We start from the raw sequence: 72,089 nt of genomic DNA on the forward strand, positions 1-72,089 counted from the left end.
ATTAGACTTCTACCTATGGGGCTACATGAAAGCCAGGGTGAATTCTACTCCTGTTGACAACCAGTAGATAAGCTGTGGAGGAACTGTACAGTGACACGCTAAATGCCTGGACATCACTTCACTGGACTTCTTTCTCTGTGGCTACATGTACGCCGAGTTGTACTCTATCCCTACTGACTCGGAGGTAGGATTAATTGCAAGAATTCTTGAAGCAGGCACATAAATACAGAACACACCATGCATTTTCCAGCTAACACAGGACTAGATTAGATTAGCTTAGTACTTGTTCCATAGATCATGAATACGACACTTCGTAATGATGTGAAACGTGTCAGGTTAATAAAAGGTGACTATACAAGATATTACATTAGACAAATTTTTTTGTGGTTGGGAAATTACCCACTTAGTATATCAAAAAATTCATCTAATCAGTAGAAGGAGTTGCCATTAAGAAATTCCTTTAATTTCGTTTTAAATGATATATGGCTATCTGTCAGACCTTTGATGCTATTAGGTAAGTGACCACAGACTTTTCTGGCAGCATAATTTACCCCTTTCTGAGCAAAAGTTAGATTTAACCTTGAGTAGTGAAGATCATCCTTTCTCCTAGTGTTGTAGCCATGTACACTGCTATTACATCTGAATTCGTTCGGATTGTCAATAACAAATTTCATAAGTGAATATATATATTGTGAGGCTACAGTGAAGATTTCTAGTTCTTTAAATAAGTGTCTGCAGGATGATCTTGGGTAGCTCCAGCAATTATTCTGATTGCACGTTTTTGTGCAATGAACACTCTTTTACTCAATGATGAGTTACCCCGGAATATGATGCCATGCGAAACCAGAGAATGAAAATAGGCGTGGTAAGCTAATTTACTCAGTGAACTCAAACGTTTCAGCATATCCTAAGTGTATTTTTTCAGTTCAAGCCCTCATTATTGCATACACCTAGAAATTTTGAATATTCTACCTTAGCTACCGATTCCGGATCGAGGTCTATATTTATGAATGGGGTCATTCCATTTACTGTGTAAAACTGTATATACTGTGTTTTGTCAAAGTTTAATGAGAGCCCATTTGCAGAGAACCACTTAATGATTTCCTGAAAAACATCGTTTGGAATTTTACCAGTTAAGTCACCGTGTTAAGTCGTCACCGGCTCTGCGCTGAGGTTAATGAAGCTTCTCTTGAACATTTCTTGTAATGCAATACTGACCAGAACAAAAATGCAGTTAAAAACATTTAACACCATTTTCTCCTGTCACACACAATAAACTCCTGCATACTCAGTACTCCAAAAATATGGATGTACAACACATGGCTGCTTATCAAAATATATTTCTTTTTGTTTACGCCATTATCCTGTTTAGATAAAGACCACACACATGGGAAGATGTGTAACAGGCCTTACGTTCGTATAAGAACCGAGAGGAAACTTTAAGAATGTAAGACATAGAGAAGTGATTGGAGTAAAAAGGATACTCTGACTCTCCGTTCAACTTCTGTATCGCAATGACGGAAATGAAATTATTGTTCAAGGTACGTAGTACTGTAAGACATAGAGAAGAGCTTAGAGTAAAAAGGATCGAAGGCAGATACTCTCTGTTCAACTTCTGTATCGCAACGGTGTAAATGAGATTACTGTTCAACAGCGCGATTAAATCTCTGGGTGGAATATTATGATTGAAGACATTCCTATCCACAGTTAAAGTCTCAAAGCATTACAGGACCTTTTCAGTGAAATATTACAACGAGTAAAGAATACTGACCGACAGTAACAGAAAAAGAACGTAAGTAATAGAGAATAGTTGAGATTAATGACAGATTTAAGAGAAAATGTGAGATCTGAAAGTTAGAACAGGTGAAGGAATTGTGCTGTCAGGCAAGCAAAATAACGGAGGAAGGGAGGAGCAAGAAGGATTAAGGCAGCAGGCTAGTACCGGCATACAGATCAATTCTCGGTGAAAGAAATATATTTATATCAATGTCCTCTGACTTAGAAATAAATTCTGGGAATGTGCCGGGCATATGGAACACAACGATCTGCGGAAGTCAGTGATGGCGCGCAGGAAAACTGGAATATAGTCGAATCGATACAATTCGTGTGTTGTGTTACGTAAGACCCAGAAAATGAAGGGGTTTAGCAAGAAAAGAAGCGAAGAAGTTCTCCGCAGAATCAGCGACTGAAGGATATCCAAAAACTGAATAGAAGAAACGACAGTTTGAGTGGACACGTGAAAAGTCATTGGGAAATAAATTTTACGGTACTAGAGATAACCATATAGAGCAAAAACTGTTGAGGAAGGGAGAGAATGGATGACGTTCAACTAATGCATCTACATCTACATCTACATTTATACTCCGCAAGCCACCCAACGGTGTGTGGCGGAGGTCACTTTACGTGCCACTGTCATTACCTCCCTTTTCTGTTCAAGTCGCGTATGTTTCGCGGGAAGAACGACTATCTGAAAGCCTCCATGCGCGCTCGAATCTCTCTAATTTTACATTCGTGATCTCCTCGGAAGGTACAAGTAGGGGGAAGCAATATATTTGATACACTAATGAGTCTGTCCTGTGTAAACACTATTCTGAATCTTTGAATGTTGTGATTGGTGTCTGAAACGAAGTCGTGTCAGGACAGCACAAACATCTCAACATATCAGAAGAATTAAGACCCTAGATAAATAGGATAAATTCGTAACAAAATGTTTGACGTAATACATCTGTATTATATACACTCCTGGAAATGGAAAAAAGAACACATTGACACCGGTGTGTCAGACCCACCATACTTGCTCCGGACACTGTGAGAGGGCTGTACAAGCAATGATCACACGCTCGGCACAACGGACACACCAGGAATCGCGGTGTTGTGCGTCGAATGGCGCTAGCTGCGCAGCTTTTGTGCACCGCCGCCGTCAGTGTCAGCCAGTTTGCCGTGGCATACGAAGCTCCATCGCAGTCTTTAACACTGGTAGCATGCCGCGACAGCGTGGACGTGAACCGTATGTGCAGTTGACGGACTTTGAGCGAGGGCGTATAGCGGGCATGCGGGAGGCCGGGTGGACGTACCGCCGACTTGCTCAGCACCTGGAGCGTGAGGTCTCCACAGTACATCGATGTTGTTGACAGTGGTCGCGGAAGGTGCACGTGCCCGTCGACCCGGAACCGGACCGCAGCGACGCACGGATGCACGCCAAGACCGTAGGATCCTATGCAGTGCCGTAGGGGACCGCACCGCCACTTCCCAGCAAATTAGGGACACTGTTGATCCTGGGGTACCGGCTAGGACCATTCGCAACCGTCTCCATGAAGCGGGGCTACGGTCCCGCACACCGTTAGGCCGTCTTCCGCTCACGCCCCAACATCGTGCAGCCCGCCTCCAGTGGTGTCGCGACAGGCGTGAATGGAGGGGCGAATGGAGACGTGTCGTCTTCAGCGATGAGAGTCGCTTCCGCCTTGGTGCCAATGATGGTCGTATGCGTGTTTGGCGCCGTGCAGGTGAGCATCACAATCAGGACTGCATACGACCGAGGCACACAGGGCCAACAACCGGCATCATGGTGTGGGGAGCGTTCTCCTACACTGGCCGTACGCCTCTGGTGATCGTCGAGGGGACACTGAATAGTGCACGGTACATCCAAACCGTCATCGAACCCATCGTTCTACCATTACTAGACCGGCAAGGGAACTTGCTGTTCCAACAGGACAATGCAATTCCGCATGTATCCAGTGCCACCCAACGTGCTCTAGGTGTACGTCAACTACCCTGGCCAGCAAGATCTACGGATCTGTCCCCCATTGAGTATGTTTGGGCCTGGATGAAGCGTCGTCTCACGCGGTCTGCACGTCCAGCACGAACGCTGGTCCAACTGAGGCGCCAGGTGGAAATGGCATGGCAAGCCGTTCCACAGGACTACATCCAGCATCCCTACGATCGTCTCCATGGGAGAATAGCAGTCTGCATTGCTGCGAAAGGTGGATATACACTGTACTAGTGCCGACATTGTGCATGCTCTGTAGCCTTTGTCTATGTGCCTGTGGTTCTGTCAGTGTGATCATGTGCTGTATCTGACCCCAGGAATGTGTCAATAAAGTTTCCCCTTCCTGGGACAATGAATTTCTAGGAATATATATGTGTGTGTGTGTTTTCTACCATTAACTTACGTTAATACATTAAAAATTATTCTGTTTACCAATTATTGTGTTATAATATGTGAGAAAGTTATGTAATATGGAATATACTGCAGTCCAGGGGGTTACCTATATGGTCCTGAATCAAACAATGATTTATTTCAGTTTTCAAATATGGTTACGCGGACGTGTTTATCCATAATCGAGGACGGTGGTTTCTGAATACTACAACCGAGCATCGGATTCCAAGACGGCTATGCACAGCAAACGGCTGTAATCTTATAACATTAACCTAAGTCCCGATCTCATAGAGTCTCGAAAATTTTCTTGATATCTCTGTCCGTTTCCGAGGTATACAGAGATTCACAGTCACCCTACTTGCACACGTAAAATACGCACGTAATATCCGGTGTGATGCTAAAACGTAGTACATAAAGTGGCTTGGTACAGAGAAATAAGCTGTATATGAGAGAGAGTAGATTGTAAAATCTGCAGTAAAGTGGGAAGGCACTGAAGCACATGCAAAATTGACAGTAACAGAATAGAGCCAGGAAAAGAGAGAAGGAGACACTACCACTGGGAGAGGAATATGAGAAGAAAAAAGTGGATGCGCGTGAGAGCCTGTGTTACTGAGGGACAGAGTCTATCACCTCGACAACGATGAAGAGAATGGATTTTATGGCTAAACTTGTTATATAACCTGTTCAGTTTTTCACAGATAATCCACGATATATATACTTTAGACATCAGCAGCCAGAGTGACGTGTGAAGAGACAGCTTCAGCAGTAAGGAATGCGTGAGGACGTAGCACTAATAGAAAGCAAGCGAGAGACAGTGATACTGCTAAGGAGACAGTAGTCGTATGACAGAACGAAGTAGAGTGTGTCTGTGAGACTGGAGACACTGACAGTCAGAGAGTTAACGGTAGTCATTTGGGCTGGACGAATGAGTGAGAATGGACAAGTGGCAGTGGATTGTTATGACCGACTTAACGATGATGGACTAGTGGATGAGCAGGTTACAGTCAGAGGAGCTTATGGGAGTGAGAAGTTAGTTGCAAGTTAAAAAGGGCAGAAAAATGATCACCTATCAATAATTTTGGGAATATTTCTTTAAGTGCTGAGAAACATAGGTACTCAAAGTTTCAGTCAGATCGATTGAAATAGGTGCATTTTTACCTTTATTATGCTCCAACACGAGTATTTGTCCGCTGTTGTAGTCTGCGTAAGTACTGAATATGTTAGAAGAAATAAATACCAAATGCATGGCCCTTTATAAAAGTTTTAAATAGATTTTATTGCAAAGCCTGATACATGATCTGTTCACTTTTTCACATAGAACTCGCGATACTTTTACGTTAGAGATTCGCAGCCAGAGTGTTCACGGAGAATATTTTGTAGTTGTTCTGAATTTTGTAACGAACGTTTGACTGTAGGTCAGTACATAAGGGCTTTGTACATATCTGAATATTTCGTACGCATGTTTCCTGATCTGAGACGACAATGCAGAGCAGATTCATCGGCGCTATGGTAGTAAATAATAAAGATCATGAAGGTTGGCTTAGATGTCTTTACAGTTCTACATCTTGTGAGCTGAAAGAGAAAGGTTTTTCACAAGACAAGAGATAAAATGTATTCGGAAGGTCTATAGCACAATTGACGTCCTCCTGTACGTACGTTGGTCATCCCGTCTACTCGTCTTACAGAGTGCAAAGATATTACGTTTTGGGAAACACCCGTGTTCCGTATAACTGCGGTAGATTACTGTATTAATCTTGGCTGCAATATCTGACCTGAAAACCCCATTATGACTGCTGGCTAGATTTATTCCTACTCTTGCCTCTCTGAGATTGCATTTTTCGTGTGCGTTTTGGATGTGTAAGTGGTTCAAAGAATAGAATTTAATGTGCAATCAGGGATTAGCGGCAGGTGATTCAGTCACGTACCATACCGCGCCGGGGTGTGGCTAATGGAAACAACAGTGATCAGTGCGTGCCTCAGTAGATTTGCAGGTGTTAACGGGAATCATCAGCCAGGCAGATAATACGACCGCCGATCAGGCGAGGCTGAGTAGATTACGACCGGCACACTGGTGGCCTCTACCTGCGGCTAGAGCTCCCCAGCCGTGACCTAGTGAAACAATGTAAGTGATCAGTAGGATCTGTACGATACTTAGAATAGTGATATGGTGCAATCGGTTTCGGAGGTTCTTTAGGCGGCATCAACTTAAAGAATTTACTCGTCATCAAATTGCAATAACTTTGAGATAAAAAATTCAGCGAAGATATTCACAGCCTTTCTCGAAACGTGTGTTAGAGCTGCTGTGTAACAGACTGGTTCACGAGAGATGGAGTGACGCGCCATTCGGTGGATTTTTGAAGCGCAGTTTTGGAAAATGCCCAGTAAAGAGACGTGCACATTCTCTTCCGCTGCCATTCCTTTTCATTTATTGTTGGGTTGGGGGTGAGTAAAGAGAACGAGGACCACCAGCAACACCACTACTTCCTTTATAAATAACAATAGTTTTGAATGTCAGTAGGGGTAAAGCTAACAACAACCGCACACGTAAGTCTGAGACCTGTTGACGAGCACAAAAGTGCCACTGAAACGTTCATAGCCTTTCGAACGCCTCCTTTCTTGAACATATACTGCATAGCAAATAACTTAATAGGTAAATGTGCACAAAAAGTAAGGTATGGGATGTCCTAGAGTGTACAGAACCACCAAACACCGACACTTAGGGCCATACGTGAAAATGACGTACGCAATGGTCACTGGGTATATTTGGAGAATGGAAGAAACGAAACGGATTATTAAACAAAAGAAAACAGCCTTTTATTTAATGGCCGAAACAATATTTGCACGCTAAGAATACATCAATACCTACTTTTATTAAGAATTCCAGTGAATTCACTTCACATGCAAACAGCAAAAGATTCAAGAAGGATCTATACTCCTAAAAGTCACCATAAAGACTGGAACAGAGCATATATAATTCTCAAACAAAATGTTTCGCGGAAAATGCATGGAAGATCAAATGTCAGTGCGTTTCTCCACAGCCAGTAATTCTTCTAAAACTATAGCAATGATTCGTGGGCATATCGTGTTGATGTAAGTTATCGACATCAGGCCATTCTACTACGAAAAACGTCCTAGTACGCAATTATAATGATTCTTCTTTGGATCGTTTTTATAAAATATTTTCCATAACATATCTAAAACACGAAGTACAACCCTAACACAGCCATCCTCTTCCCTTGACGCACACCTGTACATAGATACACTTTGCCATGGTTCCCTTTGGGCTGATAACCTCGCTATTGAGCGCCCACAAGCTCCTGTTCCCTTTGCATGTTTAAGAATCACAAGAATGTAAAGAAATATGAATGGTCAATAAATAGTACTCTTTATTAAAAAAGTAAATAAATATCGTGAATGACCACATAGGTGTAATGTGAATAAAGGTACAGAGAGAAAGCTTACCGGTTTAAAATTAATTTAATGACATCGTAAACTGTAATTGCCTTTCAATTTCATTATTAAACCTTTCATGAACTGTTTTAAATCTATAATCCATACGTCAAAACGGATAAAACGACATGTCATACATCATATATTTTTACGTTAAACTATTGGTTTTGTACTATGACTATTTGTGTGTATCTGAGGAAAGTTACAAAAACAGTATGAATGACAATGGAATGGAAAAAAAGATATAGTCAATCAGTTAAAAATAAATGTTAAATTATTTGGAGAAGTTAAATAAAATTTTAAATTTTATTTTATTCTACTATTTCTGAAAACAAATATTTCCATCAAATCAATAATAAATATGGCTGTAAATAATTAAATTAAATACAAAATACTAATTCCAGCTGAAACCCACGAGTTCATTCAAATATTACAATTCACTCTTTCATATAAATAATTTAGCTTTCAAGAGGATACATATTCCCAAGTCCACAGTTTAGCCAAGGGTAACTGCTGGCAGAAATCTTGATCGATAACAAATTAACCATACCGATTCAACCACATCCTTATGCACAAGTACAAACGTTGTACTGATGACACTCTAACTCTTTTAAATAGTGCATAGACATAACCAACATGCATTCACAACTAAGTAATACGATAAAATCTAATTTACCCCTGAAGTTGAGATACATGTCCTTACGTTCAGAGGTAACACAATGAAGAAAGGAAATTCAGTGCAGACATTCGGAATTTTTCGAAAACCGATCAGTACATAAGTTAACAAATAACAATACACAACACTGAGAAATCCAGAAAACGGCATATTTTCTTTGAATGACATGGAGATTAATAAATTTTCAACTTAATGAAGATGAGATCAACAAAGAAATAGCAATACTAGAAAATATGGCCTCAGTAAATAAATTCAAATCCTATATAATTTAAGAAATGTATAGACACAGACTGTAAGTTAAGGGAAAGTCAGAAGCAGATATGGTTTACATAAGAATACAGGAAGTCAAAGAAAACACTAAATTCGTAGCTCTGCACTATTTTGGAATTATTTATGGTATAATATTAAAATCTGTTAAAAATACAAATATCAGGTCTTGTTGCCATACTGAAAACAGTGTTAGTACTATTTTAAGACACATCATTAGTACAACAAAAGTATTATGTTGGTAAGAGATATACAAAATTGGGTGTGAAGGCTGTGACGATGTATACATGCTGCAAACAGGTAGAAATTCTCGGATATGTTATAAAGAGCACATAAGATATAACAGCAAAGTGCAAGTGCCTTTATTCTACATTTCTTAACCACTAACATACACCCAAAAGGATAAACGAAAAGCTCCAAATTTTGCGCTATGCTACCTTAAAATAAATCAAAATATTCATTCATTTCGAAAGGCAAACGGATACACAAGGAGCAAACAGATCTTGAGAAGATAAAATTTGTCTATCTATTCATCAAATCTATCTAATGACCAATCAGATATCATCTACACAATGTGAATATTAGAATTTCATTATGGAAGTTAAAATGGAGGATCGTATATCATCTGTACAACATGAAAGTTAATATCTCGCCATATTTTGCCTATTTTTACTTTATTTCATTTTCCACTCTGTTTTATTAATTAACCATTTTCTCAGCTGTCCTTAAACACACAAATTGATACATAGTCTTAGTGCTTCAAATTATTATTCCATTTAAGCATGCTTAGGTTTCCTCATTTGTTAATGTAATATCTTTGTAAAAGTCAGGCTGTTAAACCAACTGGACATCATTTGTGGATCAATACGAATAGAGTGTACAAATTTCAAGACCCTGACATTCCAGTAAATAAGGCTTTGTTTTCTACTGCAGAGAAATGAATTTCAAATGTTTCCATTTTAATAATTACAATTCTATTCTTGGATGTAAGGTAAAGTACTGAGTGCAGAACAGCAAAATCACATTAGAATGCCCACAAGGCTTAAACTAGTTGTTGTTGTCTTCAGTCCAGAGACTGGTTTGATGCAGCTCTCCATGCTACTCTATCCTGTGCAAGCTCCTTCATCTCCCAGTACCTACTGCAACATACATCCTTCTGAATCTGCTTATTGTATTCATCTCTTGGTCTCCCTCTACGATTTTTACCCTCCACGCTGCCCTTCAATACTAAAATGGTGATCCCTTGATGCCTCAGGAAATGTCCTAACAACTGATCCCTTCTTCTGTTCAAGTTGTGCCACAAACTTCTTCCCAATCCTATTCAATAGTGCCTCATTAGCTATGTGATCTACCCATCTGATCTTTAGCATTCTTCTGTAGCATTTAAACTAGTTGTGAACTAATAAAACGGCGACAGTAAAAGTGGAAAATACCACCTTCTTTTAATAAAGAGATTCGTCATTTGCATTATATATTACAGAGGTACGCTTTGTATGTAAATGGGTGATGAAAACACAGCAACAAGGAGGATTATTTCTGTAATTATGATTTACTATTTACCTTGTCTGATTGGGTGCCTAATTTACTAAATATCATTTACATTGTGTGTGCCTTATAAACGATTCACAAAGGAAGTAGTCTTCTTTCTTCTCCCAGTACTTTGTTTCTATTTGATGTACAGCGCTGACTTTTACTTCTTCGTGTAAAGAGACAAATACACTGGTGAGCGATTTTGTAGACCATATGGTTGGTGTAAGGTCTCACAATATTCCAAGGTGGTACTTTGTGTGATACATTAACTAATAAATATAGAAATAAGTTTTAAATGTTTCAAAAAGGTGTTTTGAACTGCGCACTGTGCTACTGTTGATAGCAGGGTGCCTTGATATCGATGCTTCGTACGAAATAGACCGTCGTGTGACGAAGAAGGACGAGTCGCTGCTTAAATCGGAAGGATATCGGGAATATGCAGTTTGTAGATTCGTCTGGCACCGCAGGCTTTCGAAGCAGAGAACACTTAAAACTTGCCACAGGATCGAGAACAGCGAGCGCTGAGCAATAAGTCGAAACAAGTTTGCTCTCTAGGCTGATATCTCTAGCTGTCGGATACGACTGCGGGCTCAGAAATCCGCCAACGGCCATCAAATTCAAATAACGTGCGGCGGAGCAGTGCAAACTCGGCACGAGTCAGCAGCCGCGGGCGGCGCACAGGGAAGGGGGAGGGTTGCTCTCTCTCACCCCCACCCCCCGCCCCTCACCTGACGCAGAGAGGCGGCGCAAAGTGCCAACGCCTGGCTGAGAACTTCGCCGAGGGTTTCATAATGTGCTCTTGCGAGGTCGCTTATAGAGCCGAAAGTTTTGGGGGAATACTTGCACCACTGTCAGCGTGAGCAAATCGCTTGTGGACTGATCACTCACCTTTGAGGATAGGAATTACGACCGCGAAAGGCTTACACAAGATGTTCATGAAGTCAGCTATCCTAAGAAACTTCGACAAAGTTTTATTCATGACTTTTTGCTTGCAGTGTCACGTACCCTCCTCACGCATCTTCATGGAATCGGTCAAGTAGTTCCAGCCTTTGGCTCTCTAAGCTGCAAGCAAGTGATATAAAGGGTGCCAATGAAACCACGCCTTCCTTTGAGGCGTTGATTTCACAATCGAAAACTAAAGTTCGCACTGCCGTACGTTATTTGATTTTGATGGCTACGTTCTTAACGTCGTTCGACATTGCTGGCCCCTCTCGGCGTTTCAGTCCGACTCGGAGGAAGTGCCAAAGAAACGGTTATTGACGCTGACGTGTAGAATTTGTGAGGCTGGCGATATACCTTCAGACTTTCGGAAAAGCGTCATCCACACAATTCCCAAGACCGCAAGAGCCAACAACTGCGCGAATCATAGCACTGTCAGCTAACAGTTCAAGCATCAAAGTTCCTGACACGAATAATACACAGAAGACAGGAAGGGAAAATTGAGCATCTGTTAGATGACGATAAGTTTGGCTTTATAAATGGTAGAAGCATTAGACAGGTAGTTGTGTTGTTGAAGTTGATTATGGAAGAAATCCTGAAGACAAATCAAGACACGTTCATGGGATTTCTCGACCTAGAGAAAGCGTTCGACAGCGTAAAATGGCGAAAGGTGATCGAAATCCACAGATAAATGGGGTAAACTATCAAGGATGGTGGGTAAATTACAGCATGTACAAGAACCAAGAGGGAATACCAAGAACGAAGTGCAGAAACTGAAAAGGGCGTAGGACAGGTTCATAACTGTTCAATTGGCTCTGAGCAGTATGGGACTTTACTGCTAAGGTCATCAGTCCCCTAGAACTTAGAACTACTTAAACCTAATTAACCTAAGGACATAACACAAATCCATGCCCGAGGCAGGATTTGAACCTATGAACGTAGTGATCGCGTGGTACCAGACTCAAGCGCCTAGAACCGCTCGATCACAACGGCGGGCCTTAGCACAGGAATGTGGCCTTTCGTACCTACTATTCAACTACGCATCGAAGAAGCAATGAGAGATATAAAATAAGGGTTCAGGAGTGGAATTAAAATTAAAGGTCAGGGATATCAATGTTAAGATTCGCTGATGCCATTGCTATCTTTAAGTGAAAGTAAACAATACTAAATTAGTGATCCCTTGATGCCTCAGAATATGCCTTACCAACCTATCCCTTCTTCTAGTCAAGTTGTGCCACAAATTTCTCTTCAATTCTATTCAATACCGCCTCATTAGTTATGTGATCTACTCATCTAATCTTCAGCATTCTTCTGCAGCACCACATATGAAAGGTTTCTATTCTCTTCTTGTACAAACTATTTATCGTCCATGTTTCACTTCCATACATAGCTACAATCCATACGAATATTTTCAGAAACGACTTACTGACATTTAAATCTAGACTCGATGATAAAAAAATTCTCTTCTTCAGAAACGCTTTCCTTGCCATAGCCAGTCTACATTTTATATCCTCTCTACTACGACCATTATCAGTTACTTTGCTCCACAAATAGCAAAACTCCTTTACTACTGCAAGTGTCTCATTTCCTGATCTAATTCCCTCAGCATCGCCAGAATTAATTCGACTACATTCCATTATCCTCGTTTTGCTTTTGTTGATGTTCATCTTATATCCTCCCTTCAAGACACTGTCCATTCCGTTCAACTGCTCTTCCAAGTCCTTTGCTGTCTCTGACAGAATTGCAGTCTCATCGGCGAACCTTAATATTTTCATTTCTTCTCCAGGGATTTTAATACCTACTCCGAATTTTCCTTTTGTTTCCTTTACTGCTTGTTCCATACACAGAGTGAATAACACAGGAGAGAGGCTACAACCCTGTCTCACTATCTTCGCAACCACTGCTTCCCTTTCATGTCCCTCGAATCTTATAACTGCCATCTGGTTTCTGTAAAAATTGTAAATGGCCTTTCGCTCCCTGTATTTTACCCCTGCCACCTTCAGAATTTGAAAGAGAGTATTCCAGTCAACATTGTCAAAAGCTTTCTCAAAGTCTACAAATGCTAGAAACGTAAGTTTGCCCTTACTTTACCTAGCTTCTAAGATAAGTCGTAGGGTCAGTATTGCCTCACGTGTCCCAATATTTCTACGGAATCCAAACTGATCTTCACCGAGGTCGGCTTCTACTAGATTTTCCATACGTCTGTAAAGAATTCGTGTTAGTATTTTGCAACCGTAACTTATTAAATTAATAGTTCGGTAATTTTCACATTTGTCAAAGCCTGCTTTCTTTGGGATTGGAATTATTACATTATTCTTGAAGTCTGACGTTATTTCGCCTTTCTCATACATTTTGCTCACCAGATGGTAGAGTTTTGTCACGACTGGCTCTCCCAAGGCTGTCAGTAGTTCTAATGGAATGTTGTCTACTCGTGTGGCCTTGTTTCAACTTAGGGCTTTCTGTGCTCTATCAAATTCTTCACGCAGTATCAGATTACCCATTTCATCTTCATCTATAACCTCTTCCATTTCCATAATATTGTCCTCAAGAACATCGCCCTTGTAAAGTCCCTCTATATACTCCTTCCCACTTGCTGCTTTCCATTCTTTGCTTAGAACTGGGTTTCCATCTGAGACCTTGATATGCATACAAGTAGTTCTCTTTTCTCCAAAGGTCTCTTTAATTATCGTGTACGCAGTATCTATCTTACCCCTAGTGAGCCTCTACACACTTACATTCCTCCTCTAGCCATCCCTGCTTAGCAATTTTGCACTTCCTGTCGATCTCATTTTGAGACGTTTCTATTCCTTTTTGCCTGCTTCATTTATTGCAGTTTTATATTTCTCTTTCAACAATTAAATTCAGTATGTCTTCTGTCACCCAATGATTTCTACTAGCCCTCGTCTCTCTACCTACTTGATCCTCTGTTGCCTTCACCACTTCATCCCTCAAAAATAACCATTCTTGTCCTACTGTATTTCTTTTCCACATTCTTGTCAATTGTTCCTTCATGCTCTTCCTGAAACTCTCTGCAACCTCTGGTTCTTTCAGTTTATCCAGGTCTCATTTCCTCAAATTCCCACCTTTTTGCAGTTTCTTCAGTTTTAATCTACAGTTCATAACCAATAGATTGTGGTCACAGTCCACATCTGCCCCTGGAAATGTCTTACAATTTAAATCCAGGTTCCTAAATCTCTGTCTTACCATTATATAATCTATCTGAAACCTGTCAGTATCTCCAGGCTTCTTCCATGTATACAACCTCCTCTTATGTTTCTTGAACCAGGTGTTAGCTATGATTAAGATGTGGTCTGAGCCAAATTCTACCAGGCGGCTTCCTCTTTCGATTCATAGCCCCAGTCCATATTCACCTACTGCGTTTACTTCTCTTCCTTTTCCTACTATCGAATTCCAGTCACCCATGACTATTAAATTTTCGTCTCCCTTCAGTATCTGAATAATTTCTTTTACCTCATCATACATTTCATCAATTTCTTCGTCATCTTTAGAGCTAGTTGGCATATAGACTTTTACTACTGTTTTAGGCGTGGGCGACGTGTCTATCTTGGCCACAATGATGCGTTCACTATGCTGTTTGCTTCACTATGCTTACCGAACTCCTATTTATTTATTCATTATTAAACCTACTCCTGCATTACCCCTATTTGATTATGTATTTATAACCCTGTATTCACTTGACCAAAACTTTTGTCCTCCTGCCACCGAACTTCGCTAATTCCCACTGTATCTAACTTTAACCTATCCATTTCCCTTTTTAAATTTTCTGATGTGCCTACCCGATTAAGGGATCCGACATTCCACGCTCCGATCCGTAGAAAGTCAGTATGCTTTCTCCTGATAACGACGTCCTCCTGAGTAGTCCCCGCCCGGAGATCTAAATGGGGAATTATTTTACCTCCTGAATATTTTACCCAAGACTACGTTATCATCATTTATCCATACAGTAAAGCTGCATGCCCGCGGGAAAAATTACGGCCATAGTTTCCCCTTGCTTTCAGACGTTCGCAGTATCAACACAGCAAGGCCGTTTTGGTTAATGTTACAAGGCCAGATCAGTCAATCATCCAGACTGTTGCCCCTGCAACTACTGAAAAGGTTGCTGCCCCTCTTCAGGAACCATACGTTTGTCTGGCCTCTCAACAGATACCCCTCAGTTTTGGTACGGCTATCTGTGTTGCTGAGGCACGCAAGCTTCCCCACCAACGGCAAGGTCTATGGTTCATGGGTAAGGGGGGGGGGGGGCTCTTAACATAAGATAGTATATAAATATGTAAAGCTGCCTTCGTTGAGTAATACGTGTTAATTTTGCTGATCTGCGCAGTAGAGTAACTTGTATCAACAACGCGATAAGAGTCATTTTTTTTTATACTTAAAAAAAATGCTCTCAATATGAGACTCAACATCGCAGCTTTTCAGCATGCTGCATGTCAACAGATTTCTTATACGTAGACCCCGCGATACCTTTTTCCTGCCACTCATATTTTCCAGTTCCCTTCGCTTCCTCTGAAAACATTAATCTTTCCTACCGTTGCGTCAGAAAATATTTTCTATCCATAACGCAAAGGATTACCCATCGAGCGAAGGCATCAGAACTTCCTTACCTTACAACATAATAATACAAGAAAAGGTGACTGCTTGTCATTTATAAATATACCAGTAAACATCTCCATCCTCGACTGAAAAATGAATCAAATACCAATGTACAAAATGCCACAGCTCACGAGCTATTTGTAGTACAGTGATATACCTCGAGTGGTAATGTGAATACTGTATACAAAATTTGTCGTGGGCAGAACTGACACGTCTTGCCTCATGCTGAAGTTCTACTGCAAGACGAATGACACTGTAGTAATTGTTGATCTTTTTTCCTTTGATTATTTTGTGTGGTTGGCAGCGAGAAAATGTTTGGAGAAAGTTTTAAATTGTTCTCAAAGTTTGCTGGAAGTTATCAAGTGCTCCCATTCTCAAATACTGGACGAATAAAATCTGGGTGAATTACACGCTGTGGGTGACACTGCGTCAAAACATACACACAGTTTCCAATGTTAATACGTGATTTATTGTAACTTTCATTGTCAGATTGCATCTCTTAATGGGCAGGTTATGACAGAATTTCAAATTATTGAATTCGGTGAACAATTACATTGAATACTGAAACTCAGGCTTCTGTTGCATCTGAAAGCCAATAGAGAGGCAATCTCCAACGGGGAACTTGCTTCATATATAGTGTAGCCAGTTAGTAGTATGCATATGTTGTTTATAACGTTAGTGTAATGCTGATGTGAGTCAAACACACACACACGATATTACACACACACACACATACACAGACACACACACACACACACACACACACACACACACACACACACACACAAAGACGACCACACTAAAATTATTCTATACCTTAGCGCTGCCCTACGATCAACAGTGGCGAGATGCTTTTTTCGAATTACTATCAGAGATAGGCAACCAAACAAATACATTAGGGGACAGATTAGAAGGGGAAAATATCTATGATTCATGAAAATGGAAAGGAGGGTGTGAGGACAGGTCGTCAGATGAATGCCAGATAGATGTATGGTTTCTAAGACACGCAGATGGATAGGGATTCGTGGTACAATGTACCATACTGTAGCAACGTGTATAGCTGTAGCTGAACGCTGTAATGGATATTCCTGGAAGTGTTTTTACCCGGCAGCAGATGTCAAACGCTGTCGCTACTCCTCGATTTGCAAACATCCACCTGCTCCGTTTTTGTGTACACACTTCTGGGAGCGCTTTTGCGGTAATGGCATTACGAAAGGCATCCAAATGCAAGCTTCTACATAGACATACTCCTTCCAAATCTTCTAACAAAAGTCTTTCCTCTTTTCTATTCCGTCTCGTTATATCATTTATAGACTTCATACAAAGGGAGACACAATGAATTGCTTTTGAGTTCCCTTCACAAAATTTTTTTTTATTACTGCGCCATTTCAAACGTGAACTACGTGCGAGGTGACATTACTTGCCCTCTGTAAGACTGTTTCGACTGCGACAAGTACTGTTCGTGTTTTACTTGCTGAAAATTTGTGACTGCCTCATCTTTTTCGTTATACATGCTGCTCACTCACATGTTCTAACCGATATTACAATACAAGTCATCCGTTCCTTCATCGGTTGACGTCTGACTGACTCATAACTACTTAAACGATTTGCTACCTCTAGTCCTCTGTTTCAGTTTTCACAACTTGTACGCTCTCTCCGTCCCTCCCGCAGACAAGCCATTATCTTCAAATTGATCATAAGGAAGGAACAGATCATATATTTAAGTTTTCGAAGCACGTTATAAGAATTTCTATATCTACAGCTGCCGGCCGGAGTGGCCGAGAGGTTCTAGGCGGTACAGTCTGGAGCCGCGCGACCGCTACGGTGGCAGGTTCGAATCCTGCCTCGGGCATGGATGTGTGTGATGTCCTTAGGTTAGTTAGGTTTAAGTAGTTCTAAGTTCTAGGGGACTGATGACCTCAGCAGTTAAGTCCCATTGTACTCAGAGCCATTTGAACCATATCTACAGCTACGTTTACGTGATAATTCCCGAAATTGCACTCAGAATCATTCTTCAGTTGTTACTGCCACATCTTCCTATTTGGCCTTAAATTTTAGTCTAAATATTTTTTAGGATTGATCGTCTCATAGCAGAAACGACCCTTTGGGTCGTACCAGTCAACCAAAAATTCTGAAGATATTATTTCTGCACACTCGCTAAGCTTGTATAGGTCGCATATAACCGTTCTTCAGATGTGTGAGAGGTATTCACACACCCCTGTGTCTTATAGAGGCCGTCATAATATTCTGTGATGCTTTCTCCTGAAATTGTTCAAAATGAGTTTTCGTTCGACATGGCGAAGAAAATAATGCACCACAAAGTAAAACTATATCATAATAACACACCAGAAAGACAAAAGAAACACGAATCACAACAAACCAGGTAACATAAGATGAATAAATAATACTAAGCAGATTGGGAGAATACACACTGGAAATAGATAGCACATCTCAATTGGAAAACACAAAACTTAATGAAACTAAAACAACTTTTTTTAAAAAAAGCACCAGAAGCCCATTAAAGAGGTAATATGTACACTATACACACTACAGTCACATAGTACTCTGAAGATTACTCTCCTATTGGAGGGTTCTTCCAGAGACACTGTGGATGTCTTAAATTCCTTCTCCCTTGTAACCCTAAATTACACTATTTAAAATACGATCCAAAGTTTGAAGATCATGCAACTCCCATAAGGGATCTTTGCTACATCCAACGTTGTCATAATCTTTTACAGGGACTCCTTCCAGTTCCCATTCTCTTTAATATTGTCCACAGTATACATCGAAGGTCAAAACCAGGAATTTATTTGGTCACGTCAGAGATAAGAGACCTGTTTTGCGGGCTGTACCTTCGCCAGTGTTCCTGCCAATCTGTATCTCACGCAAAAACTTATAATGTTATGATTCTTCTCCATAGATTTGTTCTCCACTTCAGTCGATCCTTTATGTGTAAATGATGGGCTGGGAGATCGCATTGGTTGCTACCTTCTTCCATCCATTTTTAATGCAGCTTTGGGTCTGATGTATGGTGGTTGGACATTAGCTAGCACTGGCAGCCAAATTGCGGGGTCGTTTTCAGTGAGTCACTGATCATCATTATCAACTCTTTGAGCTCCACGTCATGTTTGTTTGTGCGGATGCCTAGTAACCATACTGTGACTCAGTATTCTGCAGTACTGTATACGAGTACTGACGTGCCTAATTTGTTTGTATCGCTTTACCGAGAGCTTCCTACTAGTTCCCTAGTTTCTGGATTTCACTTTTGCTTCACTTCTTTTATGTGGTGCCTGAAGGAAAGTAAACGAGCAAGTTTAGCTCCTAAGTATTTACGGGAATCCTCATGTTTTGTTATCTCTCCGTCGACCTTAATATCACACTTTCTGTTAGGTTCTTTACTGTTGAGATGCATAGTGATAAAGATTTGGAAGGATTTGTTTCAAGTGCCATTTGGTATAATGCGAAGTGTATGTAGCAGTCACCATTCTGAGCAGCTTCTAGCTCTTCAAATGAATTTGACTGTATGACAGTTACCAAATTGTCAGCATAGGCAAATTTAATCGAATTTGTTATTGGTAAACTGGTTAGCACAGAATGTTGAGTTGATCTGACACTATTTATCTCTCAGGTGCACCCATGATCTTCAATTTGTGCTTGTGTTTGGCGACTCCTGCGGGTTTCCCTGGAAGTACTTGGATCCAGACTGCGTCGTATTCTGGTGATAGATTCAGAAGCCCTACATCTGCCGTCATTGCGCCTTGGAAGCCCTTCTTTGTGTGTGATCAGCGTCGATACATGTTCACATCAGATCCTATTTTTCCTGAACCCACCTTGTTAAATCGGCTGCACCTTTTCTATAAGTAACAACAGTCTATCGGTCAATACGCTCTCAGACAGTATGCAGGTTGTACGCTTTAGACAGGTAAGTCTAAAGTTCTTAGAATCGTCAACTGTTTTCCCTTGTTCGAGAACTGCATTTGCCTTTGGCTCCTTCGATATCTTTGGTAGTTCTGCTGAATTACTTACTTCAGATGAAAAATCTGGCCAGTCGGATTTTAATTTTGAGTCCCAAATTAAAAAAAAATTAAAAACAATTACGAACGAGCGTGTAGTCGTTTCTCAAGTTATTCACCTCTAAAAGTTTAGTTAAATATGCCCTTCCAATATTGGCTTCGTAGTATATCCATTTACTATGTCTACCACCTACACTACCAGTTTATCCCCTGCGTTTATAATCAGACATTTCCACCATACGTAATATCTTGTTACACTTACCCACGGTTAGTTGTTCCACGAGCATCAGTCGCTCGTTGTTCAGATGGACGTTATACCGCTTTTTTTCCATTGGTATTGCACTACCCTTTTTTCAATCATAAGGTGCAGCCGTTCAAAAGATAAGATTACATTTATCCATTTCTAATTGTTGCAGTTTTATAAGTTATTTCTTTTATAGCCAGGCGTAACAGTCGTTTCCCTCTATTCATACATGTGGCATAACCATCCTCGGCAAGATAAATGAGGTTTAAATTTTTTTACCCTATATCCAGAGACGTGGGAGATCAAAACACATTTCCATCATCAGAAAACCAAGTAGAGAAGACGGCTTTTATGAAGTATGGAAAGTAGGTGAGGCCCCTGACGGAATTGATGTCGTGGAGGCGGTTTATGAGAGTTGAGCATGGATAGAGCCCTTTCGGGAAGAGCATTCTCCAGGAAAGTCAAGGTACTGTGTTCGAATCCCGATCGTACACACATTTAATCTGATATTTAGTTACAGTTATATTACTTAACAATGTTCATCGCTTTTTTTAACAGTACGGTAATGTCATTGTTACACAGCAATTTATTATCCGGCTACAAAATTTCCTGTCGATAGTGAAGTGGTATTGTCTTAAAAGGGTGCAGCATCATGTACGTCCCTCATATTTCCGTCACGGCTTAATACCACTTATTTAGTGTACCACAACTGGTCTTCGTCGTAAATAATCTTCTTTCTTATGATACACATACGCTCTGCTGAAAAAGTTCTCATAGCATTTTAGAGTACATGTTAACATTTTTTCTTTCTTTGGTCCATACCACCACCTCTGAAGTTTGTGGGCGCAGTTATGGTTCATCCCATATAATGATAAGACCGCAGGATCGGAAGCCATTACTAAACAAACAAGGAAAATATGAAAGGCTGAACAAATGTACACATGGTCTTTATGAGGGGACCAAACTCGAGGACCATATTATATGTATGGGAGATACAGAACTGCGACAAGAAACCGATGGAGCACTGAAAGATCTAAGGAAACATGTCTCCTCGGAGTTCTTGAGATCAATGGAAGCGCCATTCATGATAAAATTATTTCACCTAGTATATCAGAGACAGAAGACAACGAAATACCTTCAGATTTCAGGGAAAATGTAATAACTCCAGTTCCAAAGAAAGTAGATGATGGAAGGTGTTAATACCACAGAACCATTTGTTTAGTACGCCATAATTGTACAATGTGTACGAATATTTAACAGTCGAGAGGCACAACTGGTAGCGGATGACCTTGAGAAAGAAAACTTTAGGTTCCGAAGAAACACGCGAGGCAATACAGGCCTTCTGACATCTTCGAATGAGGAAAGGTAAACCTACGTGTGTTCCATTTGTAAGTTTAGAGATTGCTTTTGATTGCGTATTTGACTACTCTCTTTGAAATTTTGAAGGTGGCAGAAATAAAATACAGGGACCTACAGGTTATTTACAACGTGTATAGAAACCAGACTGCATTTACAAGAGTTAAAGACGTGAAAGGGAAACAGTGGTTTAGAAGAGAGTGACACAGGATTGCAGCCTCACCCCGAAGTTACTCAATGTCTAAACTGAAAAATCTGTGGAGGAAAGCAAAATGAAATTTGGAAAGGGAATTAAATTTCAGGGAAAAGAAATAATAAATTCGTGCTTTGTAGGTTTCCTTGTAATGCTGTCAGAGATGGATATGAACTTAGAAGAGTCATTGAATGGTATGTATGGTGTCTTGAACAGAGATTGTAACATGAAAATTAGTAAAAGTAAATCAAGCGTTGCTGAATGTTTCTAAATTAAATCAGGTGGCGCTCAGAGAATTACATTAGGAAATGAGAGGGTAGTAGATGTGAGCCGCTATTTCGAAAGTGCAATAAGTGATAATGACTGAAGTATGTAGTATATAAAATAGCGTCTGGCAACAGCAAGAGGACTATTTTTAAAATGAGGAATGTGTCAATATTTAATACATAAGAAGTCTTTTCGGCAGGTACTTCTCTAGAGTGTAGACTTGTATGGAAGTGAATAGTGGGCGGTAAGGAGTCAAAAAAAGAATAGAGGCTTGGGACATGAAGCGCTGTAGAAGAATGCTGCAGATTACATAGATAGATCTAATAACAAATAGAATCGATTAGATTGAAGAAAGTAATTTATGACACAGCTTGACTGAAAGTAGTAATCAGTTGATAGAACACGACCTGATGCATAAAGGAATTTCCTAATTTTCAGTTGTCAATTGCAGACCAAGGCTGATGGTCAGGTAGAGACAGGTTGCAGTTATTATGACGTCATCAGTAGCCTTGCACAGGAGAGATTAGCATGGAGAGCTGCATCAAACCAATCTTCCTACTGAAGATCACAGCAGTAGCAACCTCTTCCTTAGTTACCCTGGCAGTCCTGCTATACGCAGTGTTGTTCTGTAACACCATAATTCAAATTTACGAATTTCCTTTGTGTCGGTACAATATATCGTCCAGGTTCCATAGACTTACATTCTCCGGGAAGATGTCCTCGCGTTTGTATTCGTGACAGACGTTAAAATATCGCTTTGCTGAAAAGGAACTCTTTTCTTGCAACTGAAAGCCTAAATGCTATATTTTATTTCTTTCGTACATCACTTAGTACATTGCATGTCAAACAGCACAAGGTGCGGTTTGTATTTACTTTCTATTTACATTTTTGGCCCTTTGGTTTATTTTCAAACACTTGATCAAATCTTACACTCTCATCACTCAAAGCAAAATTTGGATGTGTCAGTTTTCCGCCTCTAATTAGTTATTAGGTTTCTTTGGTTCTGGAACCGAAGTATTACACGCCACTGTAGTCACTAGGAGAATTATTTCAACGTCCTTTCTTCCGTATTATTTTAGTTACGATGTGTTGCTTGATATTAATTTTATAATTACAAAATGAAGAGCAACGGCAGAAATTGCTGTGAGATGTACCATCATTAGAGTCCAGCGCTAGTTGCGAGATACGAACCGTGGTTGTATTCAAACAGTACAGATACTTCTGTAGTGTCACGCCACGAGATTGGCTCCATTGAGGTAGACGTTTTATCTTAGCTCATTCATCGTAGCTCGCTTATTTTAGCAACTATCATAGTATGTAGTACTTTTCATTCGCATCTGAAGAGGAAGACACGCACTTCACAGCTCAGTTCTGTGTGAAGATGGAGTTCTGACTTAATTTCTCTAGAAAAGCTCATTTGAGAAACAATAAAGTATGAACATTGTTTATCGTAGGATTTTGTCCACAAATCAGTCCACAAAAAATGTCTGTTCGTAAGAGAGATTTCATTTGTAATTTCGAAGTGAATATAATATCAGCATTTTCAACTTATAAAGGAGATATGCACCTCTTTAAATGAGAACTGCCCAAACCATAATACATGACCTAAGGTGCAGGAATTCTCTGTATAATTAAGTAGTCATAAAGCACGTATCGGGTAGCATTTCATATAGTCACTATTACTGTAGACCTCTGACATGGGGGGTGAGTGCTACCTAGTACTCAGGGAGACGTTTTGAGTTCGCACAGTACCTCGCTGCTCATCGACTGGGCGGACTCAGTGCATGGCTGGTGTAATTAGAAGCGCGTGGTTGCGGGAAGCACCCTGACTGCGGAATGAAACCTCTCTCGTCGGCCTCCAACCAGTCGATCGGCATTCGATTATCGACTTGTCAGCGGTGGCAGCCCTATTCGTAGGGCCTTATCGGCTCATCAATCACTGTCATGCAAATCTTATGAAATATCTCGCTTTTTCCTCTGGATTTGGCATTTCTTAAAGTATGGAGAGACCGAAAGTGGGAGACAGAGAGTGAGTGCTAGAGGGGGAGGGTAGAAGAGACAGAGGAGAAATAGATGTGTGAAGATGGAGAGAGAAGGGATGCTATTGATTAATAACAGTTCCTATCTCGAGATATAGGGTGGTGGAATCACTGTTAATCATACAAATTACATTACATCCGTTTATTCTTGATCTTCATTAGCTGTGACACCACTCAGTTTATATTAGGTTGTGGAACCTTGTAAAAGCAGAGGTATTTACTAGTTGATGAATAATATGCGTACAATGACAATAATAGTTACAAGGTCTTTTTTTCCTAACATCTACAATATAACTTGACAATGTTTTTTATTCCTCTTGAAATATAAAATCTGCATAAGTATTTGATTGACTGGAACACGTTTAATTGTTGAGATTCCAAGAGGGGTACTTTTTTGGTCCCTACATAGTTAATGTGTCATTCGCAAATCTACACAGCATATCTAGAAGCCTTGTACCTGGTGGCGCAGCAGTACGAATTATGCATGGTTCATGGGAGTTCTGTACCTGACTCAGTAATGCATTAGACATGAACTTACCGGTAGCAAAAGTAAAGCACTAGGCGGATGATTATGAAACGTCAATAATGAGAGTTGTACAGTTACAATGAGAAAGTTTCGAGGAAGTATGGAACTAGTATTATGGCACGTCGGTGACGAAGAGATTGGTTCAAATGGCCATAAGCACTATGGGACTTAACATCTGAGGTCATCAGTGGCCTAGACGTAGAACTACTTAAACCTAAGTAACCTAAGGATATCACGCACATCCATGTCCGATGCAGGATTCGAACCTGCGACCGTAGCAGCAGCGCGGTTTCGGAATACAGCGCCTAGTACAGCTCGGTGACAACGGCCGGATAACGAAGAGGTTCACAAGATACTGTGGCGAAATATTTTAACGCAAAAATTATATTTGTAGAACATCATTAATTCGCCAACTAACCCCACAATAACGTCATTTCGTTTCAGTTAGTAATTATAAACAGTTTACAACATATGGGATGATTGTACCTTCTCCCATTGACTTGTGATACCAGCAGCCATAAATGGATCTCCGTGAGCAGCAGGTAGCGGCTCGTTTCCAGTCAGGAGGCAAGGAAGAATCTATTGGTAACTACACAGAACCAGCACAACCTAATCTTTCTTTCTGGAATCACTAATGTTGCTTCTGCAGCCCGTAGGATACCTATAAACATTCATCAGTGACAAGTAAATTGTTTGCTGGATAGCTTCTTCAGAAATATTAACAGAGTATTCGGGTAGTTAATTTAACTACCTGGTATCGTTTAAGACTTGGCTAAGAAATTAATAGTAGACAGTCATACACAAACGAGCTACTTTGAGGTGCAGTTTGTTTGAAATTGGTTGGGACTATATGTAAATTCATGTGAAAATTAACTATTTAGTGACATTTAATCACATTAGTGCTTGGTATTAGGTGGAGTGACTTTTGGACTGGTGGATGTTCAGAAATGGGCTCCAATTTAGGAATTATTTTGCCAAGCATCTAAACTTTCAATTACTGAATATAATATCACCTAGGGCTACAGGTAGAGATATACTGATAATTGGTACTTCAGTGTGATTTTTCTTCCTGTGTCTAACAGTCTCTCCGGGACTATATGAAAATTCATGTGAAAATTAACTATTTCGTGACTTTTATTGACAATTAGTGCTTGGTATTAGATGGAGTGACTTTTGGACTGGTGGGTGGTCAGAAATGGGCTCCAATTTAGGAATTATTTATCCAAGCATCTAAACTTTCAATTAGTGAATATAAAACCATCTAGGGCTACAGGTAGAGATATAGTGATAATTGCTACTTCAGTGTGATTTTTCTTCCCGTGTCTAACAGTCTTGCCGCAAACACGTCAGATTATTTGCAAAACTGGCGTTGTCTCCATGGTCGTAACTGTGCCACAACGTAGATTACAGCTGTCAGTATTGTCGGTCTGATTTGCAGCAACGCATTCACAACTCAGTACCTGGCCTGCTGTTGCGTAGGAGAAAATATACATGTATGACTTGCTTGTGTCACACAAACGTGGTGGTACTATCCAACGTAAAATATTCTACTCGAAATAGCTATAAGTATTAGTCAGAAAATGAAGTACTACTGATATAATGTTGTTAAGAGTCCTCAGTCGCAAGTAGAAATATCTGAATGTATGTCACTGACGCCGTATATTACAGTAGTCCTAAAGAAATCTGAGCAGGACTAAATTAAGCAACAGCACATTCACTTTCTTAACAATAGCAGAATAAATTCAATCAAGAACCAATATAGTCTTGCCTTACATGAAAGACAGGGCAACAACATAGCAATTTTTTACTAGGCACTCGACTTTAACCAGAAATAATAACTGAATATCTTACACAGCCAAAGGATAATTACACTTATCTATGACCTGTAAATGTAACCTGTAACTACACCCTGATCCACAGCTACTACCGCGACCAGACAACTAAATCCCCAGCTATCCAAACTTATGTCTGAATTTCTTTATACAATGTCGTACGCGAAGATCTTTCACATAAAGCCAATAACAATGAAATCTTCATATAACGAAAGCCAGCTACAGGCGTAATCGCATAGATCAATGTGATAATAAGCTCTTAAACCAATGGAGCAGCCAACTGATTTTTGTTCAAGGCAAAAACAAGCAACGTCTTTCTTAGTATACTTAATCGTGCCCACAGCATTTAATTACACAATTCTGCCTGTTCTGCTTCGTGGCACACACTCGCACACCCCCCACACATACAGCTGTTTACGTTGAACCAACAGGCATAGATACAGGAGAGGCTACACTCGATACTCTATTCGCACATAACGTAGCGCGCCGCCATAATCACAATGCCAACAGGATTCCACCATTAGCACAGGGTAATCCTCCTTACGTGAGCCGTTCACTGCAACCTCGACGGGGAGCCGTCGCACGTAGTTATAATTATAGTGCACCTACCCACACACGTTGAATATGGGCTGTAATTATAGTACGCCAGTAAAACTTAGTAAATATTCGAACGCACTACTTTGGAACTGATTTATGGCGGAAAAAAATAGTTCCAATTTTGGCCAAAGTTCAAATCCTGCTCTGTAAATGCAAGCAAGACGTATCGAAATGTTTCCATATGTAGAAGATTAGGAAGTGTGAGGTAAAGGTCAAACAAGTGAGAAAGGCGTAATGTTGATTTTATTATTAACCGCGGTTAACACAGATTTCTCAACATGAGCGCTGGAGGCCACGACATGATAATGTACAGCTACAGCTCGGCACTTGGTGGCCAAAACTGGAACTAATTTCCTTGCTGCGTAAATCGGTTTCGCATCAACGCGTTAGCATGTATACCAAGTTTATCTGCCATACGGTAGTTACAACCCACACTGGTCCTCCGTGAGTGGCTGCACTTTAATCATAACCAACTGGTATTTTCAGTCGCTCCAGCTAACTACCACCTGTCCCCTTCTCTAAGAAAATGCTATCCGTTCTTCCGCACATGTCCGAAAAACACATACCATTGGTGATCTTACAGCTCTCGAGGAATTAAATTTCGATGAAATGCAGACTATTCGATGATTACAGGTGTTGTTGATAAAAAATTAACTGGTACAGTTGAAAATGAGTGCCCCGACTAGGACTCGAACCCGGGACCTCCTCATCACATGGCAGACGCTCTGTCCGACTGACACATTGACGACACAGAGGATACTGCGACTGCAGGGATTTACGCTACTGGCCATTAAAATTGCTACACCAAGAAGAAATGTAGATGATAAATGGGTATTCATTGGACAAATATATTATACTAGAACTGACATGTGATTACATTTTCACGCAATATAGGTGCATAGATCCTGAGAAATCAATACCCAGAACAACCACCTCTCGCCGTAATAACGGCCTTGATACGTCTGGGCATTGAGTCAGACAGAGTTTGGATGGCGTGTACAGGTACAGGTGCCCACGCAGCTTCAACACGATACCACAGATCAACAAGAGTAGTGACTAGCGCATTGTGGCGAGCCAGTTGCTCGCCCACCATCGATTAGACGTTTTCAGTTGGTGAGAGACCTGGACAAATGTACTGCCCATGGCAGTAGTCGAACATTTTCTGTATCCAGAAAGGCTCGTACAGGACCTGCAACATGCGGTCGTGCATTGTCCTGCTGAAATGTACGGTTTCGCAGGGATCGAATGAAGGGTAGAGACACGGGTCGTAACACATCTGAAATGTAACGTCCAAACGTCCACTGTTCAAAGTGCTGTCAATGCGAACAAGAGGTCACCGAGACGTGATAACCAATGGCACCGAATCACGCAAGGAGATGCACCAGTACGGCGATGACTAATACACGCTTACAATGTGCGTTCACCGTGATGTCACCATCATGATGCTGTAAACAGAACCTGGATTCAACCGGAAAAATTGCGTTTTGCCATTCGTGCACCCAGGTTCGTCGTTGCGTACACCATCGCAGGCGCTCCTCTCTGTGGTGCAGCGTCTAGGGTAACCGTAGCCATGGTTTCCGAGCTGATAGTAAATGCTGCTGTAAACGTCGTCACACTGTTCGAGCAGATGGTTGTTGTCTTGCAAACGTCCCCATCTGTTAACTCAGGGATCGAGACGTGCCTGCACGATCAGTTTCAGCTATATGTAGCAGATGCCTGGCATCTCGACTGCTAGTGACACGATGCCGTTGTGATCCGGCACACCGTTCCTTTTACCCTGTGAACCCACCGATTCCATAGTCTGCTAACAGTCATTGAACCCCGACCAACGCGAGCAGCAATGTCGCGATACGATAGACCGCAATCGCGATAGGCTACAATCCGACCTTTATCTAAGTCGGAAACGTGATGGTGCGCATTTCTCCTCCTTACAAGAGGCATAACAACAACGTTTCATCATGCAACACCGGTGACCTCCTGTTTGAGTGTGACAAATTGGTTGGAAACTTTCCTCACGTCAGCACTTTGTAGGTGTCGCCACCGGCGCCACCCTGGTGTGAAGTTAATCATTTTCATATCACAGTATCTTCTTCCTGTCGGTGAAAATTCGCGTCTGTAGCAAGTCATCTTCGTGGTGTTGCAAATTTAATGGCCAGTAGTGTATCTGTGAAATGTCCAAAAAAATTATACCGTCTTCATATGGATAAGGCTTTTCAGCCAATGATCTTCATAGCGGATGCCCTCACATCACTCAAACTTTTAAGGGAATCGATAGATTGAATGCCGAAAGTAATGAGTATAGCGTGCAGACGCACTGCGAATGTAGTGTGTGCACAACAGGTTGGAGTTTTCTGTCTCATGGGGAGCGTGCCAGAGGTAAGTCGCTGCAGTCGCACTGTCCTCCGTATCGTCGATGGGTCAGTCGTATAGAGCGGCTGCCATATAAGCCAGAGATCTCGGGTTCGAGTCCCGGTCGGCGCACACATTTTCAGCTGTTTATCAACGTATGTAAGCAGCTAATGGTCTGGATTTCATCGTAATTCCATGTCCCCATCGCGGTGATGATATTCCTCACGTCCCACGTGTGCAGTCTTGCGCCACATACGCGACTCGACTCGAAGAGGATCTCTGGCGCCTGGGAAATCTCCGTGACGTTCGACACAGCACAGAATTTATACTGAATGTAGAATCAAATTTAGCATTAGCAGCAGGTAATCATATTGCAGTAAGCAAGACCATTTCTGGCTCTTTTCCGGCTTACTGAACTGCTCTGTGCGATCAAGAAATCATGCATCCCAACTAACTACAAAGAGGAATGGGTACCATTCGGAAGGTTTTGGTATAAGAGTTAGTTTCAACATGTGCTGATCCGTGTAAGCTGTGCTGGTGAATTCGTAATTGAGTCGATCAAAAGCAGTTTCCACCTACACTTCGGGTCGTCGTGAATGTGTTTAAACAACCTCTTGCAAATTAATTTTCCGTTGTGAGTATTCCCCTTCACCAACCTTACACAGTGATTTTCTGATGCTTTCAGAGAATCGAAAATTCGAACCACCGGAAGCATCTCTGTCCCAGAACAACTGACTACCCTTGACTGTTTCTTAGAATCGCTGTCGTTGGTAAGGATTCTGTAGATCCACTAGAAGCAAAGTATGCCTTAGCTGCTGCAGTCGACACGAATCGTCATTTAACTGGATTAGATAGACGATTAGTATGCCAGTTTATCATTTGCGTTGGTCCTTGTGCACCGATGTAGTCAAGGCATAATAGAACGCTAGGAAATTCGAGGTACATTTTGTACGACTCGAGTATTTACAACTGTCAATCCAAACGTACGTTCATCACATAAGAAGCTGTAATATTAGTAATTTTCGCTTCACAAAGATTAATATACGCTCTATAGGAAATGACTGATAGCCTAAAGTTGTCGAACAATTGTAAAGTAAAAGAAATGAACCATCGCATAGCAGCGGCAGAGTCTATTGTTCTGTATCTTTGCCGTTCTTGCGCGGTGCCTGTAAATCTCTACGTACATGTATCGGTTAATGCTATAAAAAGAATTCTGTTGTTTTAAGACAAATGAGGCTTTTGGCGCCTCACCTTTTACTGTTTGTATTCCATGAAAGGCGGACGCGCACTTGCTGCGTTCCGCAACTGTATTTTAATTTCATGTGAAAATATTGAGTGAATATGCTAATTGTGATTTTTTCCAATCAGAAAACATGTAGTCTCTTGTAACTGATTACGAAAAGACAACGTGAAGAGGACATTTTGACTGTTATGTATAAAGTATTTAACCACAATGGTTACCTATTGTAATTTAATATGAAATGGTAGGTAGCACTAAAAAAACCACGTGTTAATGATAAGTGTGCTTATTTTAGTAAATTAACATTGATGATTTCCATCTCGTTATTTACCTGAAGGATGATTATTTTGTGTTACTTCATCACCAGAAATTACGATCTGCAGCAAGAGGCAATACATTGATTTTTGTTTGCCAGTCAGGGAATGCTATGAACGTTATATCCGCTAACACAGATTTTAAATTCAGAATCAAGCACCATCGATTATTTTATATTTCTGTATCTGTATATTGCAAAACAATGTTCTTGTGTGTTGCTTCGCAATGTATCCTCATCTTCATCAATATATACTAGAACTGTATCATAACTTCTTGTCTCCGAGTAATGTATGATGGTAAAGCTAGGACTGAGTATCATCCTAAAGTGCTTTTGCAAAAGAACATTACTAGTACAAGTGACACTCTGATGCTCTCTCGCTGTGCCTCATGCTCCCTGGTGGAAGGCAGAGGACGTTCTCCCCGCTACTGGATGAGTAGTGGAAGATACAAGGCTCTCTGCGAGGATGGCACTCCGTGTATGACGATGAGGCGAGGGTCGTTATGGGGGACTGAGAATAACGAATTCTGTGAGCTCTGTCGTTGCACGTAATACAAGCCCAAGCAACAAGACGACTGTGGACCTGTCGCCGCCTCTTACCGTCAACACAGCCATAAAGCCACTGCCAACATCGCCGTAAAGCTGTCGTCACCGTGATCCTTCAATTTCAAATATGTTCGAGATCAGTATCTTTGGAATATATACGAAAAAATACGTCCATTTGATGCTCATAGCCATCTTGAATTTTGCGGCTCGGTTTTGGTACCTAAAAACCATGTTTTGGGAGTTTCTCCCGATAACGGCTAAAGATTTTTTAACGCGGTAGGAAGGCGCTTCTGAGTAAGTGCCGAGAGACTTAAATTAAAGAGTTAAAATTTGAGCAATATGGTGTGGCTGTTTATTATTTTTATGTGGCCACACACCCTAATTTACATACCTCTTTTACTTCCACATGTTAAGTAAGTTGAAACTTCTGTATCTCGGAAACGGATAAAGATATGAATAAAATTTTCGAGGTCGTTCGAGATCTCGGCCTTAGTAACAGACTGTAAAATGACGTCCATTTCATGTGCATAGCCGTCTTCGAATCCGCGGCCTAGTTTTGGTACCAAAAATGGTAAAAAATGCTTTTTGGTTTTTCTAGTCAACTGCACACGAGCTAATAAATTTGTACATCTGTATTTCGGGAATGAATAAAAATATCAAGAAAATTTTCAGAATTGTTTAACATTCGCATCTTAGGATTATATTGTTTGCTATAGCTATCCCTACAGGAAACCGCAGCTGAGTTTTGGTACGAAAAAGTGGTAACGACACAGTTTTTTCGGGTTCTCTAAGTAACCACACTTCAAGTAATAAATATTTTTGGAAACGGGAGATGTCACTTCTGCGTAACTGGCTAGAGATTATACGTTAAAATTAGAGAAATGACTGTGGTTATTTATTGTTCATACTTCACCGCATGCCGTGGGAATTTACCGTGTGGAAGTATCGTAATTTTGTACCTCTGTATCTCGGAAATGGATAAAAATAAAATAAAATTTTCAGGATTCTTTGAGATAGAGATTTTAGGAATATATCTTAGAAATGTCGGCCTTGGAATCTTCAGTTCAGTTTTTGTAGGAAAAGTGATGCTAAATCATATGTTGGAGGTTTACTAACGCCTAGAACTAATTGTTCCTCCGTAACCCTCTTAAGACCTACCGTAGACCATATGTAATGGAGGAAGAATCAATCGATTTTCTCCATTTGCCGAAGCAGATGGAAATGTGTAATATTCATACTTTGAGCCAATACTGTACATTGTGACTCAAAGAAAATCCTTCTGTTGGATACTGAAGCGGTCACTAGCAAAGGGCTGCCCAAAATCATTTCTATTTTTCTGTCTTTCGTATTCCAAGAAGAAACGCTATGAAAGACCCAGGTTTCATAAAAATGTTCAAATGTGTGTGTAATCTTATGGGGCATATCTCCTAAGTTCATCAGTCCCGAAGCTCACACACTACTTAACCTAAATTATACTAAGGACATACACACCCATGCCCGCGGGAGGACTCGAACCTCCGCCGGGACTAGCCGCAGAGTCCATGACTGCAGCGCTTTGGACCCCTCGGCTAATCCCACGGCCACCCGGTTTTATACGCTGCGTTTTGGAACATAGGAGGAGCACAAATTTTTTTCTCAGCCAGTTTCGATTGAAAAGATGCTGAATTTGTACGAGACGTCGTGGAATATTCCCGCTTAGGCCCCCATAGTTTCATAAATTTCCGATAGGAGGCGGCGCTACACGTAGAATTCAAAATGGCGTCTGCAATTTGGGGGGGGGGGGGGGGGCTGGGCGTCCTAAATAGCAGCCAGTGAGTTTCTTTTGCCGGAAAACCAGAGCACTGCTGATGTTCATAGAGCCTTGCACTTAACAAGAGCTTGGAGAGTCGAAGGGTGAGGCGCCTGTAATCATAGCAGTAATGTCTCGCAAACCTGTCCGGATCATATTCGAACACCTCGCTCCACAACTTGACATCTCTGTTGATACTGCTGGTACACTCATTCACCGGTTGGGAAATTCAAAAGTGTGTGCCTGCTAGGTTCCCCTTTGCTTAACAGACCATAAGAAGCAGCGATGGAGCATCTGTGCAAAACTGCTTGCACCTTACGAGGATGATTAATTTTTACGTCGACCATCGTCTGGTGATGAAATGTAGGTTCATCACTTCGAACCGGAAACAAAACGGCAGAAGAAGAAGTTTATAGCCGCTAGCTCAGATGGTAAAGTCAAGGCGACAGTTTTCTGGGATTCTGAAGGAATTACTCTGATGTTCGCTCCCCCTCCCCCCCCACCCCCACCCCCATCCCTTATTATGGGTGCTACGATGACCTTTGACGTCTACTGTGCTTTTCACAGGAAAATGACGAAATTCAAGTAAGGTGACCGAAGGTCGCCGCATTGAACGCAGATGATGTTGAAAAACAGGGTTTTGTAGCCACAAGACTAGGAAATAATCGAACTAGCTTTCAGAAAATAATTTTTTTTTTTCACTTACGGAAAAGCCCCCCCACCTACCCCCCACACACTCCCCTATTAGGTAGCGCATACTGTAACATTCATACCGATTATGAGAGTACCACAAATAATGCGACAAGTCATTTTTTAAAAACACAATGGGTAGAGAATATTGTTGAAGCTGGAACAAAGGGAGAGATTTAGTTTCACCTGTCTTGTATACGTTTCTTCCTCCTCTTGCTACACAGGTTAGAATTAGTTTCATTTCTAAAAATAAAGCAGTGGTAGCATAATTTTACTATACTAACATACTAATGCAGTTCCAGCTGTGACAGAAATGACATAACTGAGGATATATGATGTCATTGGCTTATGAAAAGCTCATCGTCGGTATAAAAATAAATGTGTGATTCCTTAATTTACGTTGTTCCAAACGAATAGTATTTCTCATTTCACCAGCTATCGACAGTCCTCCAAAGAAAATTTCATTGAAAATACTTGTAGCCATAAGGAACTGTAATATGTTACTTGTGTGGTGAAATATTCTCCGCTTTTCAAGCTATCCTTTCTCAAAAAAGTCGTTTCCATGTCTCGAATCGTTTATGAGATATAAAGAATATGAATATTTCACTTCCATTCTACCATTTGGCACACGATCGCAAGAGTGTATACTACATAGACCTATAATTTTTTATGTAAATATGCGGTAGATACGGATCTCGTCGCAAGTTTAAACAACTATTAACTTTGTTAGCTCCATTTTGTGTGTAGTATGATCTGCTCGGACATTCACCAAATGCAGACTCATATCGAATCCTTTATTTCATTGTAAAGTATTCCCATACCGCATACTAAATACTGGAATACACCTGATAACGAAATAATACGAGTAATGTCTTGGAGCTAAAAGATGAGTCAGTGATATGAAGGAGAATAATTTACTTTTTTTAAAACCTTTCGAGTAATATTGCAGTGCAACTGTCATGCACATGCCTCCTTTCCCACAGTGTAGACGAAGCTGGATAGAAATGTTTTGTTTCTAACAGAGGGAATTCACAGCTCAGACGGCGACAGGCACCTGAGACGGCCTCGTCCAGCGCTCACGACGAGATTCCATTTCTGCACAAGGACCAAGTTATCTTGCGCGAGCTCTGCCTATAGCGCAGAGAGTAGGAGTTCAGAGGGTTATCACTGGTCCCTCGCAATCGTTACGGAGTGGAAGACCTTAAGTTTCATAGTTACTAAAGAAAAGTAAGCAATTATTGGTTTAAAAGTGTTTAGGAATGTCAGTAACTTTTTAAATTGACGCATTGTATTTGTGACGTTTTACTGTACCTCTCCACTTGCTCATAGCGTGCGTAATTTTTGACCCATGAAGAAAGTAGAGACTCTTTTAATAATCCGAACAGGGATATCACCGAATAAAGCAGTTTATCCACAGCATGGAATACAAATAGTGGCTGAAGGTTTGTACATTATGACAACTTAATAGAAATATATGCATGCTCCTTTTCCAAACAGTGACTCTATTGGAGAGGAGTATGTATTATGTGACATAACCTTTACAATGTGCATTTTAAACCAACCACTACTCAACTCTCTTTACAGTAGTTACAATTTTTAACAACAGATGGCGCTGCAAGTGATGTGAAAGATATAGAAGACAACGCAGTCTGTGGGTGCGCCATTCTGTACGTTGTCTTTCTGCTGTAAGCGTGTGCTGTTAACAACGTGCAAGTGTGCTGTGGACAACATGGTTTATTCCTTAGAACAGAGGATTTTTCTGGTGTTGGAATTCCACTGCCTAGAACACAGTGTTGTTGCAACAAGACGAAGTTTTCAACGGAGGTTTAATGTAACCAAAGGACCGAAAAGCGATACAATAAAGGATCTGTTTGAAAAATTTCAACGGACTGGGAACGTGACGGATGAAAGTGCTGGAAAGGTAGGGCGACCGCGTACGGCAGCCACAGAGGGCAACGTGCAGCTAGTGCAGCAGGTGATCCAACAGCGGCCTCGGATTTCCGTTCGCAGCTGGGGTCCAAATGACGCCAACGTCCACGTATCGTCTCATGCGCCAGAGTTTACACCTCTATCCACACAAAATTCAAACGCGGCAACCCCTCAGCGCCGCTACTATTGCTGCACGAGAGACATTCGCTAACGATATAGTGCACAGGATTGATGACAGCGATATGCATGTGGGCAGCATTTGGTTTACTGACGAAGCTTATTTTTACCTGGACGGCTTAGTCAATAAACAGAACTGGCGCATATGGGGAACCGAAAAGCCCCATGTTGCAGTCCCATCGTCCCTGCATCCTCAAAAAGTACTGGTCTGGGCCGCCATTTCTTCAACGAATCATTGGCCCATTTTTCAGATCCGAAACGATTACTGCATCACGCTATCTGGACATTCTTCGTGAATTTGTGGCGGTACAAACTGCCTTAGACGACACTGCGAACACCTCGTGGTTTATGCAAGATGGTGCCTGGCCACATCGCACGGCCGACGTCTTTAATTTCCTGAATGAATATTTCGATGATCGTGTGATTGCTTTGGACTATCTGAAAGATACAGGAGGCGGCGTAGATTGGCCTCCCTATTCGCCAGACATGAACCCCTGTGACTTGTTTCTGCGGGGACACTTGAAAGACCATGTGTACCGCCAGAATTCAGAAACAATTGAACAACTGAAGCAGTACATCTCATCTGCATGTGAAGCCATTCCGCTAGACACGTTGTCAAAGGTTTCGGGTAATTTCATTCAGAGACTACGCCATATTATTGCTACGCATGGTGGATATGTGGAAAATATCGTACTATAGAATTTCCCATACCGCAGCGCCTTCTGTTGTTGACAATTGTGACTACTGTAATTTCGAAAGTTTTTCTGCCTGAAAATGTACTGTTGTCCCAAGCAAATTGCAACAAACGGTGTATTTCTATCGCTGCTCGTTTAGTTGGTATTGCCGTTTCAAATATACCGGTCATTTTTGAAACACCCTGTACGTTTATTTGTAAGTGAGCTGCCCGAAGATACACAATAATTAAAAATCTTGAGAATATATTCTTTCCTGCGAACTTGTCCTTGAATGCAGCTTTTCTATAATCATCGTCTAGAATGTATGTTTCCACAGCACTTCTCCATCGAATAACAATAACATTGATCTTAATGGTTCCACACTCTCTTATAGTGGTCTTTATAGTTATTCACGTTTGTTGGGCAAAAACACATAATGTTGGAATAAGAAGTTTTTTGACAGGCTCACACTCACAGAAAACGAATGTAAGTAGCTACATCGCACGAACTGCAATACACAGTTACTGCAGAGAGATATGTCTTTTGAAGCGCAGCAAAGGTATATTACTGCTAAAGTACATTAAAACAAGTATTTTACAACAAAAATGCATCCAAGAAAGAGAGATAAGGTGGTTTTACTGATATACAATATTACTAACTCACTTTATAAAAGAGCATGGAAAAAATGTCTATTAGAGAAAGTCTCTGTCATATCACTGGCGCTGTAAACAGTAAAATACAAATCTGTAACGTATATAGTGCCAAAACAGTGATGGAGAGAGTGTTGTACCTTGGATCACTTTTCAGACTTTCTTCTCTAAGCAACCCTATAACTGATGTTTACTGTATTATCTTACTATTGCTGTAAAATGATAGCAGACTTTTATGTGAGATGCAGCAGTCGTTTACGGAAATTACAAAAATTACCTCAGGAAAGTAAGTTTTTCGCAGACGGGAAAAACTGCTCCACGGTACAATATCGCCATTGTTAGTGTTCCGGCGTAACATCGTGCTCCGCCACGTCCGCCGGGAACATTACGGCAGAGAAGGCTGTGAGACGACGCCGGACAATGGTCCGCTGACTGGGACAGCATCACGACAGGAGTGGCACCTATATATACAAAGAGAATACAGGCGCTGCTCCAGCTAGCCGCGGCCGCCCTAGAAGACCGTACTGGAAGACAAGCCATAATAGTAACACTGTAGCCGAGACTTGTCATCTATATCAACTGCTTTCGTCGGAACTGTATAAAGTATATCGAATGAGATTGATATTTGCATGTCACCTATTGCTTGCGACACCTGTTTGTAAAATGACCAATTATTGTCAATCAGTTTACTGTAATAAATTCCATTAGTATGACTTTCTTGAATTGTTGTCTAGCTATCCGAGAAACAGCCTGCTAGGCACCCTATATTGGACGAGTGGACGGGATATTACAGTTATAACATTATAGAAACTCAGTTCATTTGCAAATATCACATACGCCAAAGTAGAAAACTTTCTTCCGTTTCAGGGTGTAATAATGCGAACGACCGACGAACTATTACTTGAAGGTTCGCACGTTACGTTACTGGTTTTAAAAATACAAGAAATTTTACTCACAGTAAAACTATGTAAATGGAGAATTAACAGTACCCTCCTAATAGCTTCAATAAATAACACATCAATTACATACGTACAACTAGTAGTATGTACAAACTGTGCACGTAACACCATCTCATGTCTGAGAACAACATAACCTATAGAAAATGTTAGAAACTGCTTATTTTCTTTTCTAGTGTGCATCTGTTCACATGATCCTAAAATAATTTACTAGGCCGAAACGCTGACGGGGAAACGTCATGTGTTCCTATTTCACTATTCTCCCGGTACTACAGTCTACCCTCTAACTTCAGAACAGAGATACGATGTTGCATGTTTGGTCCTTGAACTGTCGAGCGGCGGAGAACCTTTGTTTTTAGTTCTGTGTGCAAACACCTAGCCCTAATTTAGAAGTACAAGGTGATCAAAAAGTCAGCATAAATTTGAAAACTTAATAAACCACGGAATAATGTAGATAGAGAGGTAAAAATTGACTCACATGCTTGCAATGACAAGGGGTTTTATTAGAACAAAAAAAACGTTCACAAAATGTCCGACAGATGGCGCGTGAAGTATGTCTTGCGCGCGATTATTGGCTTTGGGGGTTAGTTGAAGTCGCAAGTGTATCGTGATCCACCGACGTCTATAGGGACGCTGAAAGACAACATCCGACGCCAATGCCTCACCATAACTCCGGAGATGCTTTACAGTGCTGTTCACAACATTATTCCTCGACTACAGGTATTGTTGAGGAATGATGGTGGACATATTAAGCATTTCCTCTAAATAACATCATCTTTGCTTTGTCTTTCTTTGTTATGCTATTTATTGCTATTCTCATCAGATGGAACGCCATCTGTCGGACATGTTTTAAACTTTTGTATTTTTTTTGGTTGTGATGGAACCCCATGTCATTCCAAGCACGTGTGTCAATTTGTACCTCTCTATCTACATTATTCCGTGATTAATTAAATTTTCAAATTTATACTGACTTTTTATCACCGGTATGTGTACAATTTTCTTTATTTTATAAAGAAAAGGAGTATCAGCTGAATCGCTACGCTCCCTCTTGTGAACACAATACAGTAGAGAACAGGTTTGCTACTATGTACAGCAGTCATACAAAAGTGTGACCGTAGTTGAGCAGAGACACAAACTTCCTGCAACACTGTAACGCAAGGCCAGTTCCGACGCGGCGTTTTTACGATGCCGGCCAGATGCTATCCGGGCGGGTATTCCTGTCCGCAATCAGGCGCGGCGCTTCCGCTGCGAGGGGCGGGGCGCAGCTACTCCATTAGCGGTGCCCCGCGTCTGCTCGGCCGGCAGTCACGCGACCGCGCCGTGCGTGCCGCGGGCTGCTGACAACAGGACCGCACCAGCTACCAGCTGCTGCCGCGGCTGCTGCAGTCCCACGGCACGGCCACTGGCTGCGCTGCACGCCGTCACTGCCTCTGGCTAACTAGGCCAGCGGGCCGGTTCTGCGTCGGACAGGTCACGCCGGCTGCAAGCAGGAGTTACTTATCCTGTCTGTCAGATATTCGGATTCTTCGTATTAATAACCCTTCAGTCCGATGCTTTGCAGTTGAGCAAAGCAAAGTTTCAACTCTCTTTTCGCCGTTGTTAATGCTTGAAACAGCTTTTCTGATGTGCTATGTTGTATTATGACGGTAACTGATAAGACTCTGACACTAGAAAGCGCTACTGAGTGTATGACACGACAATGCATGTTGCTGTGAGTAGCATTGTACGTCAGGCTGACATTGCTCTCTTTAGCGGTGATTGTTAGCAGTTGAGTGGAAGAACACGTGAATGGAAAAAAATTGTAGTGCTTCCACAACCTTTGGAGAGTATTCTGCTCCGTTCATCTTGTATTTCTGCTAGCAAATATGTGATTAGTATACAAATCAATATAGTTTGCATATGTACAGTAGTGCGTAATAATACTTCCATCTTATTTTTGCTGACATCCTGGAACAGTTTGAATATATATATATATATATATATATATATATATATATATATATATATATATATATATATATTAACTTCTAAAAAAAAGGGTGTAATGAAGGGTTAATTTGACCCTATCATATTGCACACCATTTCAGTAATTCTCTAACAGGCTGTATTTCTGTTTACCAGTAAATTTCTACGTTCTCTTTGAGTAAAATAACATGAGTTCACATTTAAAAAAAATAGCTACACTGTCATTATTTAGAGGGGACCGTTCATGACATCATTTACATTCAAACCGTTGTGCTAATAATGTCTTCCTTTCTTCTGTTTCTATTCAGATTTGGATAAAGACCTTCACACTGAAATTTAGTGGTGTAAGGGAGGAGTAGTATGAAGCAGAGAGCAGATAAGGTGGAATTTTATCTTGCTAAAATTTACTCAGATATCGCAGCACAAAAAATGTGCTGCGTGCATGTCCCTATCTTAAGTCAGTTCTTCGATAGGTTGAATCCCTAAGAATCAGTCTAAGAGTAATTGTTGCTGAGAGTAGAGACAGCGATTGATCTGCGCACAGTGAAACGATTCAAATGGCTCAGAGCACTATGGGACAACCTCTGAGTTCATCAGACCCCTAGAACCTAGAACTACTTAAATCTAACTAACCTAAGGGCATCACACACATCCATGCCCAAGGGAGGATTAGAACCTGCGAACGTAGGGGTCGTGCTGTTCCAGATTGCTCCTAGACCGCACGACCAAACCGCCACCCTTCTAACGCAAAAACAGTTGCATAAACAGACATTCAGATTCAAGTGCTATGAGATGGAATACCCGTAATGTCTGCGAAGCTGGAGGACGAGAGCTGCAATTGCAATCTGCCCAAATAATCCTGCAAGAATGTTCTCAGAAGACATAGAGAAACAGAGTATAAAATTATCAGAAAATATCTGAACAAGCCACAGAAGTGTTGATACATGTGATTTCGAGATTTGGTGAGACTGAACGGCCTCAATGGTTCCCACACTGAACTACTCCAGGTTTGTTTCCTGGTGTTCTTTAAGCCTAAAGTGTACGACAATAAACCAAACAGCGTAGAGAACCGGAAAGCAGCCGTGAGAAGTGAATTTCAATAAATTTTTAATCTAAGACTTGTGGAAGAGGTATTAATTTGTAGTCAAAAGTGCATACGATTCAGTAGGGGACACCTGAAGTCTTCACTTTTCAGGAAATTTTCTTATTTAAATGTACTCTGACCCATCAAACTACCTACTACTGAAAGACTAGCAAGAATGAAATTACACTGTACATAAAACTGGTCATTAAATAATTGTCACCCTGTACGTCCAGCCGGAGTATTAGTGTCGCTATTAATACATTTACTTGGTGGTCCTTGTAGGAGTAGTGAGGGAGTCTTCTAAAGCAAAAAAAAAAAAAAAATGGTTCAAATGGCTCTGAGCACTATGGGTCTTAACATCTGTGGTCATCAGTTCCCTACAACTTAGAACTACTTAAACCTAACTAACCTAAGGACATCACACACATCCATGCCCGAGGCAGGATTCGAACCTGCGACAGTAGCGGTCACGCTGTTCCAGACTGAAGCGCCTAGAACCGCACTGCCACACCGCCCGCCTTCTAAAGCAAAAACAGTTTCATAGACAGGAATTCAGATTCAAGTGCTATGAGATGGAATAACCGTAATGTCCGCGAAGCTACGTTAACATCAAGGTTCACAGTTTAGGACGCCGCCATACTGGATGTGAACTTCACATTTCAGACGGAAAAGGGGTTATATTATACAAAAAACCGGTTGGGTACGTGTAACCTTGGATAAATTCATAGCACAACCTTTTGAGAAATGAGACTAATGCGAAAAATCCATGAAAATTCACGCGATATCCGTACATGAAGCAGGGAACTGAAGAAACGATAGTGGTACCAGAAGTGGTCTCCACCACACACCGTAGGGTGACCTGTGGGGTATTCGATGCAGAACCACAAACAATGGCGCTGCAGAACATTTTTATATAGGGCATTTCAACACAGTGACTTTTATTTCAATACTGGAGTCAGACGACATCCAACCAACACGCAATCACAGTCAGACACCTGGAAACTTTGGACGGACACATCAACTGCCCTTCGGTCGAACGCTTAAGTTGGTTGTATCATCTGAAAGTTGTACATTCAAAGTCAGCTCTCAATTTTGTAATTTTTTTCACTCGGTCTGTGAATCGGTTAATTATTGTAAAAACCTTCTGTCCGTAGGCTCTTGGCTGCTATAAATACTATAGTCTTTGGCTTTTGAAGTGGACGCATAACTGTAACCGATACGTTTGAAGTGTTTTCAGCTGACCAATCTGTTGCTCGTGCGGCAGAATGCTATCCGTTGAACGAGAGATAGAGTAACTCTCTGCTGCACTCATCGTTCTCTGCTCTGGCTACTGCGTTTTGTCCTGGAGTTTCGCACTTGTCAGAACCCCATGTAATGAGTACAGATCCTGTTCCAACGGCCATTCTAAAGCTATAAACTACTGGAATTGTATTGAGGTCACGGCAATTCTCGCGATCTATTTTGTTCGTAACATTTTCAGGGCTATGACCCTTCAGCCGTGTCCTGATTTCACTTCCGTTCTTCAAAGCGAGCGATGTTTCTCCATGCTCACACCACTTTATCGGTATTTCTCTTGTCCACCCTCGAGATTACGGTGAGGGGTTCATTATCTTCCCACTTTTCTTGATACTTTTGCGTATATTTACCTTTGATCTTATTTCCACATACTGTGATGTTGGACAGCGTGTGATCTCACTTAGGGCAAATATATTTTTGCTCTTTGTCAATGCATATTCAGTTACTTATTAATAATGAGGAATTTCGTTGAACCATTTACAATTTACTTTCATCCCACAGACATTCATGAAGTTTGTACGACTTCTGAACAGTTTTCACTGTGACAAGTTGAAAAAGGAGAAAGGGAGAGAGTGTGCATACATGCGTGTGTCAAACCCTTTCCCTCTACAATTGCTTCCACCGCCCTGGTAGAAGGCGTAAGTTCTAATGTTCACCAACCTGCAGTCTTCTATAATTGCGGTCACTTGCTAAGAAAACAGCACGTAGATCGTGAATCCGTTATTTTCAGGCTCTCATAAACTCTTAGCGTTAGTAAATATTTTTAGAAATACATTCCTCTTTGAAGTCATAATAAGTTCCATTCTTCAACAAATTAATGAACTTTGTAATTCCATTCTTACTATCACACGTTTCTCAATTACATGAACAAATAACAAAACATTGCTAATAAAATCTTAATCTACTGTCGATCGTGGCAGACAATATATTTGTCCTCTAAGACTGACAACCCATCTCTGATATTCACAAATCATAGATTACCAGCAAAGTTTTAACTCAGACTGACAGCGGCAGACACATGTCTGTCCTCCGAGACTGCCGAACAAGCTGTGATCTTACAGCCGAACCACTTCGCCCGCAATACAAGTTAGGCGCGATCCGAAGTTTGCAGAAGTGCTTCGTCTGCCTTTCCATTTAGCAGTTGTTTCTTATTCTGCTGGTAATTAATACTTGCGAAATAATGGAATGACAGCACGCTACCGAGAGATGCTTTAATATGAAACACAAGTAAATACGCTGTGTAGTATGTGAAATGTCAGTAACAGAAGATTATCATTTTGGCGTGCAACTTCCTCACACAACAGCCCATCGCGGAAAAGGACCACAATTTAGGCGGTCTTTCGTACGATAGGCATACCGAAAAAACCGTCCGTCATCGGTACTTCACACCACATTACGCCATCTTGCCACTGCCGCCTTCTCAACTGTTTGAAAAACAGGGTCTAGTAGCCGAATATGATGGTTTGTCAGAAATATTACAGCATGTGCCCTAATATCTCTACTTGTGACGGCATTTGACCTGGAAACAAGTCATTAAGTAAATCCACAATTCAATACACTTACCTACCCAACGGTAAAAGAATCGCAACACCACGAAGGAGTTGTGCGACATAAACGAAAGTTGGTAGGCGTGTTTCTACACCTGAAAGGTGGGTTCTTTCATCTATGAAGATAAAAATAGGTTTGCTATAAATACACGCTCTAACCGTCGTGAGCATTAGTGTGAAATAAGACGTGGTGAGTTGGTCAAGAATGAATCTAAGATGACAAAGTCGCCATTGTCAGCACCTCACAGTGTCTGAATGAACTAATGCAGTGTGCCTACGAGCACATGGATGTTCTTCTGCGATACAGCAAAAAGACGTGACCGGACAGCGGTGGTAGCGGAAGGCCACATCGCACTACCGAAAGGGAAGCCATCGTGTTCTGCGTACGACGCGTGCGGGTCTAGCGCATCGTACTGCATCTGCAGCGACCAGCGACAATCTGAGCAGCAGATGGCAACACAGTGATACAACGAACTGTTACAAATCGGTACTTCAAGGACAGCTTCAAACAAAACGCGCTGTAGTGTGCGTTCCATTGACCTGAAACCAGCGCCATCTGTGACTTCCGTGGTGACAAGCAGAACTCACTGGAGGGAACGGTAGACGTTTGTTGCGTTTCTTGGTGAAATCTGGCTGAACTTCGGGGCCAGTGATGGCCATATGATTGTCAGAAAGAGGCCAATTGAAGGCCTCCAACAAAAACGTCTGCGTGCTAGACACATTGAACCTACACCTGGACTTATGGTCTGGGCTTCGATTTTATATGACAACAGGAATACTCTCGTGGTTACCCCACGCACCTTAACTGCAAATTTGTACGTCAGTCTGGTGGCACAACCTGTTGCGTCCCCGTTCATATACATGATTCCAGGGAGTGTTTTCCAACAGGATAACGCTTGCCCAGATACCGCTGTTTGAACCCAACGCGCTTTACGGAGTGTCGACGTATTTTGTTGGCCTTCTTGATCGCCAGACCAGTCTGTTCGTATCACATATGGGACATCATCGGATGACAACTACAGCTTCATCCACGAACAGCATTAACCGTCCCTCTGTGCAACTAACATCGAATTCCAACACACCCCCCCCCCCCCCCTCCCAAACCTACATTCAGCATCTGTACAACACATTACTTGCACATTGACAAGTTTGTATTCAGTATCCCGGCAGTTACAACTGTTATTATTATGCCAGCATTTCACTTCTGCAGTGGCTTATCTCGAGCTCACATTGGTCTGTATCTTCCAATGTTAATCACTTACGTTTCTTAAACAAATGTAAATCCGAAATTTCATTACCCTACATCAATAATTTTTTTGGTGTTTTGACTTTTCCCGTCAGTGTATTTTGAATTACTAGCTTGTAAAATAAGTCAATGTTCACAAGACTATGAAATTTTTTACTGAAATCTTAAATTTTACATGTGAATTTAGTTGAAGAAATTGTGTAGGAGGCTTTCACATAGATAAAATGTTTTAATGTTTTCTTTCTCGTTTCTTTCACTGTAAAATGTCACCTTTTAATATTGATCATGAGAGAATACTGTCCATCGTTTCATATCTTTCTTATTGAGTGGAAGAGAACCTTGAAGATGGTGGAATATTCCTGCCACCTGCCAAGGGGACAGTTTTCTGCGATATTGTAAAACATTATTTGTTTTATGAAAGGTGTCTGACCACGGAATTCCTTGTCAGTGTTAAATGTTATACAGTTATGCAGGTCCACTCACACGAGCTGTAAAAAATGGTGCATCGAACACGAAGAGCACAACCATCTCCTACAGTGTAGGAAATGAGTATAGTTTTTGTCATGACCTGACGCAACTACAATCGTCTGGTTTTATATATTGGTCTGGGATTTGGTGCAGAAGAACTACAACATATGAAATATGAGTTCACTTTATTACAAGAATGATAAAATTATTTACCTAACTTCAGTACTCAATTTTCAAAGGAATGTGTCGAATATTTGCAAGTGTCGTTAAAAAGTTAAGTATAACTTGATGCACACGATTACAAAATCGTTTCTTCTCTTGTTCAACATATATCCAAGTACACTTCCGACTGAGACGTGAATAGCACTGGTGACCTAACTACATGATGGTGACTACTTCATTAGAGGTCACGATCTGGGGTGGAGAGAGCCCACACTTGGCTCTATAATCGACCTTCGTGTGATGCTGAGAGAGGGGCATGTCTTCGACATCAACTCTCGTTCGTCGTTACTGATGGTCGAGAGAATTTGGTTGAGTTTGGAATGTCAGTTTAGTACTGGGCGGAGTTTGTGTGGCAAAAATTGTAGAGGGAGAACAAGTTTTAAATACAGTACGCAAATTCAAATGAATCTAGGCTGTAATTGTTATGTTGAGATGAAAGGCTTGCACACTACAGACCAACACGGAGAACTGCGTCGAACCAGTCTCCTCATTCAACAGACAAGTAATGGTTTTAAGTAAATAATACTCAATAAGGGAAGCAAATGTTGTTAATTGTGTATACATGGGCCTTGCAGGAAAGTTCAGTAACCATTTAGTCAGTGTTGTGACAGTAAGAAGAATAGGGAGGGAAAAAAAATAAGTTTCATGAGTGAGCAGTAATGCACTCTCAGTCACTCAGTTATGTAACGTTCAACTTATTTATGATATTATGAAAAGAGTAAGATTCTTGGAAAAAGCTTGGAAAAGAGTTTTAGTCCGGGATTAATACCCGAGAATTACTTTAAAAGAACCATACATACATCACGTGTTATTTTATACACTTGTAATACTTCTAATGGTTCAACACAGTTCCAGGAAGGAATCAATCGTTGAACGAATGGAAAGATACATCGCTATGTGACATTACCCACTCCCTATGCCACAAAACGAACGTAAAAAGCACATACATTTCCTCGTGTACACAGCTAGCATGTGAAGTATTTGACTCATGCACTTCATTTAGTAGTGCAGCGCACCTCATAGTCAACTGAGGCCCCTTAGAGGTACTCGTGTGGTTCTTAGAAGTTGTCAGATCAATAGGACGTCGGAAAATGTTGGTGGACTATATGTAGGGCAACGTAATCAGGTGAAGGTGCAAGAGGACATGAAATGAAAATATAGCAGCAACTAACCTTTTGTGTTTATAAAAAGCGAAAAATGTTGCATCTAACATCACAAACCTGTTTCTGGCAAAACAAAGCGCATAACCCATACCTCACGAATTTTCCATCAGTGGGTAAGGAAGTCCGTTAAACTGCTACAATAAGGATATAATTTAACTATGACCCAAAACAAAAAAGCTGAAAACGATCAAGCCATATTCAAAGCTGTGTCATTGTGACTGATTTCTCAGTTTTGTCAGCAGACACTAAATTAACTAAGCGCTATATTAGTTTACGGGAAAAGAGATTTGTCAGCGATGAATATCTATTTGTACAGTTGATAGTTGTGAAATATGTTATCGAATTGCAATTGTTAATTGGGAATTAAAGTTTAATTAATATGTTATTTATGTATAATTAGTATATTAAGTAATTAATTCAGATAAGCCACGGATGATTATCATTTTACGGTAGCGTTTATTCAGACTCAGTATGAATATAAATTTGTACATAGGTCAGACTTGTGTAGCTATAGACTTCCCTGACGCACTTCTGTTACTTCTGATAAATCACAAACTATGCTCCTTATAGAACCACTATTTACGCTAAGGACAACTGCAAATGAAGCATCTCTCATAAGCTGCTGTACCTACATTCACATCTACGTCTATTCTAGTGTCAGCGTGTGACCGGTAGTACTTCTCGTATCATTATCAGATCCCCCTTCCCTGTTGCATCCAGAATGCCACGTGGAAAGAACGAATGGCGCTAAACCTCCGTATTAGCTCTGTTTCCTGGAATTTTCTCGGTGTGTTCCTTTCGCTCGATGCGGCAGAAACCAGTATTTTGCGTGGCTCATCCCGGAATTTAATCTCTTGGAACTTCAGTAGTAAATCAACCGTGACTTACAACGCTACTCCAGTAGTCTAAACCGCTGGAGTTGGTGAAGCATCTCCATAGCTCTCCCGCGTCGATTAAACTATCCCGGAACTAACGTGGTGCTCTTCGTTGAATCTTGTTTGTCTTTCCTATTAATCCAACGCGGTAAGAGTAACAGATTTTTGAGCAATAATCAACACTCCCCTCAACAAAAGCTTTCCTATGAGTACTCTCAGGCGGGTTCAGGGATTTTATCTGCCTCGTGATGGCTGGGTGTTGTGTGTTGTCGTTAGGTTAGTTAGGTTTAAGTAGTTCTAAGTTCTAGGGGACTGATGACCATAGATGTTAAGTCCCAAAGTGCTCAGAGCCACTAAACGTTCCTAACACGATTACTTGTGGTATTCCTAAATTTACCTATGCATATTTCGACTTTTTGTTCCGTTGAGAGTGACAAATTGAATTCTATGTGCCAGTAGATCCTGTATTCAGTCACGAATGTGGACCAGTATGGACAGATCGATTTCACTAAATGCACTAAACGATAGCCTGACAAAATCGTAACAACCGTTAACACACCTGCAGTAAATAGTGATCATAAAGGAAAACAGCAAGTAATGCAACAACCCTCAGAGGAAATTCGCATACTTTGATTACAATGTGTTCAGTATGCTCATTGAATATGCAGTGAAGGAAAAATGGCAACTGCAAAAAGTGATTGATGTAGTGTAATGATATATCGGGAATAGATTTATCTCTGTAGCATATTTAAATGATTAACATTAAAAACCGACACGTCAATATAAACGTAATATAAGCTATCGAAAATTTGAAATGCCGGTACATTAATTACCACTGTCCTTCATAGGTAGGAATGATCATCAAAATGAAATAAGAGAAATCAGAGCTCCAACAGAAAGGTTTAGGTGTTCGTTTTTCCCGCTCGCTGTTCGGGAGTGGAATAGTAGAGAGATAGTATGATTGTGGTTCGATGAACCCTCTGCCAATCACTTAAATGTGAACTGCAGAGTAGTCATGTAGATGTAGATGTAGAAACCACCAGAATGTTGAATGCAACCATTCAAAGGTGCATGCATTGTGTTGGCATGTGCTGGGTGTCAGTATGTGGGTTGGATTTCAGTGCCTGTTGCACTCAATCGGTCAGCACAAAGGCGGTTAACGCTGTAGGTGGATGACTCTGGAGATGTCGCCCGACGGTGTCTCATATGTGCTCCCATAACTCCAGTCTAGCACAAAGGCGGTTAACGCTGTAGGTGCATGACTCTGGAGATGTCGCCCGACGGTGTCTCATGTGTGCTCCCATAACTCCAGTCTAGCACAAAGGCGGTTAACGCTGTAGGTGCATGACTCTGGAGATGTCGCCCGATGGTGTCTCATATGTGCTCCCATAACTCCACTCTAGCACACAGACTGGTAGGGTTTAGCTCCGACCATCAACCGGCCTCCTCTTAACCAGCACGCGGCCATCACTAGGACAGAGTCAAAACCAACTTTCATGAGAAAACAAAACAGACCTAAACTCTGCGCCGCAATGAGATCTCGTTTGACAACACTGAACTCTCAAATCGCCCTGGTTTGGGGTCAGGAGAATGCACGCTACAGGGCGAATGCCTCGGAGCTGTCGTTGAAGTAACCGATTTGTAACATTTCGTTGACTCACTGTGGTGCCAACTCCTGATATGATTGCTGCTCCAGATCCAGTGCACTGCGCGAGTGTCATATGTCGTGCTCACTTTTCTTTCCTCTCCCTGGCCGTCCAAAATCCGGTCTCCTTGCAAACTTACATTCTCGTGACCACCGCTGCTAAAAGTCAGATGTAGTAAATACATTGCCACCAAGCTTCTCTGCAATACCGGAGAGGGAAAATCCAGCGTCTCATAGCCCTCTTACATGACCTCGTTCAAACTCGTAGTGCTGTCGAGAATGGCATCTTTGAAGCCTTAAAAGCGTACTTGACAAACATCAACTCACCATGCTCAGTCTCAAATCTAACCAAGGGTCACTATGGTACAGCATGTATTACTGCAAATCTCGGATGAATACTCATAGTGGCGCTAACTTCGCCTTTCTTATGCAGGTGGTTCGGAATTGGAATAGACATAAGATTTCAAATGTAGGAACTCGTTTAGCAGCTTCCGTTTAAGTTGCGAACGATTTTTTCCCACCTGTTTCATATCACCACTGCTAACTAGCTGTTATTTGTAAGACAGTGGAGTAGAACGTACCATTTCGCACGAGAGACGGGTAGGGCATCTTGGCTAGATGATGAAGAAAATGGAAACCTATAATGATATTATTGACAATGTTGAATGACAAATTTCTGTTATTACTAATATTAAGGATGGGTTTTACAGAGAGTCCTATTCGGCATTGGCCCTTGCTTGGCTCTCATCTTTCATGAATCTCTTGCCCAGCTCAAAGTCCCATGTGACTGAAAGAAGCATCTCACTTATATAAGAAGGGCAAAATAAAGGATACGAAAAATTACAGACCAGTATTCACAACATTGATACGCTGCTGAATACTCAGCAGATAATAATGTTTGAGGATGCTGGTATCTGGGAGTGGTAAACTACTGAGTCCATTAACAGCAGAACATTGTAACAATGTTACTTCTGTATAGTAAACGTACAACAAGCACATGCTTTTAAACCGAGAACCTTTATCGATGCAGTACAGTTGTTTCAGTGTAAAACCCGCAAATCCAAAATATAACAGGGTCACCAAAAAGAAAAGTATTCGAATGGATTATTTAAATTGCTCAAAGCAGGTCATACGATTTACCAAAATTACGGCAAAAACACCACTAACGCTAAATAGTCTCGAGGTGCACGTAAGGAACATATTCCAATGCACACAAAAGGAACTTAGACCACTTTTCAAAAGTTATTCTAAGATGTAGTAGTATTACAAAGTAGTTCAGAGCCGCCAATAAGGAACTATATCATGAATTACTTAAATGCTCCATAAACAGCTGTCCTATTATCAGAAATAATTTTAAAAACATCAGTGATGCAAGATAGAAGAAGAACGCAGGTTGCGCAGTGGGTGGTATTTACATTGAGTGTCGGAAGCGAGAGGCCGTTCCACCAATTTTACATGGGCAGACCGCAGTTACATTTTAGAGCTCTAGAACGGAAGAACAAGAAAATTAACACATACTAACACACATTCTTTAAAAAAATTGCACCACGATCGGATTGTCCGAATGGGACGCAAATAGGTAGATGTGATGTACATGTAAAGAAATATAAATGATTACAATTTCAGAAAAATTGGTTGATTTATTCATGAAAAACATCTTCACAAACTAAGCAGGTCTATAACGGGTTGGTTCACATGTGGCCTTTATGCTAGCTATTATCCGAATTTCTAAAATCATTAGGGGAAGTGGCAACAAAACGACTATTCACGTTGGTGTGTAGAATATATGAGTCTGGCGACATACCATCTGACATTCGGAAAAGCATCATGCACACAATTCCGAAGACGGCAAGAGCTGACAAGTGCGAGAATTATCGCACAATCAGCTTAACAGCTCATGCATCGAAGCTGCTTACAAGAATAACATACAGAAGAATGGAAAAGAAAATTGAGAATGCGCTAGGTGACGATCAGTTTGGCTTTAGGAAAAGTAAAGGCACGAGAGAGGCTATTCTGACGTTACGGCTAATAATGGAAGCAAGGCTAAAGAAAAATCAGGACACGTTCGTAGGATTTGTCGACCAGGAAAAAGAGTTCTACAATATAAAATGGTGCAAGCTGTTCGAAGTTCTGAAAAAAGTATGGGTAAGCTATAGGGAGAGACGGGTCATATACAATACGTACAACAGCCAAGAGGGAATAATAAGAGTGGACGATCAAGAACGAAGTGCTCGTATTAAGAAGGGATTAAGACAAGGCTGTAGCCTTTCGCCATTACTCTTCAATCTGTACATCGAGGAAGCAATGATGGAAATAAAAGAAAGGTTCAGGAGTGGAATTAAGATAGAAGGTGAAAGGATATCAATGATACGATTCGCTGATGACATTGCTATCCCGAGTGAAAGTGAAGAAGAATTAAATAATCTGCTGAACGGAATGAACAGACTAATGAGTACACAGTATGGTTTGGGAGTAAATCGGAGAAAGACGAAGGTAATGAGAAGTAGTAGAAATGAGAACAGAGAGAAACTTAACATCAGGATTGATGGTCACGAAGCCAATGAAGTTAAGGAATTCTGCTACCTAGGCAGTAAAATAAGCAATGACGGACGGAGCAAGGAGGACATCAAAAGCAGACTCGTTATGGGAAAAAAGGCATTTCTGGCCAAGAGAAGTCTACAAATATCAAATATCGGCCTTAATTTGAGGAAGAAATTTCTGAGGATGTACGTCTGGAGTACAGCATTCTATGGTAGTGAAACATGGACTGTGGGAAAACCGGAACAGAAGAGAATCGAAGCATTTGACATGTGGTGCTATAGACGAATGTTGAAAATTAGGTGGACTGATAAGGTAAGGAATGAGGAGGTTCTACGCAGAATCGGAGAGGAATATGTGAAAAACACTGATAAGGAGATGGGACAGGATGATAGGACATCTGCTAAGACATGGGAGAATGACTTCCATGGTACTAGAGGGAGCTGCAGAGGGCAATAACTGTAGAGGAAGACAGAGATTGGAATACGTCAAGCAAATAATTGAGGACTTAGGTTGCAAGTGCCACTCTGAGATGAAGAGGTTAGCACAGGAAAGGAATTCGTGGCGGGCCGCATCAAACCAGTCAGTAGACTGATGACCAAACAAAAAAGAGCGAAGGCCCTTCCCATCATGCTCCAGACGTCCTCATATGGGGAGAGATCCCGTGACCATCGTGACCCAAGTAGTGTTTGCCAAGCACAAAGGCAAGCAGTAGAAACTCTCGTCATGTGGGGGCGGGCACTATCTTGTTAAGATGTAAGCCCAGGATGGCGTGCCATGCAGGGCAACAAAACGGGACGAAGAGTGTCTTCGACATACTGCTGTGCTGTAAGGGTGCCGCGGATGACAACCAAAGGGGTGCGTCAATGATATGAAATGGGAACTCCAGACCGCCACTCCCGGTTGTGGAGCCGTGAGGCGGATGACCTTAGTTCCGTAGTTCAACGCTATCCATGGACTCTCCAGACTCGTCTTCCGCGGTCACTGAGGCATATTTCGAAGCGGGACTGATCATTGAAGTCATTTCTACTACAGCCAGTGAGGTTGCAGGACGAAGACGAAATTGAACTCTCAATATTTGGCTGCTAACGTACATTACATCTTCCTATTTCCACACCTGACCAATGTGCCACATTTTCCTTCTACTATTTAGGAACGTAAATGAGTTTACGAAAGAAATCGATTGGGAACAGAGAGACGTAAGCACCAAAACAGCCCCATGCATGTTTCCACACAGACACAGTGTGTAGATACATTTACTAGGAATGCTCAAGGTACACCCAAGTTCCACTGGCGCTCATTTCTGAATATTTAAACAAAGTAAGCTTTAAAATTCGAGGTAGTCGAACTCTTGAGAGGGCTATCATCACTTTGTCTCCTACTAAGATGTAATGCACCTGACTAGAACTCACCATTAACTTCCTCAGTATGATGATAACCGCCACAAAGGTCGCGTTCCATGTCATCTCAGTGAATTACTATAACATATATGCAACTATTATACCTATGTTCGTCTATGAAAATTAACTCTATAAGCAACGTGAACTATCAGTAGACGGAATCTAACCTACATAACACTGTGTGCGTGTTGTACGAATGTCAGTTAGGCGGTCATCTAAGCCCTCAGCAGATCGTTGCATGAAAAACTTATTGTTACTATGAATGACTTTACTAAACTAACTGTTGAGTACTAAATAACTTGTGAGAATCAATTTCATTATTAAGTCTATTTAAAACTTCAGAATCATCATAGCCCATAACCAATAATGCACAATGTCAATAACAATTATATAAATATTAACAATGGCTGATCGTCAGATTAACAAATTATTTAAATTTCAAAGTTACATTAATATTTAGTAATCAAATCATATTTATTAATTAAATGTGCAGAATAGTTACTATTATTTGGAGGTTAAGGAGGCTTCTTTAATTGACAAGTAAGACATGGGATTGTTGTAAACTCGAACTACGACCCTAACCCTGCAACTGCATTTGCGCTTTGCTTGCGAATTTTACCTTGAATTCCATCTTCAAGCGTAGTTAAAACTTATAAATCTCTCCTGGCCATATAATGAAATCAGGCCTTGAATGTGGGTTAGTTCTGTTATCACTGATGTGAGGGCAGTATGACTCGTCTTCTGTCTCTGAGCTCTCGACAGATATTACTACTTCCAGTCCCGCAGACTGATCTCGTCTCACAACAATGCTTAGAATCTTCTTCCCATGTTTCTCCCTCAGATTGTTAGTATCGAGGTCTGAGTGCTTATTTATTTCGAATTTTACACAATTCAAAGAATATCGTTAAGTTGGCTATATTGTTTTCAATGTAATCGTGAGTTCTGACACACTCCTTGCACTACATATATAGTGGTATTACAAGTAGCATCCATGGAGATGCTGCAAATTAAAAAATTAATGCCAGTGAGGAACCGATTTTATATGTGGCGACCCATCACATAGACACCTCCAAAAGGAAAGCCTGCCACTCTTACAAAGTAATACTCGCCCCTACCCCGGTTAGTATTCATGTACTCAGGCCTGCTAGCAGACAGGCCCAAATGTAACTCCCAAGCCCTTCTCCTCCCTCTGGCGTTTGTGCGGCGTTTTCAGACAACCCCATCTCGCTATAAGGACCGCCCACCCGGAAACAGTGCACACTAGTGACGGGACAAAGAGCTCCTAGTCAAAGCATAGCCGACACTTTAGTCAAATAATTCGATACTTACGTATAACGTGTTCTAAATTCGAATATAATAAATTTCCTAGTGACAGAATAACTGGTATCCGCTAATTTAGAAAGCATCGCTCGTGCGAAATTCACCTTGCTATTTCTCCAAAGATATCCTGTAAACGATGGATGAAAGGCCTCCGGCAGATTCCTTTTTCCTTCACTTCCGGAAAGTGTTTACCACTGCAGGCTGTTAAGAATGGTACAATCACATGGAAAATGCTCCGAGAAGTGTCAGGGTCTCTAGGACTTATAAAGTGGTGGAACCCAGTACGTTGTCCTCGACACAATCCTTAAAACGACCATTCTTGTTCAGTATACGATTATCTAACTGATGGACAGGGTGAGCAGCTTTGTTAGACTGTTCTTTTTATGACACAGGAGTGCATGAGAAAGTGCTGTCACTGAGCGATTGTAGGAGGATACAAGATGAGTTACACGGAACTGATGTTCGTTGTGACGAATGGCAGCTTGCCATAAATGTAGGGAAATATAAGTTGTCTCGAGAAGGAGAAACAATCCTGTGATGTTTGGATACATTAATAGTGATGTATTGCCTGCCACAGCCACATGTTATAAATATCAAGTTCTAGTATTGCAAAGCGAAAATGGAACGAGCACTCAATATCAGTGGTAAGGATTGGGATTTTGGGAGAATTATAGGAAAAAGTGGCTTTTCTATATAAGAGACTGACATGTCTGCTGGTGGTGGCACAAAGAAATATAAAGACATGAATGATGGAAGAAATTTATTCATTAAAGTTTAATGGCGCGTCTACTCCGACTTGAACTGGAACAAAGCATTAATTAAGTCATGGGTTTCTATAGAAACATAACACATCTGGCAGCTGAAGGCCACTTATATTGTCAGCGAGTGCAATGTAGTTATACAGACACTCAATAAAACTCAAAATCCTGTTGGATGCTCAGTGTAAACGTATAAACTGAAAGAACAAAGTTTGAGTCCCCTATGGAAGAAAAATCTATGACACGCACGTGTAGCTATTTGAAATTTAAACATAATTATATTTACAAGTCCGCTAGACAGTCACGATGACAGAGTCACAGATTTGGTCAACGAGGGGGTCACGAAAGCCATAAGTCTACAGCAACCAGCTCCCAGAGCCTCAAAGACAGACGTCAGTGGCAACGATGTCATGGAAGTAGCACTCGAGCTAGAATCTTGGTTAATGAATTCCTTGCAGAATTGGCGACTGACTCAAGTAACTCATGTGGAGCCAACTGCTCTGTTCTGGCCTGAGCGCTGCGTTAAATACCAATCGGCGCTAGGATCCAGCCAGGCGTGTTTGGATCATTTACATTGTGGAAAGAAAAATGTCCATGCGGCGTGCGGCCTCTAGCGGTGCTTGGGTCACCTCGTGGGCGATCGGCTCATGGCCAACAGTCATTCGAAAAATTTTCATCTCTGTGAGAGACGTCTTCGGAGCACTGATGTGAAGTTGGTTGCTGACTCTGCTAGTGCGAAGCTTACGCACAGCAGAGGACACGCATAGAACATCGATGCTACCCATTCTTGAGTGTTTAGAGCCTCCACCAGTCTGGGTTAAAGCAAGATAACGAAGCAATTCGGAGGCATCTCACTAGATATACCAGCAGGTTCGATCAGCATGCTACACGGATACTTCGTGCACTCAGACGAAAGTTCCAGGACGGAACAAATGGCTCTTTTCGCTAAATGCTACTGAGAACACTGAATGGTTGGCTTTTGTGGCTCACTGCTTAACGATTAAACCGCCGCCAACATACACTTCGCATAAGGATCAAGAAGACATGATAAGAGAATTGAAGATTCGTACTGTGGTGTGTAGACATTCGTTTTTCGCTAGGTCCATCTCCAAGTGGTACGAGAAAAGGAAGGCTTGTGAAGTAGTTAAGTAAGTGCAGACGAACTCGTACATTTAATGTATATCCAGTTATTGAATGATAACGTTATTTGTATCGTGCTAAGTCTTCCATCTTGCGGAGAATGTATGTTTCAGTAGCTGTAATATGGATGTAATGATTAACTGGTTGCTGAATTACAAAACATCTCATCCCACATAAGGTAAGCTTTCTTGCTTTTGGAGTATGTACATGGATGGAGATGGAAATGCAGACGTACATGTAGATGTAAATGTTACGCAGTTACTGAATGGTAAAGCACCTCATTTGTGTCGCGATGAATCTTATTGCTTATGGTGTATGTATGTAGGTGTAGATGTAGATGATTAACCCGTTACTGAATGATAAAGCACCTCATCTGCATCACGATATGCCTCACTGAATACAGAGTTTGTATGTAACTGTAGATGTAATAATTAACCAGTTGCTGAATGACAAAGCACCTCATTTGCTTCGCAACATACTTTAATGATTGTCTATACAGACTGACGCAGCACACGGTCACATACTGGTAAAATATACCTAGATCGATAAATACATAGAGCGGAAGTTTTTTCTATGTTACAGCTGAAAATCTAGTGAATTATACGCAAGTAATTCTAGACGTTCATAGCAGCCGAGTTACGACACTAGCTTTCTTATTTTTAACGGAATTGTATGCGTTTCACTGTGGCACTGGAAAGAACCTCCGTAGAACAACAATATAATATGTCAGAAAGGAAATTAGGATAATGAAAACTGCATCGAAATCATTGTCATACCGCCGGAAGAAGAGATCCCTCGAACGGCTCGCTAATACATCCAAATGAAGCAAAATGTAGCCACTGAAAAATGTGCGAAGAACTAATAAGACATCTGTTTGAGATATACTTTCCAGATTCAGATATTGGATCCGTTTGAATATCGAGCAAATATTTTTTACTTCATTGTGTCACTTGTGGCATTACTAGCTCTGAATATACGTCAGGCTGAATATCAACTTGCACTTGTGAATTCTAGAACATTACGGACGCTCTTCAGCGCAAGAGTATTTTTGTTTGTTAGTCACTGTGCCGACAAAAAGGAGTGTCCCAGTAGCACTTCACTAAATTAAACCAGCAATTAGCATCTGGCTCTTCAAATCACTTGAGCAACGACTCTACAGTTTCATTACCTAACTTGCACATCGGATGGATGCAGGCAATTAATTTTAGTGTTGTCACTCATTCGCTGTCAGCGAGCCACAGGTAATCGAAGTGGCCATACGACGTTTTGACAAAATACAGATGATTTGTTTCTGTTATAGAGTGTAATATTTACATCAGAATCCATCTTTTGACAAGAACTGTTGAGCGAAGACTCACTTGGCATATAATAGCAGCCTTGCTTCAATTGTGAAAAATGTACCATCTGAGTATGAAATGGTTATTATTACACATGTTGTTGTGTCCATAGAGTAGGAATAACCATGGTATGAGCATTCAGACGGGCAACAACAAATTTTTGACGTTTTCATAATGGTTCAAATGGCTCAGAGCTCTATGGGACTAAACATCTGAGGTCATCTAGAACTTAGAACTACTTAAACCTAACCTAAGGATATCACACACATCCATGCCCGAGACAGGATTCAAACCTGTGACAGTAGCAGTCGCGCGGTTCCAGACAGAAGGGCGTAGAACCGCTGGGCCACAACGGCCGGCTTCGTTATCGTAATCGACTCCAATAGCCACATGGATTTAATGCGGTTTGATGTCCCTTCCTACGCTCTCAGCAGCTTCCGAATGCCAATACATTGCTAGTGCAACCAGAATGCTTCACAAAGCACCGTGGATTCTGTGGAGGCGTTTCGTAGATAACATGATAATTTGTATCCGACATTAGCAAAGAACTTGTCTTAAAACTTTTAAGACATAAATACAACAGAATTTCGCTTGTTTGAGAATAATTTCGTATGTTTTAACAGACATTTTTGTTGAGGCGTTGCTAAATGTTTTCCTGCTACGCCACAGCGTCAGTGTCTGGGGAAAAAGCATCGAACTGGGGTCTACGATATGCAGAAAATTAGTTGTTTGTCATTACTGAAGTCTATTTACTGTCGAAAGTTTTTCCTTGCTGCTCCCATTTATTCGTCGACTTTTCTGGAAAAAATAGTTAATCTTATGTGCTCATTCTCAATTACACGTGTACTAGTGATACAACGGATTAACAGGCAGCAGATTCTCATACTGCCAAATTTATCTAGCACTTTGGGTAAACATGTGGCATACAGATCCGTAAATGAAAGCTGCTATTTTAGCGCGTTATTGAACTGCGTCTCGTACTTAATCAATGAACAAAGCGCTTCTCTCCATTGTCACAATTGCCATTACACCTTTATGATACTTTCCCATGAAAAGTAACATTTCCTCCAGTGCCATATATAGGAGATCCATAGCAGCAACACCTACTCAGCACTGTTGTTTGTAATAAAGAAATGTGTAAAAGCAGTGAAAAATAAGTCATTGGTTACTAGGCATAAATAGTCGACAAATATCGGTGTTTTCACTAGTATCAGTTAACAAACCTAAACTTGAAATTTTTGTATTGTGCCTGGAATCCCGTCAAGGCCCACATTTTCCTGCTAACTAACCACGAAAAAGTTTAGTGTAAAGATTGCACCTGTTTAAGATGAAGTGAAGTGATGTAATGTTTTGTGATGACACTCCAACCAAACACGTGATCAGATTGTTAAGTAAAATTAGATGTTACATATTCAGTTTTTTCTCCAGCAAGGATATATCTAAATTAGAAATGAAGATACAGTTGGTTTGCTTGACCGGGAATTGAAACCGGCACCTAGCACTGTTGTTTTCTATGCATGAACTGTTTGTTCACAAGTAGTGAGATGTGTGCATATTTGACTATAAATAACACCACGTGAAGTGACATTAATGAAAATTATTTATCACTAGCAGTGCGGTGTGCAAATGATAGGGCTTGAAATGCGACCATGGATATTTTCATGCTGCACCAGGATTCTAACCCATACATATGCCTTTCGTGGAGACCCATAGGAGTTTACCATCTTCGAGAAACACGGAAATGATCGAACTATATCGTTGAGTGTGGGTCAGATACCACGATAGAGAAGATCCGAACCTGAATCCCAGTCGAGCATCAAATTTTTCATCGGCTTAAGTTCAGATAAGGTAAGAACCCTCTGGCCTTAAAAGACAATGGGCTCACTACACTTACGAAATGGTACGCTACGGTCTGTGCCGTCAAAGCTATTCCATGAAAAAGAAATAACCAACCGAGTCAAAGCGGCGTGGTGCGTCTTCGACGGAAATGCTGACAGTCCATCTAGCTTGGTGGAAGTTATGAAGAATATAAGGTAATTCAGTGCGGCACAGTAAATATTCAGCTAAATTTCATCAGATCCGCTTTTTTTGTACATGCTTTGTGTGGGAGAGCGTGAGAGCTTAATACGTGCTAATGCAACTGTCATAATAATTCGAAACAGTGATGGTGGAGTCCCCCATGTGGCAATTTCTTGTGCTGAAGCGGCTTAAGAATGATTGAAGGATATACCTGTATTCTATCATAATCACTCAAAAGTATCCGAAAATGCATTTGAATTACAGACTTATCGTATCTATCTTATGAAAGAAAACTGTTTGTTTCAGTCAAAGTTGTGAATTGGTTCGTTGGCGATATGGAACCAAACAGTGACGACATTGATCCCGTCGGATTAGGAAAGGATTCGGAAGAAAGTCTACTGTGCCCTTTCGAAGGGACTGTTTCTGAATTTGACAGAAGCGAACAGGAAAATCACGATAAACCTAAATCAGGATGCCCGGGCAGGACCCGGGTTTGTACCGTCGTCCTCCTGAATGGGAGTCCAATACCCTAACCTCTGAGCCACATTGCTTTGTCGGTTGTGAATTCATTCAAGTATCTCACAGAGAAATCAGAATGCACATTTACAAGACAAGTTGATCTCTTCTGATAGAGATACAAAAAGGAAGAAATGTAAAGGAGTGTGATTCTGCTATTCAATACGTCTTTCGCCTCAAGAATCACCTCACTTTTTTCATTGCTTCCTTAATCTTTGTCTCGGATGATGCTTGTCTTATGATTTCGTCACTGAATTTCGTTCTGACCGTTTGAAGATCAAATAAAGAAAAATAGAAACAGACTAACAAACCGTTCTCAAGTGAGCTCCAAACCGAGGTCTTAGTCCACTGGCGTAATGAAAATAATCAGTGTTACCACTGAGCCAGCGTGACACCGCTGCGGTAAAGGTTTCTTCAGTATTTCCAAATGTAGATTATTCTGATATGAAATATACTGACCATTAGTTACTCGAATAGATTGAGCTCTACATTATGGTTAATACGCATTTGACTTGTTTTAGCACCATCACAAAACCATAACTAAGGAATGGATACCCTAAAAGTTCCATTGCACAGATGGAAACACAAATGTTTCCAAGTCACTTGCATTTTCTCAGAAATCAATTACACACAAAACGTCATCGGAAAAGTGTTCGCCTATTCATTGACTGTCGCCGGCCGCGGTGGCCGTGCGGTTCTAGGCGCTCCATTCCGGAACCGCGCTGCTGCTACGGTCGCAGGTTCGAATCCTGCCTCGGGCATTGGTGTGTGTGATGTCCTTATGTTAGTTAGGTTTAAGTAGTTCTAAGTTCTAGGGGACCGATGACCACAGCAGTTGACTCCCGTAGTGCTCAGGGCCATTTTTTCATTGACTATCGGTGGGTTTCCGGAACTGGTACTCAATAATCCCGCTCAGTTCAACAGACATTTACTTGTAATTTTGATGAAGTTTTAGAGTAGTTTCTGCTTAACACATAATATGGGTTAGCAACTTCATGTTCCAGACTGCAGGTAGCTTTTTCAACAATTGTCTCTCGTTAGTTACTTTGTGGGAAACCTGATCCTTTCCTCATTAACTGTTCCCAGGCTTGCTAAGTTTAGGAACCAGGAATCTGTGAAATAATTACTTCCAAATCGCTGTCCATTTAAGCAGTAAAACAGTGTGACGTTACAACACAGCCCCTCTAGGGTATTAAATGTTGAAGTTGGGGAGGTCTAAATCGTAAGAGAATAACTGATATAGTAGAATTACTGAACCACAATAACTGCTGCAGAACTTCTATCTACATAGGCTATAGTGTCAATCACGGCGAGATGGAGCTCGACGCCAGCAGAAGGCATCACTGGACGTAGACGTCTGGCCACTTAGTGACACCCCCACACTCAGATACTCCAATAGCCGCTCCAAAAGCTGACAGTGAACACAACAGTTGCATGCAAAGTTATATTAAGATAATTTATCTTTACGTTACAGTTTTTTATATATTTTATCGGCTAATGAGGAACAAAACATGCTTGAATTGCGTTGCACTATGTTAAATATAATTAGTCAGTACTACATCAATGAGAGAATGTTCTTCACGTTCTGTATTCCTCAGGTGCTGAATTTCGACAAACTGTGGCCGTGGGCTCAAATCCTGATGAAAAAGTACATTTAATTTCAGACTATTTCCTCCTCCTCCATCTTAACTGTTAAGGACAGCAACGAAAAGTAACATCTTGGTTAAGTTTGAACTGCGGTGCCATGTTGGTCAAACAGTTGTTTTTCATAACAGTCAGAGGACTGATAGAATATTGCACATTTCACTGATTATTCTTTATTAATTCGTAGGTGCTTCTCTGTCGCTTATTATACTAGTTTTGAAGGCTGGAGTGGGGAGTATGGAAACATTGGATGATTGCCGTACAGAATATTCGCATTTAACATAAGGATTTCTCTTCTGAGCAACAGCACAATACCCTTTCAGAACAACTGATAAGAAGCAGATTAATTGAGATATAAATCTGCTTTTGTTGTCACATGAGACATCCACAGTGGGTGTGGCAAGTGGCGGAAGGGAGAGGGCGGGAACGATGGTGTGGCAAACGTAACGTTTATCGCCTCGGTAATGGGGTGACAGTCCAGCTACAGAAATTAGGTCGTTGGCGTAAAGCTGCGAGTGTAGTGGATGTTGCAGCGATGAACCGGCATATAGTGAGCCTGTGTTGTGTTTAGGGTGAGGGTTACTGGTGTTGGTGCTATTCACGAACTGCTGAGCTATTCATTCACAGGTAGAGATAAAACACGGCCTGATGTAGTGGTAGTTTAGCGTTGTGATACAGCAGCATATGAATAGCCCCTGAATATCCCACGTCCTACTTGTAGAACGTTATCCTTTCGTCGGTTTTCAGATTCTCTGACTGGTTATTTTGGCGTTGCTCTGAAGATAAATCCTGAAGGTAAATACGAATATTCTGTATGGGGATCATCCAATGTTTCCATTCTTCAGGGCAGAGAGTCACGAATTAGATAAAGTTGTGGAATTCCACTACCTAGGCAGCAAAGTAATCAATGACGGACGGAGCAATGAAGACATCAAGAGCAGACTGGCGCTAATAAAAAGTGCGGTCTTGACCAAGAGAAGTTTACTAGTATCAAACATAGGCCTTAATTGGAGAAAGAAATGTCTGAGAAGGTACGTTTGGAGTACAACATTGTATGGTAGTGGAAGATGGATTGTGGCAAAACCGGAACAGAACAGAATTGTAGCATTTTAGATGTGGTGTTACAGACCAATGTTGAAAATTATGTGGACTGATAAGGTAAGGAATGAGGAGGTTCTGCAGCGAATCAGAGAAGAATGGAATATATGGAAAACACTGACGTGGAGAAGGGACGTCAGGGAATGACTTCTATGCTACTAGAGGGAGCTGTAGAGGGCACAAATTGTAGAGCAAAACAGAAATTGCTGAACACAGCAAAGAACTGAGGACGCTGGTTGAAAATGCTTCTCTGGGATGAAGGCATTAGCACAGAAGAGGAAACATTGGCAAACCACGCCAAGCCAGTCAGAGGACTGATGACTCAAAAAAGATGGATTGCCTCTAGAAATTCTAGAATAGTCGACCTATCTGGGCCGCCGCAAAAGAATACACCAAGACGCCTCGCTAATATTATAGCGTTGAGGGCTATATAAATAATTACATTGTGCGCAAGCGATGCATAGTACTTTAGCAATATGCACAGCTAGATAAACCTGTTGTTATTTCGGGTTAGATCTCCCTTTAGCATGCTGGACGATGAAATGCCCCATAGTTTTGCATCGAGCGCGAAGGGGGAAGGTTCTTGTTTATTTCACTTGCCACAACGTCGCTTGTGTGGATTTTCTTCTTTAGTGTTGTTCCGTCTGCCGAGTGAGTCGTAGCGCCTGCGCTCCGCCTTTAGTGTCTGTGTGCGTCAATCTGCAGTGGCGTCGGCCGCTCCGATATGGCTACCATGGTTTCCACGTGTGTTCCACGAAAAGATACTGTGAGCTTTACTTTCGATAAAAGAACGCGACACGTGGAGCCCAGGTCTCTAGAAATCCACGATTGGCGGGTCGATACAATTAATGTGAACTCTGATAAGATCCACACCGCTATTTGATGCAGACGTGTCTTACGTGAAATTTATGGATTCGCTTCAAGTTAAAAGATTACTGTCGCGACACGGTTCTCAAGTCCCGTTCTAGCATCGCGATAATTCCGTTAGTATATTGTCACTCGCAGATGATCAGATTGACTATGTCACTGTTCGATTGTTCAGTTTCCTTTCGGAAGTTGATGACAACTTTCCAAAGGCCATATTGACTCGTCAAGGTAACGTGTAAAACGTCGTCGTGAGTCGTTAGTCTCCTCAACACAGATTACAGTGTTACAGTGGAATTCGTTCTGTGGAAATGCGTGTCAAACGTAATATTCCATCACATTTACGAGTGTGTGGTTACCGCGTCCGCATCGTGTATACTGGGCTAGAGGGAACCTGTTCCCTATTTAATGAAAGTGTACACTTTCGGTCTAACTGCTTGAGGCTTTTTGTAATAAAGACGTCGTTAGTACAGTGTGGATAATTAACAATTGCTGATCTTGTTCCTTCCTCTCCGTATTGGTTAAAAACAGTCTTGGTTGCAATTTTACTGTTTTTATTTTTCAACGACGCGTTTCGCCTTATTTAGGCATCTTCTGGTTATATACATAGGAAACCGAGAACAAATACATCTATTCAAGAATCGCGATCTCGTTGTGCAGACTTGGATAACCTATAAGCATGTATAAAGGGATCAACTATTTAAAGAGAAAAATATCCTAATTTGGTATTTCTTAGAAGAATCCTTTAGTCAGTGTAGCCAAAGGACATTATTCTCACTACCTGAGCAACTATCTTACTCTGTTACTCGCTCCTGTGAACGGAAACGTGTTATGCAGATCTTCGTTCCTCTCGTGTCCATCTAGAAAACGTAATGATTTTACTATATCATATTTCTAGTTTTTACTGAATTTAACGAAGGCGATGTTGGCCTGATATATACGACGATGGCCTGACTAAAGGATTCTTCTAAGAAATACTCAATTAAGATATTTGCTCTTTCCATAGTTGATCTGTTTATACATGCTTATAGGTTATCCTAGTCTGCACAACGTGATCGCGATACTTAAGTAGATGTATTTGTTGTCTGTTTTCTATATAGATAACCTGAAGATGCGTAAATAAGGCGAAACGCGTCGTTGAAAAATAAAAACACTAAAATTGCAGCAAACACAGTTTTTAACCAATACTGTTAGACACTGGTTTGCTGTTTGCCAAATATGAATTGGAAGATTTCCTTCCACTCCCCCCGTCGGATCTACTTCTGCTTCGTATCACAATGAACGGTCAGTCAAATCCGATAATCTTGTCAATGAATTTCCGCCTTTTCCTGCACGACTGATTCAGAATAGAGTTTGTAACGGTGACAAACAAGCGGCGACGCACTCAGGACGGTTATGGTGAACATTTGTCTGTGTCTTCTGCGCCAACCTTCTCTGCATCGATTGTGTCCCCTGGCCCTGTCGATGCTACGATACCTTCCGACCGTGGTACGGTGAGGGGCGAAGAAGTTATCTCCAGCATCCCTCCTGCTCGCGAAGTTGCTCCTTCTGAGTTGCCTGTGTGTGCCGAGAGAGCGGAGCCCCCCCCCCCCCCCCCCTTCCTCCGTTATAACCGGAGACGATGGAACGTCCTTTGCTTCCTTCTTCTTGAGCTGCCGACCGTTTCCTGAATTTGCCGACTACAGCAACTCCCGAGGAGAATAAAATTAGCGACCAAGTATCACCTGTTGCATTGGCAGTTGCACACAATGCTTCCGTCTCACTAACTGGAACTGCATTACATGTAAGGGGCAGGAAGCTGTGCCTATGACCCCTCCGCCACTCATTCAGCACAGGCCGCCATGCTACGTCGCCGACAGAACCTGACCATGAGGTGGCACGTAAGAAATCTGAGAAAAAGGGTTGCGGTGACGGGGTTTCTGGTCCGCCAAAGTCTCATTCCTCCGTAGATTCGCAATGGAACTTGACTCTCAGCTGTGTACCTAATTCTGCCAGGACTTTCCGTACATCCCTGTACAGTTTTCCTTAAACGTCAATCGTGTGGAATCAGAATTGGGATCGAACACTTCCCTTGACCTGCACACTGTTAATTTTTCCGTGATATCCATTCCTGAACAAAACCAACAACCGATTAATTTTACTAACATTACCACACTAAATTAACCTTCACCCAAAATCGTTAACTCACTGAAACGAATTCCACTACAAACACAGCCGACACTCAAACAATTCTGGATAATGAGAAAAAGCAAACTGAGCCCATTACACCACACAAACGAGAACCCTGAACATACCCCGAGAGAGCACAACAAACAACAACACGACGAGATCGACTGACACGCCACACTCACAAACTAAACCCCGCGCCGTCATGACGTCACACACAACACCCTTACGTCACGGGTCAAAGCCGACGCGTGGGATCGGATGCTTCTGTCGACCCTTCTAATATAACTTTGGTAAGTTGCTCCTTCTGGCTCCTTCTGGCACTGGTCGGGCAGTGGACCGTTCGTGTTTTCATAAAGATGTTATTGTTTATCCGTGGCGTAAGAGTCCTCCGGGTAATCTGTTGCGTGGAGATTTTAGGTGTGTGTTGGGTCCTGCACACCAATCTCCCAATTTTAATTCCTGTAGGGAATTAGATGAATTGGTCCGCTCCTTGCGTCAGCAAGACGTGTGGCTATGTAAGTATCCAACATTATTTAAATTTACTCACTTTACTGCGACTTCTAGTAGCCGGTTAGATAGGTTTCGCTTATCAAATTGCCTGCGCGATTGTATTCTTAATGTTGTGAGGTAACGGGCGAGTCGTCGCGCCCTGAACATATTCTAAGTGCGGAGGAAGCATTGGCCGCACAGCCGATTGGCGGGTGCGGGCCGCTCGGCAGGCCGACCAGGTGTTGGCAGATGCTGACCGAAACAAGAGGGGTCCAGCCGCGTGGCTGGGAATGGCATGGCTACGCTATGTTGATGAAGGAGACACGCCGAGAGTGCCAAAGACTGCGGACTTTGTGAAACCTTAATGGCAAACATTTCACAGTTCGTATAGAAATTAATAGTAGACAGATGAATCATGACATCTCAAAAAGAAATATGTACATTAATATTATTTGCACGACGATTCTGATGGTGTATCTGGATTTTCAGTGTCTTTATTAGTCAAAAATTTATTTTCTGACGGTAAATTATACTAGTAACACCCAGCAACAAATTTCCGAAATTTAAACGCTCCATCCGATTTCGTCGATCGACGTGTCTTTAGAAAACTATTGGTATAAACCTAAATTGGTATAAATTACAGGCATGTAACTTGAATAGTGCATGCGATTACTATCGATGGCGTCAGTTACACGATAAAACGGTAGCAGCATTCTTATAAATACATATATTCATCTACGTCTTTGGCTATATCCAATGTATACAATTCATGAAAAAATTGGTTAAATATTTACCGTGTTATAGAAACCACAGAGACAATAGGCTACTGGCCTACCATTTGTTCTATTGCTTCGATATAGATTTATTTAATATGTTTAGATATCTAATAATGTGTGTTAGAGCGTGCTTATTGTCCAGCCGAAGGAATACTTAATTAATTTTAAGTTATCTGAAAGTAACTCCAGTATTTCGGATGTTTTTAAACATGTTTCTGAGTGTACGTTGGGTTGGACACATGGAGCAAGCGTTCTAGCCAATCACAGCGCTCGTTACTAAGAGAGACGTATGGAGGTTTGGGAGGAGCATCGTTTACGGAGAGGACACGAGGTAGTTTCGGAAGTGCGGCAGTTCTGGACAGTACGACAGTACTATACGGGAGTGAGTGCTGGGCGCGGACAGTAAAGCGCGACGGACGCATAGTCGGCGTAAAGACTTGGACAGTGGAGAAGTTTGCGCGTGGTCGCAGATACATTTCGGAGTGCCGACCTGTGCTCTTGTGTGATATCCGTGGCTTCTGCAGTGAAGACGCAGTGTGCGTTTGGAATTGAATTTCTCGCGAGCTATGTTGTTGTTCATGACTAATTACGTGCAGTAGGAATCTATTGTTTCCCTGTTACTCATCTTATATTTTATTTAATTGCTGGACCATCGACACCAATAAATGTTTTGCAGAAATATACGGCATTCTCAAAAGTACTTCTGCTGTCGTACTCATCATTTAAAGAACTACCTGCAAATTTTATTTAATTCCAATCTTTCACTTATAGATGTGTATGTCACGTTCAAAATTCGCAATTGCCCAATGATAGGAAGCTTCGACTATACGTTTCATGTGCTTATTCATATTGTATAATGTACACTCAGCAGTATTTGTCCTGTAATGCGGCAACTACGTATCCCAGCCCCTAGACAAGGAAACCAGCCAAAACTTTTAATATTGCAACGTTGAGTCTGAGGGTGCGTAGTTATTTGAAAGCCCGCTATGTAGACATCATCCCAACTTACGGATCACTCTGATGTGACGACAACCCTCAGTCTAGAACGGCAACCAGTCAAATTGGTTCGCACTTCGTGGAGGTTACACGTCGCTCACCTAGCAGTTCACTCTCTCGATGACGTGGCGCGAGCCGTGTGGGGTGGGTACTCTACGGTCCACTGAGCAATACTCTTCCATCCTTGACTGGTGGACAGGACTGGCAAAACCGAGGCCCAGGGAAACTTTGAGACTTCTGTGCTGCCAAATCGCGAGAGTTTGGGAGAATTTACTAAGAGTACTATTCCATCCATCATGAAATTTCTGATGCTACAAATGACGTCCCTCTGCGAGATAGCGGATGTTAGGCGTGTAAAGGTAAAATTGATGACCTTGAAAAGAATACAAATGGAAGGGTTGAAAATGCGATCCAAGTAACGATCATTGGTGACGGAAGAACTGACTGTCATATTTGTTTCGGCATCACACGATCACCAACGCGCTTGTATTCATTCTCTCACGACAAATAATGGACATATCGTATCGTTGCAAGCTCATAGAGTGCGTGACTTACACCAATACTATGTAGACTTCTCCGACATCGATGAGTCAAGTGCAACTCCTTATGACCCAATAGTCAGCATCTTGGACACGACAATTACATCTGAACATAATGAAACGCTTGTAGCAGCATTTCAGCCTGTTTCAGCTTGAGGAAGTTTAGAAACCTATTTTGGAATCGCCTTCTCAAAGTGTCTGCGGGTCTAGAAGAACTCCCCAAGGAGTTTTATGTCTGTATTTCGCCGCTGTTTGGTGCCACCTTTATGTACCTTTTTGAATGAAGTGTTACAGGGCAGAGTAGTGCCGACCTTGTTCAAAGTGGGAGAAATTGTGTAAACCCGAAACACCCTGGACCGACTTCCCCCTGATAGCTTTCACCCGATTATCTTGTTCAACTTTGACTATGAGACCGTGGCGAGGACAGTTAATAGTAGGACGTCGGCTCTGATGTAGACTTGATCGTACCATTCTTACTCGAATGTCGAGATGTGCTTTCGGTTGCTGCTGTGACGTCCGTCTCTTGTGCTCTTACTTTTCTAGACTCTGATAAGTCATTTGGTCGTGTTAATCACGACTTTTTGCTTCCGATTCTGGAAGGAGTTGGTTTTAGTGGTTGGCACAAGGCGAATGCTCTCAGACCTGTTAACGGGTATCAGCTTCGGTGGTTGTTAATGGTTATCTGCCGACCCCGATAAATATCCATCGGGGAGTTTGTGGAAGAAGCACATCAATGGATTTGTTTGTGTTATCTCTGGAGTCCCTGCTTCGGATGCTAGTACCCCATCTGAAAGATCGGACGATTTCTGGAAAGATTATAGCTTTCGTGCATACGCGGATGACGTGAGGGTTCTACTCCGCAATTCTGCGTAGGTTCTTCGACTGCAGGCTCTAATCTATGATTATTGTCGGAGTTCATGTGCACTATTTAATGAAGGTAAATGCAGGATTCTTACTTTGAGAGGTTTTGATGACTCCTTTGTTCCATGGGCTACTGTGGTGGATCGGCATACGTATCTCCGTATCATCATTAATCGTTGTCCACTCAAAATGGCCACACTCAACTGGAAGTCCACTACGGAAAATATGCATTGAACGATACGACAACATGAAAGAGTTTTACTCTGCTTCAGAAAGTCCGAATCCTGGATACATATGTCTTATGCAAGGCTTATTACGTGGCCAATATTTATCCGCTTCCATCATGACGAAGCAACTGTCTGGGCGTTTTTTTATGGAAAAGATCAGATGAGGTGATCACGAAGCCTCGTTCCTTTGGGGTGTTAGACATGGCTGACATACGGAGGAAGACGCAGATGCTATATGTGAGACGTACTGTTTTGATGATAACTCAAGCACACATTCACGTCTCGTTTATTTCTCGGGCTCCGTTGCGTGGGGGCTTAATAAAATAAAATGCACATAATTTTAATTTTAGTCGCTGTCTGTCCGGTTACGCAGTCTCTTAACCGCTTGGCCCTGATTAGTATTAGTACGCAATCTGACTGCATAGAATGACAACAAAGAATGAAAGGAAATTTCCGTTAACACAATTGATTAATTAAGTCCCCAGCAACTATAAAGGCTACGAAACAACAAAGCACAAATGTAATTATTCTGTGTGTGGAAGTGTGATTCAACGTACACATCTGTCACGGTTCTTTCTCAATAAGACCATTTACACTGAAGTAATTAAAAAAACAGAAATACTATAATTGCATATAGAAACCAGAATTACAGTCTAATACAAGGACATTTGAAATTAATAATTTTCTTTACTTTTATATGTATTGACGAAAAATACACTCTAATCATTACAACATCCCCAATCGCACATTATATGTGGTCTTGCCCAACAGAACAACTGCACACGACATGCTCACAACTAGTACTCTATCGACATCGTCTCAACAAGCGCTGATCACGCGTACCTCAAAACTACAACAGCCCACAGCAACTTCTGAACTCCCACTGCCGGTGGAAGCGGCTGAATAATACTCTTTGGCGCAATTTCTGGCACTGTGACTCAGTGTAGCCACCTTTCACCGTCAAGTTGGTCTTGAACCCCAAATTGATGTTGGTAGCATTAATTATAAGTTCAAGCACATTCTTGACTCTAGGCGCGCAGTCCGGATCCGCGCGACTGCTACGGTCGAATGTTCGAATCCTGCCTCGGGCATGGATGTGTGTGATGTCCTTAGGTTAGTTAGGTTTAAGTAGTTCTAAGTTCTAGGGGACTGCTGACCACAGATGTTAAGACCCATAGTGCTCAGAGCCATTTGAACCATTTGAACATTCTTGACTTCTATCTTGCGGTGAGCTATTTAGGGACTAATATTTCACTGTGAAATTCCTACAGATTCGTTGGAATGCAGTTCCTTGCACGAACCTTGTTGGAAGCGGGTCGCCGCCAACAACCTGGACGACAGTTTGGTGCAATATCAGTCTTCTAATTTGGCCGATGCGAGTAGAGACCTCTTGGTGTAAGGTAGTAATTAACTTTATTGCAGCGAACGAGCGACTTCTTGTGTGAATATAAATTAAAATAAATATAGTGGCTAATCTACAAACAGTCAGATTAAATAAATATAGTGGCAAATCTACAAACAGTCAGACCGAAAATCAATAAGGGAATTTTGTTTACGAAACGTTAAGTTTCCATACTACTCCATTTTGACATAGGACAGATAGTAAACATAGACTATTTGTAAGTCCTTAATGAGTAATATCTTATAAGTTTATGGTGATAGAGCTACATTCCTGCTAGAGATACTTTACGTTTCATTGAAACAGACTTTTGTCATCAGGATATAATGGTAATCTGCATATTATTTGAATCAATACAGTGTATATTTTAATGGAGTTGTCGATTATTTTATTGAACACAACAGTCAACATCAGAGAAAAATTAATCAACAGGAAATGCTCTCAGATTATCTAAAACACTCTGAGGACGCTCAGGTAAT

The sequence above is a fragment of the Schistocerca gregaria genome, chromosome 4, assembly GCF_023897955.1.
Source record: "Schistocerca gregaria isolate iqSchGreg1 chromosome 4, iqSchGreg1.2, whole genome shotgun sequence".
NCBI lineage: Eukaryota > Metazoa > Arthropoda > Insecta > Orthoptera > Acrididae > Schistocerca > Schistocerca gregaria.